This window comes from Somniosus microcephalus, unplaced genomic scaffold, assembly GCF_052327205.1.
Source record: "Somniosus microcephalus isolate GS21.2 unplaced genomic scaffold, FLI_Smic_1.0 unresolved_chr2, whole genome shotgun sequence".
Classification (NCBI taxonomy): Eukaryota; Metazoa; Chordata; class Chondrichthyes; order Squaliformes; family Somniosidae; genus Somniosus; species Somniosus microcephalus.
In genome coordinates this window covers 56138465-56210553 of record NW_028225180.1, presented here as the reverse complement: position 1 = coordinate 56210553, position 72089 = coordinate 56138465, and the positions used below count along the sequence as shown (strand labels likewise).

Below are 72089 nucleotides of genomic sequence, written 5' to 3'. Positions count from 1 at the left end.
TGCTGCACCTGCATGTTTGCTTTCAGTGACTGTTGTACAAGGACACCCAGGTCCCTATGTACATCAACATTTACCAATCCATCACCATTTAAATAATACTCTGCCTTCCTGTTTTTTATACCGAAGTGGATAACTTCATATTTATCCACGTTATACTGCATCTGCGATGTATTTGCCCCTCACTCAACTTGTCTAAATCGCCTTGAAGCCTCTTTGAATCCTCCTCACAACTCCACTCCTACCTAGTTTCGTATCGTCAGCAAACTGGGAAATATTACATTTGGCTCTAATCCAAATCATTGATATATATTGTGAATAGTGCCTAGTACGTTTGTCAAACACAATTTCCCTTTCATAAATCCATGTTAACTCTGTCTAACTGTCCTGTTATCACATCCTTTATAATAGACTCTAGCAATTTCCCTACTACTGATGTTAGGCTAACTCGTCTGTAGTTCCCTGTTTTCCCTCGCCCTCCTTTTTTTAAATACTGGGGTTACATTTGCCACCCTCCAATCTGCAGGAATTGTTCCATAATCTATAGAATTTTGGAAGATGACAACCAATGCATCCACTATTTCCATGGCTACACCTTTTAGAGCTCTGGGATGCAGATTATCAGGCCCTGGGGATTAATTGACTTCCAGTCCCATTAATTTCTCCAGCTCTTTTTTTTACTAATACTAATTTCCTTTAATTATGCACTTTGGCAGGAAAAATCATAGAGCAAGTTATTATCTTAATGGCAAGAAACTAGAAAGTACTGTAGTACAAAGGGATCTGGGGGTCCTGGTGCACGAAACTCAAAGTTAGTATGCAGGTGCAGCAAGTGATCAAGAAGGCCAATGGAATGTTGGCTTTTATTGCTAGGGTGATAGAATATAAAAACAGGGAGGTATTGCTGCAGTTGTACAAGGTATTGGTGAGACCGCACCTGGAATACTGCGTACTGTTTTGGTGTCCATACTTAAGAAAAGACATACTTGCTCTCGAGTCAGTACAAAGAAGGTTTACTCGGTTAATTCCGGGGATGAGGGGGTGGACATATGATGAGAGGTTGAGTAGATTGGGACTCTAATTGGAGTTCAGAAGAATGAGAGGTGAACTTATTGAAACATATAAGATTGTGAAGGGGCTTGATCGGGTGGATGCGGTGAGGATGTTCCCAATGATGGGTGAAACTAGAACTAGGGGGCATAATCTTAGACTAAGGGGCTGCTCTTTCAAAACTGAGATGAGGAGAAACTTCTTCACTCAGAGGGTGGTAGGTTTGTGGAATTTGCTGCCCCAGATAGCTGTGGAAGCTACATCATTAAATAAATTTAAAACAGAGATAGATAGTTTCATAGAAGTAAAGGGAATTAAGGGTTACGGGGATCGGGCAGGAAATTGGACATGAGTCTAGGTTCGGAATGGTCATGGCCCTGTGGTTAGTGGAGCGGGCCCAGGGGCCGTGTAGCCTGGTTCTGCTCCTACTTCTTGTGTTCTAATTCTGTTAGATTTCAGGAGATGGTTTTTATTCCTGTTCCTGGCTGGGGTGGAGATCACCCTTACAGAACGTAAGTACTGTAGAAAATACAGGGACAGAGTGATCTCCTGGACGAGTTTCGATCGCCTAGATGGGTCGGAGAGGAATTTCCCAGATTTGTTCTCCCAAATTGGCCATTGGGTTTTTTTACCTGGTTTTTCGCCTCTCCCAGGAGATAACATGGGTTCGGGTGAGATGGAGAGTGATAGTAGATTTGAGGTTAGGATCAGATCAGCCATGATCTTATTGAATGGTGGAGCAGGCTCGAGGGGCCGATTGGCCTAGTCCTGCTCCTATTTCTTAATTCCTCCTCCTCAATAGACCCTTGGTTCACTAGCATTTCTGGGAATTTGTTTGTGTCCTCTTCCATGTAGACAGAACCAAAGTTGGGCAGGAGGTAAGAATTAGAGGAGCACAGTTATCTAGGCTGGTTGTGGGACTGAAGGAGATTGCAGAGATAGAGAGGGGCGAGGCCATGAAGGGATTTGAAAAAAGGATGAGAATTTTGAAATCTAGGGGCTGCTTAATGGCAGGGGGTTGGGAACCTGAGCAGGGAGACAGAGGAAAGGGAAACAGGGATAAAAGCACAAGATAGGAAGGAGAAAAACAAAAGTGGCAGTCAGAGAAATCAACGGTTTAAGTCAAACGTGGCCACAGTAAATAATGGCCCAGTAATTCGGGTCCCAACACATGAGTATGGACGGGGTACTCACGCGTGGGCCCGATCGAATTACCGGTTTTCAGGATGCACAGCGCATGCGCTGAAAACCGACATTTCCTGTCCTCTGAAGCAAGGGGTTAAGAGGCGTATCGCGTGCGACGTTGCAGGCAGCGCGTGCGCATTAAAATGTGGCATTTTCATGAATCGTTTGAGTGAGGGTAAGTCCCCACAATTTACACATAAAAAAACGATGAGTAAAGCCGCAGAGAAGCTGCGGAGGAAGAACTCTTTCATTAGTGGAGCTTCTGAACGGCACATTTTTGGTTGGGAAAGGGAGAAGTTATTTTAAGAAAGTCTGAGGTAAGTTTTCAACTTTAATTATTTTTTTTAAACGGCTTTTGAGTAATGTAGGTATAAGGAGCAATTGTGGCTGTGTGCAAGGCCTAATTGAATTTGATGCGTTTATTAAATGTGAAAATGACTTTAAAAATGAATAAAATGCTTAAAAAATAAACTTGTCATCAGTAATATATCTCGTTTTTAGTAAGTATGTATGTATGATTGTATGTATGTCTGTATATATTCCTTGAAGGATGTGCATTTATGCATGTATTCCTTTCAGTATGTGGATGAATGTATGTATGTAATGATTTTCTGAAAATGTAAGTTATTGGAAAAGGATCTCGGCCTGTGATATTCATCAGCTGGGTATGACGTGTTCGCAAGCCGTTAAAGCATGTTTCCTGGCATATGCCGAGTTGATTTTATAGCCACTCAATTTATTAAAATAACTAACAACTATTTCAATTTCCTCCTTACAGGTATGTCTGTGTAAAGAGGAGTCCTGTGAGCGAGAAACATGCCCTCTTATAGAAATGATGCCGTGATGCTTCAAAGAAATCGGAACGCCAGGAAACAACATGGAAGAGTGAGGAACCATAACTATTTCCTGCTCAGAAGGAACATCTACCCACCCCACAGAGTGTACAGGGAGAGGCGAACATTTGAGATGCTGTCGGAGGAGTTGTGTGTCAGGAGGCTGCACTTCAGTAAAGAGGCAATTGGCTGACTGTGACATGTTGAAGGTGGACCTGGAACCACGCTCGAAGACCCGCACTGCCTTGTCAGTGAACAAGAAGGTAACCACAGCATTGAACTTCTTTGCAAATGGGTCATTTCAAGCAGGCACTGGTGACATAAGCAACATCTCCAAGAATGCTGCGAGGGTCTGCATTCACCAGGTCACAGAAGCCATTTGCCATAGGCTTTCAGATTTCATTATGTATGACTTGCCCACTCGACATCAAAAGGAGATGGCCTTAGCATTTCATCGCATTGCTGGATTCCCCAAAGTGATTGGGGCCGTCGATGGAACCCATATTGCATTGAAGGCACCACTGGATGCACCTGTGACATACATAAACAGGAAGGGGTATCATTCATTGAATGCAATGATATAATGTGATGCGCACCTCAGGATCCTAAACGTGAATGCAGGGCACCAGGGAAGTAATCATGACTCCTTCGTCCTCCGTATCTCTAAATTGTATGATGCTCTCAGCAAATTGCCTACAGGATCCGCATGGATATTGGGCGACAAGGGCTACCCACTAAGACCATGGCTGATGACACCCTACCGCAAGACCATTAATCAGTCTCAGGAGAGATACAACCATGCACACGTGTCCACACGTCAAGTGATGGAGAGGACAATAGGAGTTCTGAAATCACGCTTCCAGTGCCTGGATAGGTCAGGGGGGACCTTGCAGTACTCTCACCAGAAAGTGGCAAGGATTGTGATGGCCTGTTGTGCTTTGCACAACCTTGCCCTGCAGGAAGGACTGCCCCGTAACACTGCAGAACAGCTGCCTGTTGAAATGGAGGATGAAGGCGATGGCAATGTGCATGTTGCCAGGCCTCATGGGGAGGAGCCAAGTGCCACCGAAAGTAAGGCTGCTCGGGAACTGCTAGTAGCCAACACCTTCACGAGCTAGTGGCGCCTTGTACCTACCCCTCCCCCCACAAGGCAAAGTAAGGAGCAGACACAATTTAAAGTGAAGCAGTGAACTTTTATTGCATCATAACACAGTTTTCAGGGTCAGTTTTGATGTAGATAGTTTATAACTTTTAAATGTTAACTAGCAAATGCCTACTTTTCAAACATTTGTAAACATGAATAGTTCAGAAAAATATGTTAACAGTTTAAAGTGACTTTTTCTGCTTTCTTACTGCAATAAAGACATTCAAGGTGGAAACTAACTATTTTCTAATTTTCAAACAATTGTTGTAAAAATACTTTGGCTCCAATAAAAGTTGCAAATTTTTTTAAATTGACTACAGGCTGCACTGTTTAAAGAAAAAGGTTACATAGCCTTTCAGTCACAAATAAACATTTCAATGAAAACAGCAAACACAACATTTTACATGTCAATAAAATGAAAAAATTAACAATTGAACGATTTGCCCCCTCGCATCTGCGACTGAGGGTCCAAGGAGGTGCATTGCGCAAGAGGTCGTCGTCGTATGTGTCCTCACACTGTTCCCTTTGGGGAACTGTCTGAAGTGGTGGAAGGATTTCTGGCCACGTTAACGCTCCTTCCGTGACCATAACCATCTTCATACCAGCCATTAGGATGGTTAGTCCTACGGTGGGAGGGTTTTCCGGGCTCCCACAACCCATACGAGATGGGGGGGGGGGGCACCCACACCCACCCCCACGGATGCAAGTATCCTGCTGGATGCCCACCCAGAATTTAGAGTCGGAGCTCAGACTCCACTTGCCGGGACTGTGTGGAGCGGGGATCGAAACCCTACTCCTTCTGGCCCAGCGGCGGGGATGCTTACGGCTACGCCAAAGGCCCACTCTGCGCAAAATGTGACACCCATACGTTTCCTGTGCCTTTTCCCTCCCCGTGACTGGAGCCCTATGCTGCTATTTGAAAGACCAAGCTATCATCTGTCCTTTTCACGGTGCCTTGGAGTTCTCATTCCCAATGATGCACAGGCGCTGCGCCTCCACCTCATTCAGGAGATTGCTGAGGTCATCGTCAGTTAAATTGTGAGTTCTTTTAATGATGTGAATTGTGCTCATTCCAGCCATTTAACGTTGCTAATTAAATGAATTGAATGAAACAAATGCTTTCAGGGCTTTTACAACTCTTTAAATTGCTTTAATTCTGTTTAACACTACTTCAGATTCTTCAAAATAGTGTAAAAGTATTTAAAAGTTTATAAAAGCTACGAAAAGATTCATAAAAATACAAATAACCTATTTAAAATGCTGCTCTGGATGTGAAAATGCTTTGCAGCTTGTGAGAAAGATTGGGGGCGTGTCCTATGGTAATGAGACCTCACGGGGTGTGTCTCACTTACACTCCACGATGGATACTTCGCGCTGGCTGCATTCCTGGGCGGCGGGAGTCATCATCTGAAAAAAGAATTCCACGCTCCTGGGAGCAGAAAGGCCGGCGCACCGGGTAAGTGCAAATCGGGGGCTTGCACACACGGCAAGCCCATGAACCTAATATCTGGGCCAATAATTCTAATAGGTCTAAGAGCATTACAAAAACAAGCCTGAAGGCTTTGTGTCTTAATGCGAGGAGCATTTGTAATAAGGTGGACAAATTGGCTGCGCAAATAGAGGTAAACGAATATGATTTGGTTGGGATTACGGAAACGTGGCTCAAGGATGGCCAAGTCTGGGAACTCAACATCCAGGGGGTATTCGATATTCAGGAAAGATAGGCAAAAATGAAAGGGAGCTGGGGTAGCATTACTGGTTAAAGAAGGGATTAATACAATTGTAATGAAGGATATTAGCTCTGATGATGTGGAATCTGTATGGGCAGAATTGAGAAATACTAAGGGGAAAAAAACATTAGTGGGAGTGGTATATAGACCTCCAAACATTAAGGCAGAAGTTGGGGATGGCATTAAAAGGGAAATTAAAGAAGCGTGCAATAAGGGCACAGCAGTCATCATGGGTGACGTTAATCTACATATAGATTGAGCCAACCAAATTAGTAACACTACTGTGGAGGAGGATTTCCTGGAGTGTTTATGGGATGGTTTCCTGGACCAATATGTCGAGGAACCAACCAGAGATCAGGCCATCTTAGACTGGGTATTATGTAACGAGAAAGGATTAATTAGCAATCTTGTTGTACAAGGCCCCTTGGGTCGGAGCGATCATAATATGATCGAATTCTTCATTAAGATGGAGAATGAAGTCGTTGACTCAGGGACAAGGGTCCTCAATTTAAATAAAGGAAACTACGATGGTCTGAGGAGCGAGTTGAGTAGGATTGCTTGGGGAATGGCACTCAAAGGGTTGACGGTGGATAGGCAATGGCAAACATTCAAAGACCGAATGGATGAGCTACAGAATTTGTTCATCCCAGTTTGGCATAACAATAAAACAAAAAAGGTGACTCAACCATGGCTAACAAGGGAAATTAGGGATAGCATAATATCCAAGGAGAGGACATATAAATTGGCCAGAAAAAGCAATAATCCTGAGGATTGGGAGCAGTTTAGGATTGAACAAAGGAGGACAAAGGGATTAATTAAGAAAGGGAAAATAGAATATGAGAGTAAGCTTGCTGGGAATGTAAAAACTGACTGTAAAAGCTCTTATAGATATGTGAAGAGAAAAAGATTGGTGAAGTCAAGCGTAGGTCCCTTGCAGTCAGAATCAGGGGAATTTATAATGGGAAACAAAGAAATGACAGACCGAATAAATACATATTTTGGCTCTGTCTTCACAAAGGAGGACACAAATAACCTCCCAGAGATGCCGGGGAACATTGGGTCTGATGAAAGGGTGGAACTGAAAGAAATAAGTATTTGTAGGGAAATGGTGTTAGGAAAATTGATGGGACTGAAGGTGGATAAATCCCCAGTGCCTGATAATCTGCATCCCAGGTAACTTAAGGAAGTGGCCCTAGAAATAGTAGATGCATTGCTGGTCATCTTCCAGAACTCGATAAACTCTGGAACAGTACCCATGGATTGGAGGGTAGCTAATGCTTCCCCACTATTCAAAAAAGGTGGTAGAGAAAAAGCGGGGGTTTATAGACCGTTAAGCCTGTTATCAGTATTGGGGAAAATGCTAGAGTCTATTATAAAAGATGCAATAGCAGAGCACTTGGAAAGCAGTGACAGGATCGGACAAATTCAACATGGATTTTCAAACGGTAAATCATGCTTGACCAATCTACTGGAATTTTTTGAGGATGTAACTAGTAAAATAGATAAGGGAGAACCAGTGGATGTGGTGTATTTGGACTTTCAGAAGGCTTTTGATAAGGTCCCACATAAGAGATTAGCGTGCAAAATTAAGGCACATGGGATTGGGGGCAAGGTATTGACTTGGATAGAGAACTGTTTGGCGGACAGAAAGCAAAGAGTTGGAATAAACGAGTCATTTTCCGAGTGGCAGGCAGTGACTAGTGGGGTACCGCAAGGATCGGTCCAAGGGCCCCAGCTGTTCACAATATATATTAATGATCTGGACGAGGGAATTGGATGTAATATCTCCAAATTTGCAGATGACACAAAGCTGGGTGGGAGGGTAAGCTGTGAGGAGGATGTCGTGAGACTCCAGTATGATTTGGACAGGTTGGGTGATTGGGCAGAAACATGGCAAATGCACTATAATATGGATAAATGTGAGGTTATCCACTTTGGTGGCATAAACAGGAAGGCAGATTATTATTTGAATGGCAATAGATTGGGAGAAGGGGACGTGCAAAGAGACCTGGGTGTTCTTGTGCAGCAGTCGCTGAAGGTAAGCATGCAGGTGCAGCAGGCGGTTAAGAAGACAAGTGGTATGTTGGCCTTCGTAGCAAGAGGGTTCGATTACAGCAACAAGGATGTCTTGCTACAGTTATGCAGGGGCTTGGTGAGACCACACCTTGAGTATTGCGTGCAGTTTTGGTCGCCTTACCTGTGGAAGGACGTTCTTGCCATGGAAGGAGTGCAGCGAAGATTCACCAGGCTGATACCTGGGATGGCAGGAATGACGTATGAGGAGAGATTGTGTCGACCAGGCTTATAATCACTGGAGTTTAGATGATTGAGAGGGGATCTCATCGAAGCCTATAAAATTCTGTCAGGCCTGGACAGACTAGATGCAGGAAGGATGTTTCTGATGGCCGGGGAGTCCAGAACCAGGGGTCATAGTCTAAGGATAAGGGGTAAGCCATTTAGGACTGAAATGAGGAGGAATTTCTTCACCCAGAGAGTGGTGAACCTGTGGAATTCTCTGCCACATAGGGCGGTGGAGGCCAGTTCATTAAATATATTCAAGAAAGAGTTGGATATATTTCTTAAGGCTAAAAGGATCAAGGGATATGGGGAGAAGGCAGGGATAGGGTACTGAATTTGGATGATCAGCCATGATCTCATTGAATGGCGGAGCAGGCTTGAAAGGCCGAATTGCCTACTCCTGCTCCTATCTTCTATGTTTCTATGTTTAACCTCGAGCTAACGTAGGTCAATGAGCACAGGGGTGATGGGCGAACGTGACTTGGTGTGAGTTAGGAAAATGGGCAGCCGACTTTTGGATGACCTCCAGTTTATGTAGGCCAACAGGAGTGCGTTGGAATAGTCAAGTCTAGCAGTAACAAAGACATGGATGAGGGTTTCATCAGCGAATGAGCTGAGGCAAGGGTGGAGACGGGCGATGTTACTGAGGTGGAATATAGGCGGCCTTTGTTATGCTGCAGATATGTGGTCTGAAGCTCGTTTCAGGGTCAAATTTGACAGCAAGTTCACAAGCAGTGTGTTTCAGCCTCAGACAGATGTTAGGGAGAGGGATGGAGTCAGTGCCTATGGAACGGAGTTTGTGGCGGGGACATAGAAACAAAGAAGATAGGAGCAGGAGTAGGCCATTCGGCCCCTTGAGCCTGCTTCACCATTCAACGAGATCATGGGTGATCATCCAAATTGAATACCCTGTCCCTGCCTTCTCGCCATATCCCTTGATCCCTTTAGCCTTAAGAAATATATCCAACTCCTTCTTGAATATATTTAATGAACTGGCCTCTGCTGCCCTCTGTGGTAGAGAATTCCACAAGTTCACCACTCACAGGGTGAAGAAATTCCTCCTCATCTCAGTCCTAAATGGCTTATCCCTTATCCTTAGGGACCGAAATCAATGGCTTCGGTCTTCCTAATACTTAATTGGAGAAAATCTTTGCTCATCCAGAACTGTATGTCGCACAAGCAGTCTGACAATTTAGAGACCGTGGAGGGGTCGCGAGAAGAGGGATTGAGGTAGAGCTGGCTGTCATCAGCATGCATGTGGAAACTAATGCTGTGTTTTCAGATGATGTCACCAAGGGGTAACATGTAGATGATAAATAGGAGGGGGCAAAATATAGATTATTGGGGGACACCAGAGGTAACAATGCGGGAGCAGGAAGAGAAGCCACTGCAGGTGATTCTCTGGCTATGAATAGAGAGATAAGAAATTAACCAGGCGAGTGCAGTCCCAATCAGCTGGATGATGGTGGAGAGCCATTGGAGAAGGAAGCCATGGTGAACCATGTCAAAGGCTGCAGACAAGTCAAGAAGGACGAGGATGGATAGTTTACCTCTGTCACAGTCACAAAGACTGTCATTGGTGACTTTGATGAGAGCCATTTCTCTACTGTGGCAGGGGCAGAAACCAGATTGGAGGGATTCAAACATGGAATTGCGGGAAAGATGGGGACATATTTGGGAGGCTGTAGGAGTTCTCAACTCCTAACGAAAGTACTGAGATTGATACTAGCAGTTAACCAAACGTGGTTTAATGCACTGGTAAAAGTTACAAACAAAAACGCAGGAGAAACTCTAAACAGGTCTGTACAATACTTGGTTCCACGAGAACTGAAAGGACACGCCTCTCCCCTCTGACGTCATGACGGCAACACGTTTCCCGCCGTTGAGTAGTCACGTGACCTGCGTGATGACGTCATCACGCTGGATCGACATTTTACCGAACCTGCGCTATTTATACAGAGCAAACATTTAAAGTTAACAAACCCCTGTTAAAGGCAATTATATACATTACTGCAAGAGTCTCTTGGTGGCTTTGCCACACGGCGACAACACTATCAAGAACTTTGCAGAGGAAAGGGAGGTTGGAGATGAGGCGGTAGTTTGCAAGGACGGAGTGCTCAAGGGATGGTACCATTAATCCCAAAGTTTTAAGGTCACCTCTGTAGTAGGAGTCGTTTAACCACTAGTACCAGAGGGGCACTCTCACCACTAGTGTAAGTGTAGGGTTACCTATAGTTCCAATGAAAAACAGCAACTTGCATTTATATAGCGCCTTTAACATAATAACATTTCCAAGCTGCTTCACAGGAGTGTAAGCAAACAAACTCTGACACCCAGCCACATGAGGTGATATGATTAAAATCGGAAATGCGTAAGAGGCCAGCATTGGAGGAGTGCTGAGATCTTGGAGGATTGTAGGGCTGGAGGAGCTTATAGAGCTGGGGATGGTCTCGGCCATGGAGGGAATTGAAAACACGGATGACGATTTAAAATCAAGGTGTTGCTTAACCCAGAGCCAGCACAGGGTTGATGGGTAATCGGGAGTTGGTGCGAGGTAGGATACAGTCGGCCGAGTTTTGGATGAGCTTAAGTTTATAGAGGGCTGAAGATAATAATAATAATAATAATTCAACTTTATTGTCATTGCACAAGTACATGAACAACGAAATGTGATCTTGCAAGCTCCCATGAGTCCAGTACAAATAACATTAACATTAAACGTAAATAGCACTGTCCTGGGAGAAGCAAAGCCGCTGCGTCTGTGCGCCCCGCCATTCCATTTCCACCGTTCCTCCTGTCCGACAATCTTCAGCCCAACGCCCGGGCCTGCTCACCAGCCGCCCCTCCCGGGGCTCCTTTCGTGACCTTCTCACCAACCGCCACGTGTCAGGTGAAGTTACGGAGGCTGAAAAAGGTGGTCTTAGTGATGGCGCAGATATGTGGTCAGAAGAACATCTCTGAATCAATTATGGCAACAAATTTGCGAGCAGCCTGGTTCAGCCTCAGACACTTGCCAGGGACAGAGTTGGAGTCAGTGGCTAGGGAATGGAGTTTGTGGGGGGTGGGGGGACCGGAGACAATGGCTTTGGTGCTCCCAATATTTAGTTGGAGTACATTTCTGTTCCTCTAGTAATGGATGTCGGACAAGTATTCTGACCATTTAGGGAGGGTTTGGGAGAGGTGGTGATGCGATAGAGCTGGGTGCCATCAGCGTACATGTGGAACTTGATGCTGTGTTTTCAGATGATGTCGCCGAGGGGCAATGTGTAAGTGATAAATAGGAGAAGCACAATCACCGGTAGTGTAATTTTAGGCGCTCCACTAGTACCGAAGGAGCAGGGCCCGTTCTGTTGTATTTCTAGGGTACTACAAGTACAAGAGAATCACACTTACCTGTAGTGTAAGTGTTGATTATCAGTAGCACCTGAGGAGCACGATCAACTGTAGTGCAAGTGTAGGGTACCACCAGAACCAGAGAAGCACGAACATCTCTAATGTATGTGCAGGGTGCCATTATTACTGGAGGAACACGTTCACCTCTCGTGCAAATGTAGGGTGCTGCTGGTATTAAAGGAGAACCGACACCTTTAGTATAAGTTGAGGGAACCAATAGTACCAGAGAATTATGGTTAGCACAAGCATAAGTTTAGCAAACAATTTTTACCAATGCAGCACTGTCGCCTCTAGAATAAGTGTAACGATACCACTAGTACCAGAGGAGCACAGTCAGATCTACTGTTAGTGTAGGCATGCCACTAGTATCAGAAGTTCACAGTCACCTCTACTTTAGGTGTACGGGTACCACGAGATCTCAGGGGGCACTGTAAATCTAATGTAAATGTAGGGCTACCAGTAGTACTTTTTTTATTTGCTTATGGCATCTGGGCGCCGTTGCCCAGCATTTATTACCCATCTCTAGTTGACTTGAGAAGGTGGTGGTGAGCCGCCTTCTTCAACCGCAGCTGTCCATGTGGTGAAGGTGCTCCCACAGTGCTGTTAGGTAGGGAGTTCCAGTATGTTGACCCAGCAACGATGAAGGATTGGCACGGTGGCATAGTGGTTAGCACTGTTGCCTCACAGCGCCAGGGACCCGGGTTCAAATCTGGCCTCGGGCGACTGTCTGTGTGGAGTTTGCACATTCTCCCTGTGTCTGCGTGGGTTTCCTCCGGGTGCTCCGGTTTCCTCCCACAGTCCAAAGATGTGCAGGTTAGGTTGATTTGGCTATGATAAATTGACCCTTAGTGTTAGGGGATTAAATACGTGGGGTTACGGGGATAGGGTGGGATATGTGTCGGTGCAGGCTCGATGGGCCAAAATGGCCTCTATCTGCACTGTAGATTCTGTGATTCTGTGATATACTTCTAGCCATGTCCATAGCCGTTCTGGTTTCATTCATATTATATTTCTGTAGTGGTTAGTTACAACGGAGTGACTTGCTGAGCCATTTGAGAGGGCAGTTAAGAATCAACCACATTGCTGTGGGTCTGGAGTCACATATTGATCAGACCAGGTAAGGACAGCAGATTTCCTTCCCTGAAAGACATTAGTGAACCAGATGGGTTTTTGCGACAATCCGATAGTTTCATGGTTACCATTACTGATACTAGCTTTTTATTCCAGATTTACTTAATTAACTGAAGTTAACTTTAAGTTGGATTTGAACTTAATCTCTGAATCATTAGACCAGGCCTCTGGATTATTAGCCCAATGACATTACCACTATGCTACCATTCCTGGTGGGATGCAGTCAGCTCTAATATAAGGGTAGGATACAATTAGTACTGACGGAGCTGCCTCACATCAAAGGCAAGTGTGTGGGTACCACTAGTCCCGGTAGAGCCCGGTCATACCTTGTGTAAGTGTAGCGACCCATTAGCACCAGAATTTCATCGTCACATCTAGTCTTAATGTAGGTCTATCACTAGTAATGGAGCAACACAGTCATATATAGAACAATAGAGGAGGAGAATGGTCACCTCTAGTGTATGTGTAGGAGTAGCAGTAGTACTGGAGGAGCTCTGTCACTTCAAGTGCAAGTGTAAGGTGCCACTATTACTTGAAGAGCACGGTCCATCTAGAGTAAGTGTAGTGGGGCCACTCTACTGGGAGTTTCAGCCTAAGTGTAGGGCTTCTACTAGTACCAGAGGTATATTGACAGCTCTAGTCTAAATGTGCGAGTACCACTAGTACTGGAGGTTCACTGTCACCTCTAGTGGAAGTGTAGGGTACAACGAGAAAAAGTGGAACAGGGTTACCACTTGTGACAGTGTACGGTACCACTAATACAGATGTTTATGATCCCCTCTATTGTAGTGTATCATGTACTAGAGGAGCACTGTCAACCCTGATGTAGATGATGGGATACCGCTAGTACCAGAGGTGGGGGTTCAATTCTAGTGTAAGTGTAGGATACCACAAGCGTCGGAGTATGCACGGTTCCATATGGTGCTAGAAGACTGGGGTTATCAGTGACTTTGGAGGATTCACCGCCTGTTCTGCAAGGGTTAGGACACTAGGAGCGAATAGAAGGCAAGGAAAGCTTCCCTCATCACACCAGTCAAGCAGGAAAAGTGCCGGCTCCAGCATTGGAAAATTCCACTTTCCATTTGTAAAGCATGTTTTAATTCAGTGAGGTTTTTAAAACTATCGAATAACATTTTCAAATATTCCACTTAATCTTTTTATCAGAAAAAGCACAAATTAATTGAATCTATTTGTTAAGTGACTGTAACTAATGCTAATTATGATTTAATTTGATTGACTACCTGGAGACTTGATGTGTATAAATAGTCGTTAATGGTGGTGGACCATTAACCAATTAACGGGAGGAGGAGGCTTCAATGATTATCCCTATCCTCAATGATGGTGGAGCCCAGCACGTGAGTACAAAAGATAAGGTTGAAGCATGTGAAACCATCTTCAGCCTGAATTGCCGACCGAATGATCCATACAGGCCTCCTCCTGAGGTCCTCACCAACACAGAAGCCATTCTTCACCAATTCAATTCACTCGATGTCAAGAAATGGCTGAGCGCATTGGATACAGCAAAAGCTGTGGGCACTGACAACATCCCGGCTGTCATGCAAAAGACTTGTACATCAGAACTAGCTGCACCCCTGGCCAAGCTGTTCCAGTGCAGATACAACACTGGCATCTAAAAGGACAATGTGGAAAACTGCTCGGGTATGTCCCATCCAGAAAAAGCAGGATAAATCCAACCCAGCCAATTACCGCCCCATCAGTCTACTCTCAATCATCAGCAAAGTGATGGCATGTGTCATCCACAGGGCTATCAAGCGGCACTTACTCACCAACAACCTGCTCACTGATGCCCAGTTTGGGTTCTGCTTGACCACACGGTTCCCAACCTCATTACAGCCTTGGGCCAAACATGGACAAAGAAGCTGAATTCCAGAGGTGAGCTGAGAGTGACTTCCCTTAACATCAAGACAAAATTTGACCGAGTGTGGCATCAAGGAGCCCTAGTAAAACTGATGTTAATCAGAATCGGGTTGGGGGTTGGAGGAAATCTCCACTGACTGGTGGAATGGGCAGTAACATGACAGTTGAAATTCAATGCAGAAAAGTTTGAGGCCATATATTTTACTCGGGGGAATAAGGAAAGAAAATGCAAACTATAATTGTAAAGGGCGTGCAAGAGCAGTGTGACCTGGGGGCGTTTGTAGAAAGGTTTCTGAAGTTGACATGATAGGTTAACAAAGCAGTTAGTAAAGCATATAGGATCATGTGCTTTATAAATAGAGGCATAGAGCACAACAGCCAGGAAGTCCCTGGGGTCACCATTGACTAGAAAGGTAACTGGACCAGCCGCATACATACTAAAGCATATAGGATCATGGGCTTTATAAATAGAGGCATAGAGCACAACAGCCAGGAAGTCCCTGGGGTCACCATTGACTAGAAAGGTAACTGGACCAGCTGCATACATACTAAAGCATATAGGATCATGGGCTTTATAAATAGAGGCATAGAGCACAACAGTCAGGCAGTCCCTGGGGTCACCATTGACTAGAAAGGTAACTGGACCAGCTGCATACATACTAAAGCATATAGGATCATGGGCTTTATAAATAGAGGCATAGAGCACAACAGTCAGGCAGTCCCTGGGGTCACCATTGACTAGAAAGGTAACTGGACCAGCCGCATACATACTAAAGCATATAGGATCATGGGCTTTATAAATAGAGGCATAGAGCACAACAGTCAGGCAGTCCCTGGGGTCACCATTGACTAGAAAGGTAACTGGACCAGCTGCATACATACTAAAGCATATAGGATCATGGGCTTTATAAATAGAGGCATAGAGCACAACAGTCAGGCAGTCCCTCGGGTCACCATTGACTAGAAAGGTAACTGGACCAGCCGCATACATACTAAAGCAAAAGCAGGACAGCGGTCTCGGCGAGTAACTGACGTCCTGATTCCCAAAAGTCTTTCTGCCATCTACAAGGCACAATTCAGGACTGCCATGGAATACTTTCCACTTGACTGAATGCATAACTCCAACAACACTCCAGAAGCTTGAAGCGATCCAGGACAAAGCAACTTTCTTGGCATCCATCCACCACCTTAAACATTCAATCACTCCACCACCGGCGTACGGTGGCTGCAGTGTGTACCATCTACAAGAGGCACTGCATCAATTCATCAATACTTCTTCGAATGCCCCTTTCAAACCTGTGACCTCTTCCACCTAGAATGACAAGGGCAGCAGGCGCATGGGAACATCACCAGCTCCAAGTTCCCCACCGAGTTAAACACGATCCTGATTGCTAAACATATCGGCGTTTTTTCATCTTCACTGTTTCAAAAACCTGTAACTCCCTCCCTAACAGCACTGTGGGAGCAACTTCACCACATTGTCGGCAGCAGTTCAAGAAGGCGGCTCACCACCTCCTTCTCAAGGGCAATTAGGGATGGGCATTAAAAGTTGGCCTTGCCAGCGATGCCCACATCTCGTGATTGAATAGATAAAAATTATTTCCAGTTCCAGTAAGACCGTACTTAATTGAATTGTACTCTCTGATCCTGCAGACATTAACCAGTGAGACGGCAGTGTATTACCCAGGAGACGGAACCAGCAGAAGAAAGAGACAATGCATCCCTCAGAATTTATTCTAATATTTCATCTATGCATAAATAGTAAGTACCTGCATTCTTAGATCTATCCAAAGGAAAACCTTCGTGAATCTGTGTAATGGTGCAGTTTCCATCAATTTTCTATTTGCAGCAACTTGCCATGTTGAGTTGTTCACATCAGTATCAGATGGTGTAAAGTATGGGTAGAGCATGGGGAATGTTTCGGACGTGAAGGAAAGGGCTATTGGTAATGAAAAGGTGGTGTGGTCAGTAAACCAAGGTTTACATGTACTGTTTCGATTTACAAAACCAAGGTTTACATGTTCTTAACTGGTGAACATGGAGGCGGGGTGACAGTGAAAGATAAAATGTGTCAGATTTATATAGCGCCTTGCGCAAACTCAGGACATCCAGAAGTGCTTTGTACCCAGTGAAGTACTTTTGAAGTGTTTTCACTTTTGTAATGTGGGAAAGGCAGCAGCCAATTTGTGCATAGAAAGGTGGCATAAACAGCAATTTAATAATCACCGGATAATCTATTTTAGTGGTGTTGGTTGAGGGATCAATATTGGCAAGAACACCCGGTGGAATTCTCCCGCTCTTCTTCAAATTATGCCATGTGATCTTCTACATGCACCTGAGGAGGCAGACGGAACCTTGGACTAACATCTCATCCGAAAGACAGTACAGTAGACTTTCAATACTGCAGCAGGGTGTCAGTCTTGTCTCTGGAATGGGAACTGATCCCACAGCCTTCGGACCCACATGCAAGAGTGGTATCCACTGAGCCAAGGGTGGATTGAGTAGCAAGGAGGAAAGAATTGGCTCGCTGTAAGCTGAATAGAATAACCATAAAGGACCTGATTTTGCAGTCAGAACTTGCACTTAAAAAGCCCATAGATCTTCTATGGGATTTTTAATGGAATGTTCCTGTCAACCAACTATGCAAAAAGCGCAACATCATCTATGTAGCATGTGGGACCTGTATGAACATGGCAGCCACTGTGTATCGGATCAACGAATAATATTGAAGAATCTACAATAATAACAACATATTTCATTTATATAGTGCATTTAACGTCCCAAGGCATTTCAGAGGAACGTTATCAAACAAAATGTAACACACAAGGAGATATTAGAATCGGTTACCAAACGTTTCATCAAAGAGGTAGGTTTTACGGAGCGTCTAAAAGGAGGAGTGAGAGGTGGAGAGGTTTTGGGATGGAATTCCAGAGCTCAAGGCCTTGGCAGCTGAAGGCACAACCACCAATGGTGGAGCGATTAAATTTGGTGATACGCAAGAGGCCAGAATTGGAGGAGTTCTGAGATCTGTGGGTTGCAGGGCAGGAGGAGGTTACAGAGGTATGGAGAGGTGACAACATGGAGGGATTTGAAAACAAGGATGCGAATTTTAAAATGGAGGTGTTACCGGGCCAGGAGCCAATGTAAGTCAGCGAGCACAGGGGTGATGGGTGAACAACACTTGGTGCGAGTTAAGGTACGAGCAGCAGAGTTTTGGATGACCTCAAGACTTTACAGCGTGTAATATGGGAGAGCAACCAGGAGAGGATTGTAGCCATCTAGTCTAGAAGTAACAACGGCATGGATGAGGGCTTTTAGCAGCAAATGACAGGCAAAGTTACGGAGCTGGAAGTAGACGGTCTTGATGGTGGAGCAGATATGTGGTCGGAAGATCAAATCTGTGTCAAATAGGACGCCATGGTTGTGAATGGTCTGGTTCAGCCTCAGACAGGGAGCAGGGTGGAGTTGGTGTCTAGGGAACAGGTTTCGTGGTGGGAACCGAAGACATTGGCTCTGCTCTTCGAAATATTAATTGGAGGATATTTCTGTTCTACCAGTATTGCATGTCAGACAAGCAGTCTGCAAATGAGAAACTGGCGGGTGAGGGTCGAGAGAGCTGGTTGTGAGGTCGAGCTGGGTATCATCAGCATAACCATGGGACTAGACACTGTGTGTTTCGATGATGTCAGTGTGAAGAATAGTGTGGTCAACCATGTCAAAGGCTGCAGACAGGTCCAGAAGGATGAGGAGGGACAGTTTAGCACGGTCACAGTCATATAGGATGCCATTTGTGACTCGTTAATGAGAAACGCAGAGTCCAAACCAGGAAATGTCAGTTATAATATTTAATTAAATATCAAATCAGGTACAGAAACTGAAATAAAGAGAGAAAAAGAAACATTGTATTAAGAGAGAAAGATAAAAGAGACAGAAAGAAAAAGTTAAAAATGTGTTTTTATTGACACTTTTAAATTTTCTTAATCTCCAACAATAACTAATACCTGACTGAATGAGGCTCCATACTTCTAACTGTTACTTCTCAGTGTCAGCGATGTTGTTTGCCAGTAATTAAGACTTACCACACCTAAAGGGGTAGTTACACTGGAATGGACAAGCGCTAACTATTTCTGGTGGGTTTAGTCCGTGTCTGTGAGGTAAGCACAGCAACTTCAGCTGTTCAGTGTATTTGAATGGGGGACCTTGAATGGCGAGTGCCATTCTCGGGAAGCTTTTGGAGGAACGTCGCATCATGTGCAGCAAGTTCCGGATCTCTGAGTTTAACTACACATGTGTTGTCCCCAGAAGTTGGTGTCCGATGTGAATAACGGGGAACGCTATCAACCTCATCGTTAAATCCGGCCCCGTGACTTGGCATTGTCCTGGTTCACATCTTAGGTTAAGTTTTCCCAGATCCCGCACTACTAATGGGGCTTCACATGCACAGGCTGGAGTCAAAACTCATTTCATTCCTTCCTATTGCATATGGAGGATTTCCTCCACAGTCTCCCCTTATCACAATGGCTTGTTAGACACAAGCTTGGTGTCAGTTATCCACCGTTCCTTGTTTTCTCTCGGATCCTCCCTTTCTCTTTCCCACCTTGATGGTGCGCTGCACTTTGATTAGTCACCTAACTTCTCAGTAACGATTTTCTGTAAATTGGTCAGATTCATGCTTTGTTTTACAGACCAGGACGTTTTTTCTGTCAGCATCAGCGGAAACAACGAGAAAAATGCCATCCAAAGAACATGGCGAAAAACTCTTCAGCTTACATCTTCACCCGGAGTCCAGAAGCTGATAACATAGCCACAATCTACATCAGCGAAGAGAAAAATTATAGCAAAGAATTTAAAGAAGCCTGAGACAATGCAGACAATGAAATGACATGCGAGGTACCGAGTGGGCTGAGTAGGCAGCACATGTTAGCGGTCTATACCTATACTGCAGATTTCCCGTATGATAGCCCCTTCTATCATGTCTTCAATGAGGCTGTTCCAATGTACGGTGCTACGGACGCAATCTACGTGCAGAGTTTCAAATTTAAAAGTTTTCATTATCTTCTATCCGTTGCCATCGATAAACTAAAAGGCGATTCAGGCAGTGCCACACAAACCGTTTACAGAGGGAGTGAAATATTTTTCAAGGCTAAGGAGGGAGCAGAGGTGTGGTTTGGAAGCTTTACTTCTTCGTCTCTTGATGTAAACATTGCCAAGAGATTTACTGACCAGACTACAAAGACTAACACCTTGTTTTATATAACCACACGCTAAGGTGTCCCGATCTACAATTACTCCTGTTTCAAAAACGAGCAGGAAATCCTGATTCCACCTTACGTGGTGTTTCGAGTCGGAAAGACAACTTCCTGGGAGCGGGGCACTCAGATTTTGCTCACAGGGGAGAGGCAGGAGGGAACCAAGGTCAAGGTAGAAAAAGGGATAGATGGGAAGCTGGTGGTTGTACGGAGCGGTGGGGCTATAATTTCAGCAATAGGTGTAGTGTGGATTCTAGCGGCGCTAGTTTCCATCTCGGTGTAAAATGTTAGCAAATTCCTGCAGTTCGTTGCAACATGCCCAAATCTTCCATAGTCATGGTTAAAGAGGTTTTTTGATGAATAACAGTCACCTCAGTCCCAAATAGGATCGATTGCAATTAAATAAATCTAGATCCATAGTTCGGAATCAATGCATCTTGTTCGGTTGTGTCCTCTGAGTGAGGACTTGGCCCACGTTTCTGATATTTAATTGCAATTTCTGAAGCTTCGGTAAAACTGTTCTCAAAAGACCGCTTCCTACTTCCACGTTGAAACCCAACCTTGATGGTTGATACCCTTAAACTAAACGGAATAAAACTTTTATGACGATTGAAGCGTAAGGAGAAATGTAAAGCATTAAATCACGGTTCAATCTTGTCTTCGCAGAGCTCCACAAGGTTGGATTTTCAGCACTGGTCACGTGGAGAGAGAAGGCTGAGCTATTTACCAAATGCTTATCACGAGGTTGCTGGTGAAAAGTTTATCTCTCTGGGAAAACACCAGTTATATTAGACCGTGCGGAGTCTCTCCAGAACCATCCTTCATGGAATGGCCCAGCCTCTCACTTTATAGAATAGCTGAGCGAGTAGATTAACACAATGCACACTCCACAATAGATTCGGTGAAGTTCTGTAGAATCCCTCTTAATTTCAGTACATGGGTTTAAAGTGTGGCTCGCAGTTTTACTGTCAGGTTAATATAGAGGACCTTCTGCACTGTATATAACCTGTGCTGTTCTGGCCTACGTTGATTCATGGAATAAAACATGAGACAGCCTGTGATCATCATTGTGTTAAAGGAGCTCCAGCAGTATCTAGCTGGTGTTCTACCTGAACTAAAGGCGTTTAATTTCAGGGTACAAGTGGAGACAGAGTGCCCGAGGAATGTAGAGAGAACGCTACACTCCATAGTATTCCTGGGCTGTAGCTTCTCCAACATGGTTGTAAAGGCTGGCCAAAATGTGTTCACTAATTATATTTCCTTTTCATTATCAGTTCAAAAAAATATTAATTACGCCTGTATGTGTTCAACTGGACCTGATGCCCGCGTATTCAAATTCTTCATTTGAAAAAGATCTGTGCACAAGTGTAAAGATAGTGAAAGATCCAGCTTGTTCCCAATGAATTCTGGAATACTTGACTATGTTGACCCTCTCAAAGAAGGAATTGTAAGAAATAGCTGTTAGATACAAAGATAGGTTTTAATTAATTCTTCGGACAGAGACTGACAACATGCAGCTGGGAACAGATAGCAGAAAGGCAAGCAGGGTCAAATGTCAAGGATCGAAGACAAATAGAAGTGATAAGGGAAGCACAAAATGCAAGGAAACAAGCACATTTGCAGACTGCAAGACGCCACTTCACTAATTAAACTTGAGAATGTGTGTGATCACAGCTTCAGTAGAACCTTTGTCTAAACACGGCTGATCCTCCCAGTAGATGAGGGTACAAATTAACAACCAACATTGTACTAGTCGCAGACTACACGAAACACTGTGGCCTTGTAGTCACCATGCTTGTTCGACAGATAAGGATACAACATGTTTTCTCAAACAATAAACTATGCCTACAACGGGGAAGAGATAACAGCAGGAATGTGGGGAGTAGGATGAAACACTAACATCTGTAACTGGTATGGTCGGAGGGTACCTGAGTTCAAGGGGTGGGCCCGACAGTTGAGTGACTAACCACATAAGCCAATAAAGAGTAACTGTTGTGGTACTGTTTGTACATATATGCCCCATTCTGTAGTAGGTGGGCGTTGATTATAGAAATGTATAACTTGAATGAACAACTGCTTCTTCTTTGTGAGTGCATCTTGTGCTTGAGGAAGCCGGGTGACTCTCCCTTGTGCACAAGTTTATCTTGGTTGTTTTAATACATTTTGAACTTTTCCTCAATTCTGTCTCTGTCTGGGGTTTCTGCAAATTCGAATCTAACAGTTGTCTTCAGAAGTGGGATATTGCAAGTAAGGACCATAGGAGTTAAAAGTCACTGGAATTGATGGCTGAGGTGAGAACCGTGTTGTGTCCTAAGGGAAGAAGCCAGAGTATGGCTTTTAGGAGGAACACAGACTCGCTCATGCACCAGGGGGGGGGGCTAAAAACCTTGGATGGGCCAGCCAGTATTAAATTACCCATATAGTAAATTATTCCTCACGGAGACAACGGACTGACTGAATTGATTAGACATAAGTGTATATTTCTGATTTAGAGTATATTGTGAGATGTTTGTGCCGATAATGTATAAAATAGAGTATAAGAATATACGTAACAATTAATACAGGTCCCATGGGTGACGAGGAAGTTCCGGTTATGGCCACCTCACTGTCATTCAATGAGTCCGAGAGGCTAATTTGAAATTTCAAAGTGAGATGATTAAAAAGGGGTGGAAAGAAACAAGCCCAGTAGTCGATCAAATAAAGTGGTGGGCGGAACAAAAGGATGCCAAACAAGCCAAATACGGGGCGGTTTTGTGTGCTAGTTGGATGGATCAGATGGGACCCATAATCGTGGACAAGGGGGGGGGGAAACCGGCCCCGTTACAAGAATTCTTGAGACCCATGCAGGAGGCTAAAGTCCAAGTCAGCAGTCTCCTGCACCTCAAGCCACCAGGGACTGAGAATCTAGACAACTTAAAAAGCTGGGGTCAAATCTGGCCTCGGGCGACTGTCTGTGTGGAGTTTGCACATTCTCCCTGTGCCTGCGTGGGTTTCCTCCGGGTGCTTCGGTTTCCTCCCACAGTCCGAAGATGTGCGGGTTAGGTTGATTTGGCTATGATAAATTGACCCTTAGTGTTAGGGGATTAAATACGTGGGGTTACGGGGATAGGGTGGGATATGTGTCGGTGTAGGCTCGATGGGCCGAAATGGCCTCTATCTGCACTGTGGGGATTCTGTGATTCTGTGATTCTGTGAAACGTCGACCTTATATCCCGGGCCCCCAATGGGGACTGTAGAGGTTCAACGATTTGAGACCACCCAACCCACGTGCCCCCCCCAAAAACGCTCCTATCTACCCCCCAGCATCGCTTCAGTCTGGGGACAAAAAATCCATTCCCGTGGCCCCCGTCCGAGTTAACCAGGCGGTTGCAGCTCAAAACCTAGAGATAGGTGCATGGGGTACGATGGGCGAAGAACAGTCTTTTCCACCCCAGGAGAGATCCAGCATCATTTTTCTCATTCCCGACCTCAGAAGACACAATCCTAACATCGAAGTATGAGCAAAAATACAGAGTGCTGCTCAGCACTTTAATTTGTTCATACAAGACATAAAAGATATTATCGAGGTGAAATGTCCCTCTATGGTTTATGGGGCATAGGGACACCATATCCTAAATGCCCCAGCCATGGTGGCAGAGTATAAGATCCAATTCGATGGTTTGAGATCTTGGGTTCAGACTGGACTGGGCAATGGCCCCGCTACCTGGACGGGGCTCACCATCCCGAGCCAGAGTCCCGGAGAAAACCCCAATGTGTACATTGATTGATTAATCGAGCAGGATGAACTTCGGTGCCAGACGAATGATATTCCTGCTAATCACAACGACCCACGGTTAATAGATAATCTACTCCGGGGACTGGAAAAGCCCTAGCAAACCACCCTCCGAAATGGGGCCAGCCCCCAGCACATGGAAGCCGGAATCCGGGAGTGGGCTGGTCGACATTTTGGGCTCCACCAGGTGGACCTTTATGCCACCCATCAAGGTCCACCTCAACTTCTCTGCCCTGGTCCACCAAAGTGGCCCCAGACATTAAAACAGAGCAGTCATACAAGAGGCTCAACTCTGTTACAATTGTAACGCACCGCTGGCAAAGAATTGCACCCGGACGAGATTTAAGTGTACTGATTGTGGGCGGCCCGGGCATCAACAGGCTGACTGTTGCCGACAGGACCCGACCCGCTTAAGGCCCTCTGGGACAACCCAAGGGAGGCTTTTCAAACCAAGAGATGGAGGAGCTTGGAGCCCTCCTCGGCAGCCACTAGGACGAGCCGGTCTCCATGGTGGGGAGCCGGGGTCCACACGCCCGTGCCTAAATGTACAGTTAGGAGGCCAGCAGTACTGTGCCCTTTTAGACACGGGGGCCTCAGTTTCGATAACCAACACAGAATATCCCACCTTATATCAAAGCATTCAGATAACTGGGGTTAGTGGAGAAAGGTGGTCCTCCATCGGACTGTTCCACTTCCACTGCAACTGTTGCCAGGAGTTCATACCTGGTGGGTCACCCTCTGGGTAGGCCCCAACAGTGAGGGCCTGCATTTAGGTATGGACATCCTCCATCAGATAGAGGTAAATTTGATCCTAAAGGATCATCTATTGGAAGTAGGGTGGTCCCAAGGGGAGAGATTCCCCTTCCAGGAATACAAAGCCCGAGAATGCAGAGTACAAGCCCTCCTCCCGGTTAAGCGCGCAAGGGCAGAGGAAGGACCATGGGGGAGAGTTTGCGAGGCTTACCCTCTTGCATGGGCCACCCACAAATTAGACTGTGGTAGAGCGGAGATGGACCCAGTTAAGGTCCACGGTCCCTACCACGAGGCCCACTGACAATACCCCCTCCAATCAGAAGCTCAACGGGCCATTGAGTCCATAGTCGTGGACTTTTTAGAAACCGGTATAGTGACAAAGACCCACTCCCGTATCAACTCCCCGGTATGGCCAGTGCAGAAACCAGATGGATCCTGGAGAATGACCATTGATTATACGGCTCTGATTCGGGTCACTCCCAAGCTCCCTGGCTTAGTGGCAAATCCCACCACTATTTTAAATGGCCTCCACCCAGCCCTGTCCATGTTCACGGCACTGGACATCCAAAATGGTTTTGGACATGTCCTTTGGATCCCGGGTCCCAAGAGTGATTTGCTTTCACTGTCCGGTCCACCCAGTATACTTGGACACAGTTGCCTCAGGGATTTCACAATTCCCCTACTATTTTTCACGAGAGCCTGAAAAAGGCTCTCGAGCCGGCATTAGCAGATACCCAAATGCAAGATTCTGCCAGTCGTCAATATGTAGATGACATCCTCATTGGTAGTCCCTCACCCTCAGCTCATCTGGACGCCCTGACGTGTGTCCTGGAGACTTTAGTTTTAGGAGGGTTCAAACTGAATCCGATCAAAGCTCAAATTGGTCTTCCTCGGGTTACCTACCTTGGTCAGATCATCTCGCCAAAGGGTAGGACCCTGACCCCCAAAAGGGTTCATGCCCTCTTGCAGATTGCAGTAAACAAATGAATATCATACTTTAGTTTATGTTAGAATATGTATAATGTAGCACCAATGTTCAGGGTGGAGGTAACGAATTAATTCATACCCTGAGTTAAATGGTATATAGATCTGTATTTATTATATTTATCCAGCTAAGCTCTAAAAACATGATTAATTGATTGAGAGGCTTGAGGGAAGATTGGGGAAGATGCCTGTTCAGCCAGGCAAGGCAGCACGTATACAAGATAACATGCATATAAATTGAGTAACAAGGCGGCCTTCGCTTGTTTCTGAAGCTACAACATGGTTGTCTAAAAGACAAAATGCTTACATCAAAGTCTGGTGGAACTAATTACAAATATGCTTGCTTTGCAGAAGTAACAGGAGCAGGTTACAAAGTCAGAATCTGTGCTTTGCAGAGATGGTTCGGACCAGTAGGCCGATTGAACAAGAACTGTTATCTAATGAAAACATGTTACTGAGCCAGACCATCTGGCAGAGACAATGGACGACTGTGGCTCCAGGCTACAAGAGTAGATAAGAAGAAAGCCACGGTGATAGAGAAGTTGGAATAAGTCAAACAAGCAAAAAACATGATTAACTGCGGGATATGGGGAGAAGCATAAAATGTCACGTGGTAGAAGCAATGGATATAATGGAATACTAGAGACTATGATTGACAGATTTGTACCCGCCCCTAGGGCAGCTGATAAGCTTATGTATATGAATGTAACTCACTAAACTTTCGGTGGAGTCGGATCTGAGAAGGGTCTCAGAAGGTTCTCCCCAGGCCTGTGAATAAAGACTGTTTTGAACCTCCGATCAAAGTCTGCCATCTGTACTATAGCTAAGCGTCGACCTTGTATATCACTTGGTCCACCTGCAGCTTACATCACAGATGCTGCGGCCCGTCAGTGTCTCTGGCCTGTGAAGGGTGATGGGATTTTTTAACTATTGCCCTACCTACGTAGCCAACTTCACCGAATGGGCAAGCCCTCTAAATGACCTCCTAAAGGGAGGGCCCCGGGAGAGGCAAGACTGAATTGGGCATCAGAGGCAGTCGAAGCCTTTGAGATGGTCAAAATCACTTTGGCCAATGCACCTGCCCTGGGTCTCCAGGACTCCATTAAACCATTCCACCTGTGGAATTGGGTGGGCAATCGGGCAAATAGTGTGGTAGAGGGACAATCCCGGAGCGATCGATTATGACCGGTAGGATACTACTCGTGCCCGGTACCGTCCTCCATGATGGGACAGGCCCCGTGGGCAGTAGAAGCAACAGAGTCCATGGTAGGTCCCGGGAAGGTAATCCTTCATACCCGCCACAGCATCGTGAAACTTCTTGCATGTAGCCTGAAAACTATTTCCAACCAGAGACGTGCGAGATGGGAGGCTTGTTTGTTAGGTAGGGGGGTTTGGATCAAGGTGGTAACGGACCCTCGAGCGAACCCAACATCCTTGCTAATTGACAAATGGACCACCCATGACTGCACCACTATCTCACATCTCGATATTCAGGGACCCCTCCTAACCGAACCAATAGCCAAGGCCTGCCTAGAGATGTACGTGGATGGGCCAAGTTATTACCACGAGGGACGACGGTTCACCTGATGGGCAGTAGTGGGTCCGTCAGGACAGACCCTCGCCCAAGGGGCCCTGGGGATGGAAGGAGCACAGCTGGCGGAGGTCACCACCTTCACTAGAGCCCTTCAATTGACAGAAGGAACAACCACAAATCTCTATAGAGACAGCGAATATGCCAACTGTCGTCCACGATTACTCCTGCCTGTGGCAGCGACGGGGATAATTGACTACTTTAGGCAACACTATTAAACATGCTGCCCTGATCACCAAACTCCTTCGGGCAGCGGACGGCCCCACGTTGGGGGCGGTAGTCAAGATTCTTGCCCACTAGGCGGGGGAGACCCCAGAAATCCAGGGTAACCGAGCCGCTGATTTGGCCGCTCAATGGGCCACGTTGGCTCTCCCTGTGATGGCCCTTAGTCCGGAGGAAGTAGTACGAACTGAAGGGGCTTCCCTGACCGACGATTTACCAAATGATATGCTCCTAAATACATACCTTTCCGAGTCCCCTGAGAATATACAGTTTTGGGTGCGTAAGGGAGTGTACAAAGACCCCAGTGGGTTTTGGCATCACGAGACACAGTACGTGGTTCCTACATCGATTCGACGTGCCCTGATACAATCTTACCATGAGCCCGTGCATTTGGGAGGGTATAAGTTATATTCCATTATAGCTGACAGCTGGTGGCCCAGCATGGCCAGAGAGATCAACGAGTATGGGTGCCTATGTGTACCTTGCCGCCAAACGGGAATCGGGGGTCACATACGAGTAGGTATGGGGCATGCCCGGTGGCCCAGGGAACCCTAGATGCACTTACAAATGGATTTCACAGGACCGCTGCCCCCCAGCGGCGGGTATATCCATGTCTTTGTAGTCATCGGCCTTTTTACCCATTGGGTCGAGGCCTTCCCCACTTGGAGGAATACAGCTGAAGCAGCGGTGAAAATCCTAGCAATGGAACTCATTCCCCGATGGGGGGGTGCCTTACCAGATAGATTCTGACCAGGGAACCCACTTCACCGGCAAAGCCATGAAACAGGCTTTAGCCCTCCTGGGGATTCGATAACCGTTCCACATCCTTTACCATCCACAATCCTCAGGAATGGTGTAATGGATGAACTGTACTTTAAAACAGTCCGTGACTAAGGCCATTTTACAGACTGGAAAGGCGTGGCATGTAGTCCTCCCCGCCATCCTCTGGGGCGTACGAACCACGCCGACCAAAGGCACTGGCTTAACCCCGTTTGAACTAATGACAGGACGAGCTATGGTGTTACCCCAAGACGCACCCCCTCAGGGTACGGGGGACACTTTCCAATTCCAGACAACTCTCCTGACATATCTACGCCTGATCAGTGAGGCCAATCAGTCCAACCACTTTCGGGTTCAACACCTACAGAAGGCACATGATGCCTAAAGACAAAGGAGAATTTGGGAAGCGCCCCCTCGGGTAGGACAATGGGTGATGGTTCAGCGACCAGTTCGAGGTACCTTTGAGCCACGGTGGGATGGCCCCTTCCAGGTCCTCCTAAGTACAGGAATCTCCGTTTGCCTACAGGAAAAGTTAGATGTAAGATGGAGACACTGGAGCCAGACTAAGCCGGTGATGGTGCCTGGGGAAGAGATTTCCCCATCTCTTGGGGACCATATGATCTAAAGAAAATAATTACGTGTATTAACCTGTCTTTGCTCCCCTATATTTTGGAAAGATGTCTGGAGAAACAACAATAAGTAATTTGACGTAATTCACTGCTTTCCACAAGCATATGCTATTTTGCATTGTATTATCTGTTCTGTTCGTCTTTAGTTAAAGTGTGAAAGTTTTGTTCTGTTGGGAAAGTTTTATTTAAAATTTACATGAAGTGATGCAATTGCACGCACCTGATATTGTTTCGCCCCACCTTCTATAAACCTGCAAATGAGTTAACCCTTTCCACTGACAGCTGTTTAAGTTCACCAAGCAACAACTTTAGTATGAAATTTAAAGATATTGGACGTTATTAAATATAAGTTTCTTAATTTTATGATAATATTAATCCACAGTGACAGAAGGAAAATTATGATTTGATAAATTAACCCCTTGGGCTCTAAGCAGAGTCACAATGGATTACCTTCTTTCTTTTGTTATATGGAAGTTATCTTGTAAACTAATTGCAGAATTTCTGTCCCTATATTTGATCAGGATCGGATTTCGAAGGAATAAGTCGATTCTGCGAGGTGCTATTTTACCTGTATCTTTCTTACAGATGTGCGGGCCCAACCTCAGTACTGCCACCACTACGGGGGATGTCGACCTTTCGATGGTCCAGTTTCTTGACTTAACCAGAGATCCTGCAAACTATCACTATTATACGGCTCTAACTTCTTCGGAACTCACTCCTTAACTAGAGTTCTGATTATCTCACTTTTGTGGTAGGACTACCGGACCCCTTCTTGTACATCCCAACAGAACTAAGAATCTTTTATTTACCCTACCCCACGCAGGGGAGATAGACCAGTTCTGACACACAGCTGCTCTTTGGGAACCGCTGGTTTCGGGACTGGAGGCTTTTCCCGAGGGGATATCCACCCCCTTTTATAAGCCCTCCTACCTCCGAAGGAGGACAGTGCAACCTGTCTTCACCCATTCCCATCCGATGGCTCCTAACACTCACTGAATTACGTTAAGTCAGATAAGTTACATTGAGCCACTGGCACAAGGCCAACACCTCCGCCTCAATGTCACGTATGAAGTACCCTTAACCCCGCTCTGAGCCCTGTGCACATGGCTAATAGCAGGACAGACCGAAAGGGGGTGGGAGACAGACAGAGGGTCAGAGGGAGAGAGAGAGGGAGCATGCTAGTTACCACAAGCTAGTGCCGAGACTGCTAAAGGAACTGCACTCCTTATGCCTGGCGGTGGTATAGGATAATGATGGGGTGGCTTACCATGGGAATTATAGGGTTACTGTTCAAAGAACAATCAACACTCACCATGGCACTGGGGTTCTGTGTCGACCGGCCAGGAGCCCCCTTTTTCTGTGAGATAACTACTGGTCCACACAAAACACACAAGGGGGTCTGTACCAGTAAAATCACAGGAAGGAAGGACAGGATATGCTGCCAGAATAATGCGGGGCGTTGGGACCCCTTATGTACGCCTACCCTAGAGAGATGTCAAACTTTTGGGATTACAGAACAATACAAGGAGCCCGGGCTACCACTTGTGATTGACTGCTACTGGGGTCCCCTCCACACCCCCGCCACTAATGGTTTCCATGACACCATCTTCCCTGGCACGTGAGCCACTGACCTGCCCCACCATGACAAAGGGACCTGCTAGTGGGCTGGTGTTCACCCGTTCTGGGGATATATTGTATGATAACATGCGTCATGGATTAGTGTTAGTGGTGCTGAACCTGGCCAACACCGCCCTGCCTGCTTGGTCTTCACCACAAGCCCAACAGTTATACCAGCGCCTTCTAACACAGGTATTGCAACAAGGTGCAGATCGTAGCAGGGGCAGATACAGACAGGAAAGCCAGTGGGTATGGCAACATAAGAGGTCTTTAGTTTATGATGCAGTGACGGCCTTTAACACCGGCACATCGGTTGTTAACATCGTTGATCTGGCTACCATAGATCAGAAGGTCTGGGATCTGTGTCCCCGCATTAAAGCCATCTTAAAAGAGCAGAACAAGAATGCAGGCCAAGCATTAAATGAGGACCAGATATTAACCGTATACCTCCAGGATATAGCTACTGTATTAGAAACACATGAGCAGACTATAAATAAGTTAATTAAAGAGGAATACCATGCCTCACAGCAGGCAGCAGCAAACGACGTTTGCAGCACATATGGGAATTGGATAGTGGAGCAAACCTGAGAAAACTTGGAACAGATGCAGGCGGTGGAGGTACCCCTGTGGATTACCAACCAACAGTTAAAAGAGACACTGACTCGAGGTCATTCTGGGGCGGGTGCGCCCGAACATCTCTTAAGTAGCCTCAATATGACAGTTTGTGAATTCTGAGCCATGGTACAGGTATACCCCACGCAGGTCGAATGCAAACCAGACAGGGGGAGAGGGTTCCTGGGTTTAGTTTTGGTCATCGCGGTGACGACACCAGAGACACAAGGTCGGGAGGTATATCAGGTACAAAATATTGGTATACTATAAAATGGCATACATATATCTTACCACAATATGTTGCCTAACGCAGTGATGGTGAAATGAAACCGGATGGTACCAAGCTATAATCATGTGCCCACATGCAATCAGCCAAAGCCCGCAAGCCCAATGTGGTTTCAATAACACGGGCATGGAGATTAACTGCACCATGGAGGCATTGGATGCAGCCTCAAAGCCCACCCAGGTGGCATACGCCGGCAAAGGTGAATACTGTGTAACGACCAACTTGGAGATGTTTGCGTATGCCAATCTAACTTGCGACATCCCCAGTCCAGAGTTCTGCTTCACACCAGCAGTTCTGGTACGGATTGAACACGAGGAGTTGGTGGACATACACCAGTTTAATATTACCTCTTGTTCAGTGTCTGAAGACATCAAGTATGGATTATAGAACCACATCAACACCTTTGGGTATCCTATACCCCCACTGCCCGAACAGCTGAGGCAGTTGTGGAAGGAGATACAGCTCTCAAACAAAAGGTGTACTGTATTCTGCAACAACGGAACACGGATTTGAAGAAAGACATCGACGCGATGAAGGTGACCATATGGGTGGATGGCATTTGGGACGGGGACTAAATATACAGATCCATCCATAGATCCGACTGATTTCACATGTATTAGTCGTGGTGCAGTTAGTAATTGTCCTGACCTTGTTATGTATGACATGCAGGAAATGTAAATGGACTCGGGTGAAACAAATTTTAAAACAAGTGGTTAAAACTGTTAATTCTTGTACTGCTCCTACTCCAAGCATTTCAGATGATGGTTTTAACATATTGTTGGAAAATCAAGTGTGTGAATAATGAAGCAATCGTATAATGAATCGGGGAATGCCTAAATGTTAATTTTACTCATCTGATGCATATCTGGTGCCTCGACGGGTGGCCACCCAGACAGGATTCACACCAGACCATATGCAACAAATGTGTGGCCTACCTAGAATAGCCAAAGGCCTGGGGGGGGGGGTGGAAGTATCGAACAATTTGAGGGGCTGGTGGTTACAGGAAAACCTTCAACATTCGTGCTATTTGATCTGGGAAAACCTATATGCGTTTCTGACATACTATAAACCCACCAGCTTATCACAATATAATAGCTTAGAGAGCACACTCTCCAACCCCGCCTCAAGGGTCCTTTCCGGGGGTTGGAAGGTGTGACTGAAAGGTGCAGCTTGTTTTCAATGAATTCTGGGATACTTGAATATGTTAACCCGCTATTTACCCAGTGTAGGTTTAGCTGAGTGAAGCACATTTGCAGACTGCAAGACGCCACTTCACTAATCAAACTTTGGAATGTGTGTGTTCACAGCCTCAGTCGAGCCATTGTCTAAACACGGCCTGTCCTCCCAGGAGATGAGGGTACAATTAACAACCAACGTTGTACCAGTCACAGGATACATGAATCACTGCGGCCTTGTAGCCATCCTGCTTGTTCGACAGATAAGGATAAAACATGTTTTCTCAAACTGTAAACTATGCCGACAACGGGGAAGTGATAACAGCAGGCATGTGTGGAGTAGGATGAAACAAATAATATCGGTGACTGGCATGGTCAGAGGGTACACTAATTCAAGGAGTGGGCCCGACAGTTGAGTGACTAACCACATAAACCAATAAAGATTAACTGTTGTGACACTGTTTGTACGTGTACGCCCCCATTCTGTAGTAGGTGGGCATTGCTTATAGAATTGTATAACTTGAATGATCCGCTATTTGTCCCTCGAGAGTGCACCACTACCCTAAGGAAGCTGTGTGGCTCTCCCTTGTGCACAAGTATCTCTTAGCTGTTTTAATAAACTCTGAACTTGTCCTCAATTCCGTTGGCGTCTGGGTTTTCTCCAAATTCGAATCTGACACTGGTGGTGACACTTCTCTAACATTACTGGTGATTAACCTACTCTACAATTTCTGATGGAGTACCTGCTATAACATTACTGGTAGTACATCTACTATAACATTATCGGTGGTGATTCTAATCTAACATTACTGGTGGTGACCCTACTCTAACATGAATGGAGGTGACCTTACTTTAACATTACTCGAGGTGACTCTACTCCAGTATTACTGGTGGTGACGCTACTCTAACATTACTGTTGGTGACCCTACTGTAACATTGCAGGCGGTGACCCTACTATTATTTTACTGCTGGTGACTCTACTCTATCATTACTGATGGTGACCCTACTCTAACATTACTGGTGGTGGCTCTTCCCTAACATTACTGGTGATGAGCCTACTCTACAATTGCTGGTGGTATATCTGCTCTATCATTACTGGTGGTAAAAATACTATAACATTATTAGCGGTGACTCTAATCTAACATTACTGGTGGTGACCCTACTCTAACATTACTGGTGGTGACCCTACACTAACATGAATGGAGGTGACCCTACTTTAACATTACTCAAGCTGACTCTACTCCATTATTACTGGTGGTGACCCTACTTTAACAGTACTGTTGGTGACCCTACACTAACATAACCGGTGGTGACCATACTCTAACATGACTAGTGCTGACCCTACTCTAACATTACTGGTGGTGATTCTACTCTACAATTTCTGCTGGTTTACCAGCTCTAACATTGCTGGTGGTTACTCTACACTACCATTACTGGTGGGGACAATAATTTAACATTACTGGTGGTGACTCTAATCTAACATTACTGGTGGTGACTCTACTCTAGCATTACTGGTGGTGACTCCACTCTAACATTACTGGTGTTGATGCTACTCTAACAAGAATGGAGGTGAATCTACGCTAACTTTACTCGTGGTGACTCTACTCCAGTATAAATGATGGTGACCCTACTTTGACATTAATGGTGTGACTCTACTGTAACATTATCTTGGTGACACTCCTCTAACATTACTGGTTGTGGCCCTACTCTTAAATTAATGGTGGTGACCCTACACTAACATTACTCGTGGTGCCTCAGCTCCAGTATTGCTGGTGGTGACCCTACTCTAACACGAATGGAGGTGTCCCTACACAAACATTACTCGTGGTGACTCGGCTCCAGTATTGCTGGTGGTGAACCTACTGGAACATTACTGGTGGGGTCTCTACACTAATAATGCTGTTGGTGATCCTACTCCAACACTACTGGTTGTGATCCTACTCTAAAATAAATGGGGGTGACCCTACACTAACATCACTCCTGGTGCCTCTACTCCAGTATTACTGGTGGTGACCCTACTCTAACATGAATGGATGTGACCCAACCCTAACATTACTCGTGGTGCCTCTACTCCAGTATTGCTAGTGGTGACTACTCTTACATTACTGTTGGTGACCCTACTCTAACATTATTTGTGGTGCCCCTACTCTAACATTACTGCTGCAGACTGTAATCTAAGATTAATGGTGGATACTCTGCTCTAACATTGCTGTCAGTGACCCTACTCTAACATTATTGGCGGTGATCCTACTCTAACATTACTGTTGGTGACCCAACCCGAACATTACTGGTGGTGACTCTACGCTAATATGACTGGTGGTGTCTCTACTCTAACTTTACTGGTGGTGAACCTACTCAAGCATTACTGGTGGTGAACCTATTCAAGAATTAATGGTGGTGACTCTATTCTAACCTTACTGGTTGTGACTCTATTCTAACATTAATGGTGAGGACGCTTCTCTAACATTACTGGTGGTGACCCTACTCTACAATATCTTGTGGTGTATCCACACTAACATTACTGGTGATGAATCTACTATAACATTATTGGTGGTGACTCTAATGTAACATTATTGCTGGTGACCCTACTGTAACATTACTCGAGGTGACTCTACTCCAGTATTACTTGTGCTGAACCTACGCTAACAATACTGGTGTTGACTTTTCTCTAACATTACTGTTGGTGACCCTTCACTTATATTCCTGGTGCTGACCCTACTCAAAATTACTGGTGGTGACTCTACTCTAACATTAATTGTGGTGAACCTACACTAACATTATTGGTGGTGACTGTATTCTAACATAACTGGTGGTGACCCTACTCTAACATTAATGGTGGTGACCCTACTCTAACATTATTGGTGGTGACTCTACTCTAACTTTATTGCTGGTGACCCTACTCTAACATTGCTGAGGTGTCTCTACTCTAACATTACTGGTGCTGACCCTACACTAACATTGCTGCATGTGAACCTGCCCTAACATTACTCGTGGTGACTCTACTCCAGTATTGCTGGTGAGGAACCTACTGTAATTTTACTGGTAGTGACCCTACTCTAACATTGCTGATGGCGTCTCTACTCTAATATTATTGTTAGTGATCTTACTCTAACATTACTGGTAATGGAACTAATCTAGCATTGCGCTCCGTGACCATACTCTAACATTACTGGTTCTGACCCTACTCTAAAATTAATGGGGGTGACCCTATACTAATATTATTCATGGTGCCTCTACTCCAGTATTGCTGCTGGTGAGCCTACTCTAACAGTACTGGTGGTGACCCTACTCTAACATGAATGGAGGTGACGCTACCCTAACATTACTCGTGGTGACCCTACTCCAGTATTGCTGGTGGTGTACCTACTCTAACATTACTGGTGGTGACCCTATTCTAACATTACTGTTGGTGACCCTACTGTAACATTGCAGGTGGTGACCCGACTATAACTTTACTGCTGGTGACTCTACTCTAACGTTACTGATGGTGACCCTACTCTAACATTACTGGTGGTGGCTCTTCCCTAACGTTACTGGTGATGAGCCTACTCTACAATTGCTGGTGGTGTATCTGCTCTATCATTACTGGTGGTAAATATACTATAACATTATTGGCGGTGACTCTAATCTAACATTAATGGTGGTGACCCTACTCTAACATTACTGGTGGTGTCTCCACACTAACAATAATGGAGCTGACACTACTCTAACATTACTGGTGGTGACCCTACACTAACATGAATGGAGGTGACCCTACTTTAACATTACTCGAGCTGAATCCACTCCATTATTACTGGTGGTGACCCTACTTTAACAGTACTGTTGGTGACCCTACTCTAACATTACTGGTGGTGACCATACTCTAACATTACTAGTGCTGACCCTACTCTAACATTATTGGTGGTGACACTACTCTAACATTACTGGTGGTGATTCTACTCTACAATTTCTACTGGTTTACCAGCTCTAACATTGCTGGTGGTTACTCTACACTACCATTACTGGTAGGGACTCTAATTTAACATTACTGGTGGTGACTCTAATCTAACATTACTGGTGGTGACTCTAATCTAACATTACTGGTGGTGACTCTATTCTAGTATTACTGGTGGTGACTCCACTCTAACATTACTGGTGGTGACACTACTCTAACATTACTGTTGTAACCCTTCTCTAACATTACTGCTGTTGATGCTACTCTAACAAGAATGGAGGTGAATCTATGCTATCTTTACTCGTGGTGACTCTACTCCAGTATAAATGATGGTGACCCTACTTTGACATTAATGGTGTGACTCTACTGTAACATTATCTTGGTGACACTCCTCTAACATTACTGGTTGTGAACCTACTCTTAAGTTAATGGTGGTGACCCTACACTAACATTACTCGTGGTGCCTCAACTCCAGTATTGCTGGTGGTGACCCTACTCTAACACGAATGGAGGTGTCCCTACACTAACATTACTCATGGTGACTCGGCTCCAGTATTGCTGGTGGTGAACCTGCTGGAACATTACTGGTGGTGCCTCTACGATAACATTGCTGTTGGTGATCCTACTCCAACATTACTGGTAGTGACCCTAACCTAACATTAATGGTGGTGACCATACGCTAACATCACTGTTGATGACCATACTCTAACATTACTGGTTGTGATCCTACTCTAAATTTAATGGGGGTGACCCTACACTAACATTACTCGTGGTGCCTCTACTCCAGTATTACTGGTGGTGACTCTACTCTAACAGTACTGGTGGTGACCCTACTATAACATGAATGGATGTGACCCAACCCTAACATTACTCGTGGTGCCTCTACTCCAGTATTGCTGGTGGTGTACCTACTCTAACATTACTGTTGGTGACACTACTCTAACATTATTTGTAGTGCCCCTACTCTAACATTACTGCTGCAGACTGTAATCTAAGATTAATGGTGGATACTCTGCTCTAACATTGCTGTCAGTGACCCTACTCTAACATTACTGGCGGTGATCCTACTCTAACATTACTGTTGGTGACCCAACCCGAACATTACTAGTGGTGACTCTACGCTAATATTATTGGTGGTGTCTCTACTCTAACTTTACTGGTGGTGAACCTACTCAAGCATTACTGGTGGTGAACCTACTCAAGAATTGCTGGTGGAGACTCTATTCTAACCTTACTGGTTGTGACTCTACTCTAACATTACTGGTGGGGATGCTTCTCTAACATTCCTGGTGGTGACCCTACTCTCCAATATCTTGTGGTGTATCCACTCTAACATTACTGGTGATGAATCTACTATAACATTACTGGTGGTGACTCTAATGTAACATTATTGCTGGTGACCCTACTGTAACATTTATCGAGGTGACCCTACACCAGTATTACTGGTGGTGAACCTTCGCTAACAATACTGGTGTTGACTTTTCTCTAACTGTTGAATCCGTGATTCTTAAAGTATGATGTTTTCCAATAACTACACGGAGGCTGTAACTTAACAATCAACAGCTGTTTACTGGAGTAGGGTAGTCTCAAGACTGACAGTGCAGAGGCATGCTCAAGGCTTATATTCAGGTGTGGTCACTGCCGATACTACAGTATACAGGAGCTGTAAAAGTAGTTCTCTCTTAAAGGTACATACACTACAATTCCTCCCCTTTTACACTAGCAGTACCCATAATGTTCATATAACAATTAACACTTTAACATGCACATTAAACAGAAATAGTCCATTTATAGATTTAGTTTTTGGGGCAGCTTCCTGATCCTTTCTGGATAGCGCCTTTCCTGAGGTTCTTGTTCTTGGTGCGGAGGCAATTCGTCGGTTAGTTCATCAGTTTCCACTGCTACTGTTTCTGAGGTAGATGCTACCGGTATGTCGGTTTCATCCCCAGGTACGCGAGACATGGGGTTGACTCGTTCCTGTGACGCTAAGATCTGGTCGACGTGGCATCTCACAATGTTCTCCCTGACATCCACTGTGTACATTAATGGCCCCTGCCGTTTGCATATCGTTCCGGGTTGCCATTTCTCTGTTCGGTAGTCACGGGCCAAGACTGGTTGTCCTACATTGAAGCTCCTTGTTGGCTTCTCATTGATGTGCTGGAGTTGTTTATCCTCAACATTTCTTCGCGCAGTTGGTCTGAGCAAATCCAGACGAGATCTCAACATTCGGTTAAAGAACATCATGGCCGGGGTCTGATTGGTAACTGCATGTGTCGCATTTCTGTAGGCTAACAAGAAATTGTCCACCTTATGCTGTAGTGGAATTTCATCATTGCACATGGCCTTTATCGCCTTTTTAAAGGTTTGTACGAACCTCTCAGCCAATCCATTTGTGGCTGGATGATACGGGGCGGATGTGTAATGCCTTACCCCATTCCTTCTCATAAATTTCCGAAACTCTTCGGGCACAAACTGTGGTCCATTATCAGAGCAAATCTGCTCTGGCAGGCCGTTCCTGGCAAATATGGTCCGTAGGACTGCAATCATTTTCTCTGTAGTGGTTGAGGATATTTTTATCACCTCAGGCCATTTCGAGTGCACATCCACTGCTATTAAGACCATTGAGTCCATGAATGGACCAGCAAAATCAATATGCACCCTTTGCCATGGAGAGGAGGGCCACTCCCATGGGTGTAGAGGGGCATGTGGTGGTGCATTTTGGACCTTCTGGCATCCTGAGCAGCTCTTGGTTAGGTCCTCGATTTGTTGATCAATCCCCGGCCACCACACATAAGCCCTAGCAAGGCTTATCATTTTCACCCCTCCCAGATGACCTTCATGAAGCTCATTGAGCACTCTTTCCCTTAACTTGGGTGGAATTACCACTCAGGATCCACACATCACTGTCCCCTGGCATACTGAGAGCTGTTCTCTTCTGGATGAGAATGCTGGCAACAGTGAGTCGCCATGTGTTGGCCATCCCCTCACCATCAAATCATATACCCGAGACAGTGTTGGATCATTGCGGGTCTCCTTCTCTATATCCGCGTTAGTTACTGGCAATCGTTCAATTATTGACGAATAAAATATCTCGATCGAGTCCACTGCTGGTGCTTCCTCCACAGTAGGCAGTGGCAGGCGTGATAGCCCATCAGCATTTCCATGCTGTTTCGTGCCTTTATATTTTATTTCATATTGGTTCACCCCTAGAAAACGGGACAATCTTTGTAACCGTTGTGCAGTCATCACCAGAGCGCCCTTCTTTGGATTAAAGATGGAGACAAGTGGTTGGTGGTCAGTCAGCAAGGTGAACTTCTGCCCATGCAGATAGTGGTTGAATTAATTTACTCCCCATACTAGGCTGAGGGCATCCCTGTCAATCTGGGTGTAGTTACGCTCGGCTGAGGTTAGTGACCGAGACGCAACGGTTACTTGCCTCCCCAACCCATCTGGGAATTTGTGCAACAGCACCGCTCCAATACCATAGGGTGATGCATCACATGCCAACCGAATTGGTAGTGCTGGGTTGAAATGGGCCAACACCTCTTTTGATGTGATCAATTCTTTGCACTTCTGGAAAGCTCGTTTACATTTATCATTCCACTTCCATGGTACCCCCGTTTGCAGTAGGGTGTTCAGTGGGTGTAATACTGTAGACAAATTTGGTAAGAACTTATGGTAGTAGTTCACCAGCCCGAGGAACGACCTCAGTTGTGACACATTTTCCGATGCTGGAGCCTTGACTACTGCCTCAATCTTTTCAGGGGACTTATGTAATGGCTCTTCATCAATAACGTGGCCACAATACGAGATCTGCTTCTGGAAAAACTCGCACTTGTGGCGATTAGCTCATAGCCCATATTCCTTTAACCTAGTGAGCACCTTCTCCAGGTTGGCGAGGTGATCACTATTAGTTTCGCCCGTGACCAGGATGTCGTCCAAATAACACTGGGGCCTAGAAATTGAGTTTGCGCTGCGCCAGGGCTTTAGCACCGGAAGTTAGCGCCGGCGCTAAGTCCCTTTGCGCGTGCCAAAAATTCAGTAGCGCCGCGCCCAAACGGCTGCCGGCGCTACTGAAGGGTTTTAGCGCCTGAAAACTGGCGCAACGCGCCGCATTGCGGCGCTATTCCGGCGCTGCGGCGCCCGCTGCGGTGCGGCAGGCTCGGGAAGTGCAGGCCTCCTCCTTCCGTTAAGGAGGAGCTGCCTGCAACCGGCCGCGGCCCACGCAAATCTCTTCAAAAATGATCCCGGCACCTCAGACAAGTGCCGGGCTTGCATCTGTTCCGGGGGGGAGCGGGGGGGGAGAGAGAGAAGTCCGGGGAGGGAGCTGCGGGCAGGCGGCTGGCGGGAAAGCGGCCGGCCACCGCGCCTCCTTAAAGCGCTGGCGCAGACTCCGGCAACACTCGTTTGCCGGAGTCTTAGTTGCGGCTGCCACTGGCGAGGCGGTCGCAACTGAATTTTTACTTGGGGCCGGGTTACCACGGCAACCGGGACGCTGCTCACACCGATGACGTCATCGGTGCCGGCGCAGCGCTACCGGTCTACCGCCGCGGAAGGGCCCCAGGCAATTTAGGAACCGGCACCAATTGCAGCGCTAGGCCCTCTAGCGCCGCAAAATCGGTGCTAAGGGCACTGAATTTCTAGGCCTGGGTCCCTGGAATCCCTTGCAGGACTTGATCCATTGCCCTTTGCCAAATAGCCAGAGCAGATGCTACCCCAAACACCAGCCGGTTGTATTGGTAGAGACCTTTATGAGTGTTGATCGTGAGGTATTGTTTCGAGGCTTCTTCTACCTCCATTTGCAAGTATGCCTGGGCCAGATTAATTTTGGTGAAGCGATTATCTCCAGATAGCGAGGCGAAAATATCCTCAATCTGTGGAAGCGGATATTGTTACGTGTGAAGGACTGGGTTCACTGTCACCTTAAAATCCCCACAGATGCGGACTTTCTTTGGTTCCACAGGCGTATTACTCAACTACCTCTTCATTACAGGAACGATGGGTGTAGCCCACTCGCTCCAGTCTACTTTCGACAGTACTCCTGAATGTTCCAACCCTTCCAGCTCTGCTTCGTCGGCTGGTCGGATCGCATAAGGCACCGGTCTGGCCTTAAAAAACTTTGGGCTTGCCTTTTCCTCTATTTTAATCGTTGCTGTTATGCCTTTTAGTGTTCTGAGTCCCTCCTGGAACACTTCTTGTGCGTCAGTTAGCATTTTTTGACAGTCGGCCAGGTGTGACGTCGTCATCCTTTTTGTCCTCAACCTTCAGTGCCTGTATGGAATGCCAATCTAATTGTATCTTCCGGATCCATTCACGTCCTAACAGTGGTGGTCCTCCATGTGGCAATACATATAGGTCCATTTTAGGTATTTCCTGGCCTTTGTATAACACTTTCACCCTTATTTTTCCTTTGGGGTCGACTTTTTGCCCCGTGTACGTCTTCAAGACAATCTCTGTAGCTTTCAAGGGTATATGTGAAAATAGCCGCTTGTAGTCCCTTTGGTTTATGACTGTTAGGGCTGATCCAGTGTCCAATTCCATTTTCACTTGGACTCCGTCTATCTTGAGTGTGACCCAGATAGTCTGGTGATCCTCCATTTTGATTACCTTATGTAGTTTCAGACAACCCAGCTCCTTGCTTCCGGAGTCTGTATCACTTTTCTGTTCGTCTGAACTACTGTCCATCACCTTATGTACCTTTTTGTACTTCTCCTGTGGAGATTTCTTGCTGCTGGTTTTCTTCCCTGACCTGCAGACTCTTGCTATGTGTCCTGCTTTTCCACACTGTCTGCACACTTGGCCCTTGAACCAACAATCCTTCTGGTCGTGTGTTGTTCTGCTGCAGCGATAACACTTCCCTGCTCCATATGACATTTCATTGGTGCATATTCTTGTGGTCTCCATTGTATCTCTGCAGCACCCCGTGCGGCTGCTTCGTGTGATACTGCCATGCTGAAAGCCTTGTCCAGCGTAAGATCCTTTTCTGATAGAAGCCGTTTCTGGGTTCCTTCACTTTGAAGCCCACACACAAACTTGTCCCTTAACGTAGCTGCTAGTCCCACTCCAAACTGGCAGTGTTTCGATAGCTTGCGCAGTTCCGTTAAGTACTCAGCATTACTTTCGTCTTTATGCTGGTTCCTTTTGTGGAACTTAAATCTTTCTGCTATCAGCAGCGGTGTGGGGTTTAAGTGGTCCTGTAGGATTTCCACTATGTTTTCGAAATTCTTATCCACTGGCTTCTCTGTGGTTATTAGGTTTTGCAGTAAGCCATTAGTTTTTGCATCCATGGAATTTAACAAAACCAGTGCTTTCTTAGCATCTGCCACTTCATTCGCCCTGCAGTACACCTCAATGCGTTCCACATATGTCGCCCAATCTTCGACTTCATTGCCGAACGCAATGATACTGCCACTCTTCGGCATCCCTGAGTTTGATTTAACTGTCTAAAATGGCATCTCCCGTGCTTTCCTTTCTTCCCGCGCTCGCGCTTCTTCTCCGCTGCGGCTTCTAAAATGGAATCTCCCATGCTCTCCCTTCTTCTCCGCGGCTCAATGGCGTCTCCCGTGCTCTCCCTTCTTCTCCCTGCGGACGTGGTTCAGCCCTTGAGCCCTGGCTGTGCTCTTCGCATTCTCCTGTGTGCCTTTCCCGTTGCCATCGCTCGGTCCTGAACCCGGCTGCTGCTTTACCCTCTCTCTCTCTGTTTTGTTTTTCCTTGATGCTGCTCGGTTTTCAACACCCGGCTGTGCCCTGTGCGCTTCACCCTCTCTCTTATCCCGTCGACGCTGCTCGGCTTTTTCTCTGCCATCGGTCGGCTCCTGCCGCCGCTGTCCAGGAAGGGTCTGTGCTGTACCTGTTGCCAGTCTGTTGCTGGATCATCGTGGCTGGGGAACCAAGCCCGGCTCTCAACAGCCTCCCCTGCGACGTTCACTCTCTGCCGGATGACTGGGCGGTTGCTCGTGGTCGACGCTCGTGCTTCTGGCCTCAACATGCTTCCACCACCCTCCCGGAGCGGATCCTTGACGTGAAATGCAGAGTTGCAGGTTGATTCGAATCGACCTCGTCGCCACTGTTGAATCCGTGATTCTTAAAGTATGATGTTTTCCAATAACTACACGGAGGTTGTAACTTAACAATCAACAGGTGTTTACTGGAGTAAGGTAGTCTCAAGACTGACAGTACAGAGGCATGCTCAAGGCTTATATACAGGTGTGGTCACTGCCGGTACTACTGTATACAGGAGTTGTAAAAGTAGTTCTCTCTTAAAGGTACATACACTACACTAACATTACTGTTGGTGACCCTTCACTTATATTCCTGGTGCTGACCCTACTCAAAATTACTGGTGGTGACTCTACTCTAACATTAATTGTGGTGAACCTACACTAACATTATTGGTGGTGACTGTATTCCAACATAACTGGTGGTGATCCTACTCTAACCGTACTGTTGGTGATCCTACTCTAAGATTGCTGGTGGTGATCCTACTCTAACCGTACTGGTGGTGATCCTACTCTAAGATTGCTGGTGGTGACTCTTCTCTAACATGAATGGAGGTGACGATACCCTAACATTACTCGTGGTGACCCTACTGCAGTATTGCTGGTGGTGTACCTACTCTAACATTACTGGTGGTGACTCTACTCTAACATTACTGGTGGTGACGCTAATCTAACATTATTTGTAGTGACCCTACTCTAACATTAATCGAAGATTAATGGTGGATACTCTACTCTAACGTTGCTGACGGTGACTTTACTCTAACATTACTGGTGGTGACCCTACTCTAACATTATTTGTAGTGACCCTACTCTAACATTACTGCTGCAGTCTATAATCTAAGATTAATGGTGGATACTCTGCTCTAACATTGCTGATGGTGACTCTACCATAACATTACTGGTAGTGATCCTACTATAACATTACTGTTGGTGATCCTACTATAACATTACTGTTGGTGACCCAACCCGAACATTACTGGTGGTATCTCTACGCTAACATTACTGGTGGTGACTCTACTCTAACATTACTGGTGGTGTCTCTACTCTAACATTACTGGTGGTGAACCTACTCAAACATTACTGGTGGTGACTCTACTCTAACATTAATGGTGGTGACCCGAATCTAACATCACTGGTGGTGAGTCTACTCTAAAATTACTGGTGGTGACTCTACTCTAACAATAATGGTGGTGACCCTACTCTAACATTAATGGTGGTGACTCTATTCTAACATTACTGGTGATGACTCTATTCTAACATTACTGATGGTGACCCTACTCTAACGTTAATGGTGGATACTCTACTCTAACATTACTGGTGGTGACTCTACTCTAACATTATTGGTGGTGACTCTACTGTAACCTTACTGTTGGTGACCCTACACTAACATTGCTGGTGGTGAATCTACTCTAACATTATTGGTGGTGACTCTACACTAACATTTCTGCTGGTGACCCTACTCAACATTGCTGGTGCTGACTCTATCCTAACATTAATTTTGGTTAACCTGTACTAACATTATTGGTGGTGACTGTACTCTAACATATCTGGTAGTGACCCTACTCTAACATTATTGGTGGTGACTCTCCTGTAACATTATTGTTGGTGACCCTACTCTAACATTGCTGGTGGTGACTCTTCTCTAACATTTGTATTGGTGATCCCACACTAACATTACTGGTGGTGAATCTACTCTAACATTATTATTGTTGACTCTACTCTAACATTAATTGTGGTGACCCTACGCTAACATTATTGGTGGTGACCCTACTCTAACATGACTTGAGGTGACCCTACTCTAACATTGTTGGTGGTGACTCTAGGCTTACATTAGTGGTGGCAAACCTACTCTAACATTATTCAAACAGTCAGTCTTAAATTTAAATGACCTTAGTTTCCTGAGTTCTATTTTCTTGCTTTCTATATTTTTTTCTCTGTCCTTTTCTCTGCAATTATTTTTTTCTATTATTTTGGTTTCACTTGTTCCTCGTGCTTACTCTCTCCTAAGTGTCCTTATTCGTGTTCCCTGTGTTCCCCTTGATAGCTGTGATAGCTCAAGTTCAAAGAATGTTTGAGGGAACCAAATTGCTAATTGAAAGTGAGCAACAAGTGCCCCCCAAAAAACTGGATCTCCTAAGTCAGAATTGCATAGAAGTTACAACATGCAATAGGCCCAACCATTCCATAAAGTTGATAAATAGCTCCTAATTACATGTGCCCACCGGGTTCCCATATCACTTTATCCCACTTTACTTGTTGTATTTGTTTATTGAATGTGGGCGTCGCTGGCAAGGCCAGCATTTATTTCCCATCGCTAATTACCCTTGAGAATGTGGTGCTGAGGTGCCTTATTGAACCGCTGCCATCCGTGTGTTGAAGTTACTCCCACAGTGCTGTTAGGGAGGAGGTTCCAGGATTTTAACCCAGCGATGATGATGGATCGGCGATATACTTCTAAGTCAGGATCGTGTGTGACTTGGGGGAACTTGGAGGAGGTGGCTTTCCCATGCGCCTGCTGCCCCATGTGGAAGATGTCGTGGGTTCAACCACCTATCTAATCTATTCATAACCGTTGACATTTTTAAACTTCATTCAATGATGTTGCCAGTTACTGCCCATCAAAGTAGTCATGAGAAGGTGATTTGAATAAACAATCTAGGTTGCCGGAGACATCCCGACGAGACGTTAAATCGATGCCTTCTCTGAACTCTTGGGTGGACGTAAAAAACCCCATGGTACTATTGAGTAGTCGAGCAGTGGAAATGTCCCCGGCGACCTCACCAATAATTATCCACGAATAACAACATTGAAACAGATTCTCTGTTGAATATTACATTGTGGGAGTATGATGTGCCCAAATTGGCTACCACATGTATTGCACTACAACTGTGACTGCACCTCAAAAGTACTGAAATAAAAACAGAAAATGCTGGAAATACTCAGCAGGCCAGGCAGCATCTGTAAAGACAGAAAAAGAGTTAACATTTCAGGCCGTTGTCCTTTTGTCAGAATTGGAAAAAAGCAGGACATGGAACAGATTTTTAAGCAAGCGTAGGGGCTGGGAAATGGGGAGATGAAAGAACAAAAGGGAATGAATGTGATAGAATGGAAGGCAGGAGAGTTTAAGAGACATTAAGAGATATTCAAGGCAAAAGGAGATAGGTTACGGGACAGGTTAAGAAACAAAGGAAGGCTCTAGATGAAGTGTAAATTGCGCTGGCAGAATGAAAGACGTCCATAGTGAAGGAGAAGGTAGGGGCCAGGAAAGTGGAAACTAGCGGAAGCTGAACGCCAACTCTCCGACACCTGCTCCTACTCCGCCTGGACCATGATCCCACAACCGAACAGTTTCCTGTCCCCAACTGCCTCCTTTTCACTATGGACGTACAATCCCTCTACACTCCACTTATTCCTTGAACAGAGGTCCAACCAGTCCCCATCCACCAGCGCCCTCCTCTGCCTGGCTGAACTTGTTCTCAGATTGAACAATTTCTCCTTTGTATCCACTCACTTCATCCAAATCAAAGGTGTCAGTATGGGAACCCGCATGGGTCCTAGCTATGCCTGCCTTTTCGTGGGGTATGTGGATCAATCTTTGTTCCAGTCCTACTCAGGTCCCCTGCCTCACCTCCTTTTCTGGCACATCGATGACTGCATCGGTGCCGTTTCCTGCTCTCGCCCTGAACAAGGTAATTTCATTCACTTCGCTTCCAATTTCCAGACTTCCCTCACCTTCACATGATCCATGTCTGACTCTTCCCTTTCCTTCCTCAACTTCTCCGTCTACATCTCTGGGGATAGGCTATTGACCAACAATCACTGCAAGCCCACTGACTCCGACAGCTACCTGGACTACACCTCTTCCCACCCCGCTTCCTGTAAGACCTCTATTCCAACATCACAGTTTTTCCATCTCCGCCGCATCTGCTCTGACAATGGCACCTTCCATACCAGTGCTTCTGACACTTCTTCCTTATTTGCTCAACTGCGGATTTCCCTCTACTGTGGTTGACACGGCCCTTGACCTTGACCGTTCTATCTCCTGCACCTCTGCCCTCACCCCTGCCCCTCCATCCCGGAACTATGATAGATTTCCCTTGTCCTCCCACCAGTCTGCACATTCAACAGGTCATCTTGTGTCATTTCCGCCACATCCAGCGTGATCACACCACCAATCACATCTTCCCCTCACCTTTCCTTTCAGCATAAGGTAGGGACAGCTCCCACAGCGACACCCTGGTCCACTCCTCTATCATCCCCAACACCTGTTCCCCTTTGCTCGGCACCTTCCCATGCAAGCGCAGAAGATGCAACACATGTCCTTATACATCCACCCTTCCCACTGCCCAGGGCCCCACCACCCCTTCCAGGTGAAACAGAAATTTACTTGTACTTCTTGCAATTTTGTATACTGTATTCGCTGCACACGATGCAGTCTCCTCTACTTTGGGCTGAGCAAACGCAGATTGGGTGACCACTTTGCCGAACAGCTCCGTTCAGTCCATATGGGGGCACCGAGCTTCAGTCACTTTAATTCACCGCTCCACTCCCAATCAGACCTCACCATCCTCGGCATCTTGCACTGTTCCACTGAAGCTCAGTGTAAGCTCGAGGAACAGCATCTCATCTTTCGATTAGGCACTTTACAGCCTTCTGGACTCAAGATAGAGTTAAATAATTTCAGATCATAACCTCGGCCCCTATCAAATATATATTTTATCGACACATTTTGCCTGTGTCTTGTTCTCCTCTCCCCCACATGGCAGCTGTCTTTCATTCTGCCAGCGCAATTTACACTTCATCTAGAGCATTCCTTTGTAGCTTACCCTGTCCAATTACTATCTCCTTTTGTCTTGAATATCTCTTAATATCTCTTAACCTCTCCTGCCTTCTATCTTATCACAGGTCTTCCCTTTTGTTCTTTCCACCCCCCCCTTTCCCAGCCCCTACGTTTGCTTAAAAATCTGTTCCTTTTCCAGTTTTTTCTCAGTTCTGACGAAGGGTCATCGACCTGAAACGTTAACTCTGTTTCTCTCTTCACAGTTGCTGCCTGACCTGCTGAGTATCTCCATCATTTTCTGTTTTTATTGCAAATTTCCAGCATGTGCAGTATTTGTTGTTCTCAAAAGTACTGAATTGGCTGTAAATTGCTTCGTGATATCCTGAGCTGTTGAAAGGCGCCTTATCAATGCAAGGCTTCCTTTGATAAGCATATAACACAAAGCTGCTCTCGGATTGTGCAGGACAGATTAAACAGTGAGCATTTAACGAATGGTGATATGACTGAGGAGAGCGGTACACTGAGCACTGTGGAGCAGCAAACAAACAAACAGAGAACTGAGCTACAACGGCGAATCAACATGACGTTTCAGGCTCTAATGCTGCAGCTGTGAAGTGCTCCAGTCAGGACTGACCATGGGTATTGAACTTATTTCGGGTCACTCATGTACAAAGGTCCCTTCCACTCCTGCGAGCGGGATTGTGGGAGGCCGCTAGGCCGCGATCCAGTGTCAGAGAGCTTGGCCACGAGGAAAGTGCAGCGTTAAGTCACACTGTTAAAACTTAATGGCGGTGCAGGAACATATAAAGATAGGAAAAGACCAGCTGGCCCAGCAATCCTTTTCCCACAGGCTTGTAGCATCAGAGCTTTCTACCTCCATGTGATCTCCTGGGAGCGGTAAAATAGTAGGAAAGAAACAGGGCCAATAACGGGGGAAAATCCTCTCCGACATGCTCAGGCGATCGAAACCAGTCCACAGCGGCCACGCGCACGTTAATAGTTAAATCATTCACATTTAATATGAGGCGATCTCTGGCCCATCCAACACCAGTCCCGCTCGCTGCTGAAGTGATGCAGAGAGTCAGCACATACCGCACAAACTGGCAACGCAATCCAAACACTCACTGCTCTCTGGGAAAGCCGAGCATCCAGACTATTCCTACGTTCGTGTATTTTAAATGCTTGTCCCCTGGCCCGCTTCATCCTCTCAAACTCAAATAACCTCAGAATAGACATTCTATACATGGCGTACATTATTTTATATAACTCTCAGGTCGCCTCTAAGATGTGGACCTGTGAAGTTAGGCAAGGTACGAGGGGTGGTAAACAAGGGTTATCTTAAGCAGGTTTAAGGGCACGGAGCATTCAAGGACCAGAGCTTGGACCATGTGTTAATGCTTCATACTTGTGCTGACTGATCACCGAATTGATATTCTGGGTTCGGGTTGGGCGGAAGACTGTTGAACAGTTCAAGTAGCAGCTGGAGGTGGTGATGGGATTGTGGGTTCCAGTGGATTGATCTGCTCGATGGATCGAACATCATTCCTCATCCACACTTATCTGAGTGAACCAGGGCTTCGCCAGAGTTGTGATCGCACAATGAAGAGGTTGAACATTAACTAGAGGATCGGTAGTTAGTGGCACTAACTGGCTAACAAGGGGTTTGAATATAACTAGTTAATGAATAAGGCAGCACCTCTAAGGATTAGCTATATTTTTATTAGAGTTTGATCTTAACTAGTTGTTGTTTTTGACAGAGGACTGAGCTACATTAATAGATTAATAGATATTTGTTATAGTTAGTTTGAGACTGTACATGGAAAGTTTATTCCTGGATTGTAGTTTTGCGATTTCATTAGACACCGTGGCCTAGAAATTCAGTTGGTTGCGCCAGCCGCTAGCGCCTTAGGAGGAGTAGATGTCGGGCACTAGGCGGGTAGCGCCTGGGCGCAGCGTGAACTGCGCCTCACCCCAACTTCACTCGAGATTTAGCGGCGGCGCAAAGTCTTTGCACGCGCTCAGCTGCGCGCGCAGATCATGACGTCATTTCCTCGTTCAACGCCCTTTGTGCGCCCCCAACCGGAACTTCAGTGGCGACACCCCATTGTGCGCCTGGCGCCCCTAGCGACTGTTAGAGTGCAACGGTGCTCAGCCGATGTGGGGCGTGGGGGACGCAAATTAAAGGGCATTCCTCCTGCAATATAAAAGGCTGCCATTTCGCAGCACACCTTCTTGTAAAACGGATCTTTGGAGAGAGACCAAGGTAGATAGCTTTCTGCTTTGGCCCAACACTCGGACAGGTACCTCTGGCTTCAGGCCACAGCTTTCCACTAGTCTTTGCCTTCATTGACATCTCATTGTTTGCCAACATATTATGTGGGCTGCAATGGGTGTCAACGCTGGCTTTCTCAATTACATCCAAAGGGCTCACAGACGCCGTGAGAGAGTGGCAGCCCTGGCTAGACGGAGAGGGGGCAACAGGCGTCGGCAAAGGAGGCCTTACCCACACAGGGTATACCGCCAGCAGTTCTCCTATCTCAACATGTCTGAGGAGCAGTGTGTTCGGAGGCTGCGATTCAGAAGGGACGTGGTCACAGAGATCTGCCAGCTGCTTGGCGGTGATCTGCAGCCACAGCTGAGGAGCAGGGCGTCTCTGTCGGTGGCAGTGAAGGTGATGGTGGCTCTGAACTTCTATGCCACCGGCTCCTTCCAATCCGCTACTGGGGACATTGCAACATCTCCCAGTTCGCCATGCATTGCTGCATCCAGCAGGTGACCAATGTCCTTTTCAAAAGGAGACGTCAGTTCATCTCCTTCTCCATGGCCCTTGCCAAGCAGCAACAGCGTGCAATGGGCTTTGCAGCATTCGCGGGCTTCCCCATGGTGCAGGGCGCCATTGACTGCACGCATGTGGCTTTGCAGGCACCTCTGGAGAATGCCGAGGATTACCGCAACCGGAAGGGCTACCATTCGCTGAACGTCCAGCTGGTGTGACCACAGGCAGCTCATCCTAGCTGGCAATGCCCGCTTTCCAGGCAGCAGCCACGATGCCTTCATCCTGCGACAGACTTCTGTGGCAGACATGTTCCAGGCACAGCCTCACCCACGAGGATGGCTTATCGGGGACAAAGGCTATCATTTGTGTACCTGGCTGATGACACCGCTCCGTGCGCCCAGCACCCCTGCTGAAGAGGGATACAACGAGAGCCATCAAGTGACCAGGAACATCATCGAACAAACAATCGGCGTCCTGAAGCAACGGTTCCGCTGTCTGGATCGTTCCAGTGGAGCCCTCCAGTATTCGCCAGTGCGAGTCTCCCATTTCGTGGTCGTTTGCTGCATGCTGCACAACCTGGCTATCCGCAGGACTCAGCCACTGCCAGCACAGATTGGAGGACCACCTGAGGAGGAGGAGCAGGAGGAGGAGGAGGAGGACCAGCACAGGAGGGAGGCACAAAATGCAAGGGCCGCCCGTCGCTGGCTTATTGAATGTCAGTTCTAGGCCCCCTCTCAGGGATTGGCTTGTGCCAATGTCAGCAGATGAATGTAGCCGCTCCACAAGCCCTCAGCCGAGCAGGGCAACCAGGACTTAACCAAAAAACCATGCACACTGCAATTTAACAACAATAATTTATTGAAAACCTCTGCCCTTCCCACATTACATGCTCATGTGGAGAAGCCTCATCCAAAAACACAAAACTACCAGTCTCGGCCTTACAAAAAGAAAGAAAGACACCAGTCTCGGCCTTACACAAAGAAAGAAAGACTCCAGTCTCGGCCTTACACAAAAACAACTGCACCACTGTCAGCCTTACAACAAGCACCAGGCATTTGTGCATACCTCTACTTTTTGCCCTGCGAGGGCGATGCCTTGCGCATCCTTGCCTGGCCCCTGCCCGCCCTGCTGCTCCTCCTCAATGGGAGCCCAGTGGCTGCAGCAAGGCTGGGGGAAGGCTGCTCAGGGGCAGATGGCGAGACGGCAGATGCCCTTGGGGGACGGCCTGCACCAGCTCTGGCCTTGGAGTGGCCGGCTGCTGACTGCTCCAACTCTGGCTGGGTGGCAGCAGTCTGTCCAGCAGCTCGTGGCAGCTGCAATGGCGGAGTGGCAGTGTCGGCTGCAGGAATGGTGGCAACCTGGCAGATCGCAGGTGCTCGCTGGTCGCCTGACACATTGGCACTCGCACGGGCCAGCACTGCAGCATGTGCAGCAAACAGCTGAAGGACAGACTGCTGGGCTGCTGCTGCGCAGCGAGTGCCCTGGCGATGCCTGGCTGATCCAGCGAGGGTGGCAGCAGTTAGTGCACGTGTGGCCCTGGTCTGCGTCCGAATGACACCAGCCAGTGAATGGATGGCACGACTGAGCACTTGGCTAGAAGCCGACTGTGCTGCCGCGAAGTCCTGCTGACTCCTGGCCTGTGCTGCCGCGATGTCCTGCAGACTCCAGGCCTGTGCTGCATTGATTTGTTGCAGACTCCTGGCCTGTGCTGCACTGAATTGTTGCAGACTCCTGGCCTGTGCTGCCCCGAATTCCTGCACACTCCTTGACAGTGACTCTATGGAGTCAGGCATCCTTGCCACTGCAGCCATGAGCTCAGTGTGCCTGCGCTCAGCCTGGATGGCCATTTCCTCTAGGAGGCGCACCTCCTCTGCGCTCACCGTCGCAGTACTGGAGGCCGCACTCACCCTCTGGGGAGAAGTCCGCCGAGCTTCCCCACCTCTCCCGCGTTGCTGCAGGCCGCTGGGCGCCGGAGTTTCACTCTCCTCCGACCCTTCCCCCCAGCTACCCTCCAGGGAAGACGTGTCCCCTACATCGCCATGGGCTGGCGCGGCTGAGGGTGGCACTGATGGGCCGGCTTCCTCTTCCTCCTCCTCGTCTTCTGAAGGGCTGACAGTGGCAGCTTGAGGGCCTGCCTCCTCACCTGGCGATTCACCATCTGAAAGCAGGAAGGCACAAGGGTAGCTTTAGAGTGAGGACAGGGCAGCAGCGAGGGAGGCATGAGTGGTGCCATTCACCGCATTGGTCGGACAGTGGCAAAGGATGCTGATCTGATGCGCAAGTGGAACAAGAGAGGTCCAAAGGTGATGCCCTTACCATTGGTGCCCAGAACAGGGCCGGCATCTCCACTGGCGACGGGGCCAATCAGCCGGCCTCCCATAATGCGCTCCACATGCTGGTCAAGGTCGGAGAGCTCTTTGAGGTCAGGACGGCCTCCCCCGGTCTCAGTTCGGTTGCGCTGGTTGTGCGCAACCTTGGCCTGCAAGAGAAAGGACGGCCTCTAAGTACAGTCTGAAGCCCTGATCTTGTCTGCACTGCCTCCCATGGTCGAATAGCTAGTACAGTGTGTAGCCCTGATCTTGTCTGCACTGCCTCCCATGGTCGAATAGCTTGGACAGTGTGTAGCCCTGATCTTGTCTGCAATGCCTCCCATGGTCGAATAGCTTGGACAGTGTGTAAAGTGCTGAATGTGCAATTGATTTTCATGCCAGTCCCATAGCTGCTGGATGAGGGCTGGCCATTAGGGCTTTCAGGTCCCTTTGCCCATAATGTGAGGTGCACATGCAGGGATGAGGAGGACACTGGAAAGGGTACTCACCCTGACAACCCGAGTGAGGTCGTTGAACTTCTTCCGGCATTGCACAGGAGTCCTGGCAACCACGCTGTTGGAAGACACCCTGTTGGACACCTCCCTCCGGGCTTTCCGGTAGGCGCTGGGAAGCGGCCTCTTGCCACCTTCTGGGAACAAAACATGGCGCCTGCACTCCACTCCGCCAACCAGCACCCTCAGGTCACCGTCGCTGAAGCGCTGCGCTCTCTCCCTGGCCTTCTCCATAGTCCTGGGCATTGCACAGGTGAAGCTGAAGTGGTCAGGCCTAGGTTGAGGGCTGCAGTGTGCAGGGCGTGGCAGGCAAACAAATCCACCCTCCCCCTTTAAGAGCTGACCGGCGCCAGAGTGTCTGCCGTCAATCAAGAACTCGCCGCACCTGCGCTGCGCCCAGCCTCGGGGCTATCGCTCAGCACCGCCGGCTTAGCGCCTAAAGATAGTCGTGCATTGCCTGTTTTTGCGCAGCAGCAACCTCTTGGGGCGATGCGACTGAATATCGGTGAAGGGGGCGCGACTTTGCGCCGGGCGCAAACTTTAGTGGCCGCCCGGCTTTACCGCCCCAAAAGTGGCTATACTGAATTTCTAGGCCCGAGAGTTTAACCAAGCCTTCAAACATAATGGCCTAGAAATTCGGCTCGGGTGGTGGTGAAACACGAGCGGTATCGGATCGGCTGCCCGTTGTACGCGGTGCCTGATATTCAGTTCGAATGCCGTCAACTGAATATCAGGCGCTGCATATAACGGGCGGCCGATCCGATACCGCTCGCTTTGTGCCACCGCCCGAGTTGAATTCCTAGCCCACTGACCCTGGAGAATCAGGAAACAAGGTAGTTCACTGAAGATGGTAGTGATGGGCCACGGAAATCCAATGCGACAGGATGTGGGAGGCGAGGCGACATTTTAATGAACTTGTTAAGCGTCTGTTGGTAATATTACATTTCATGATTTCTGAATTTGAAAATCCACTCAGGTAGTGTTTCTGTTTGCCTGGTTTGCAATCAGACTCACTCCTCATAATACACATCCACTCAGGATTCTACACCGGCTACCAACACCGCTCGCCGGTAGACGGTCTGCTGATTGCTCAGCCGGTGGTGAGCCTACATTGTTCTGCAGGGCCTGTGAAATGAAGTTGGAAGCGCACTGCCGACCAACGACAGACTACCCCTCATCTCCCAATAAAGAATACGATGGCTGGTCACTCAGAGTGTCCTGGATTATAGCAGAGCCTGTCTTACCACATATTGTGGGACTGGAGTCAGATGTAGTCCAAACCCGATAGGCATGGCAAGTTCCCTAATCTGAAGTGAGGTTAGTGAATGTTTGTTATATAAATCCAGCAGCCGCCATGATCATTTGTGAGGCAGAAAATTATTTCATTCTGTTTAACAACTCACCATGGTGAGATTTCAATTCAGAACCTCTGGGTTTCTAGTCCTGTACCGCAACCACTTCACTATCACCCACTTCATGATCTGTGCCTTCTTTGTTTCCCTTATTTGCTGTTTTCTACATTCTGGAGAATAACTCTTCCCAGGTTCTGTTCTACCGGCGTGGGTGACCTCTGGTACCTGGTGTGATTAGTGACTCTCCATATTTGAACCAAGACACTGTGCATGGGCTGGCATTTCTTTGTTGCAGTCTGATACAATGGAGCCCATTCTTTCCCCTCACCTTACCCGCACGTGCAAGGAGTCAATATCCAGTGATGAACTATGGGAGTCAGTCGCTGATTGGCCCTTCATGAACCGGGGCCCATCCAGTAAAGTTGCAGCGTCCAGTGAACCCCGGCTGAGAGTAGCTCAAGCAGCAGAGCTTGTGAACAAGTTTTTACCGTCATAGGTTTCAGCCCCACACCTTTCAGTGCACTCACCCATCCATTGTGGTCATTTATTGGGCATTATTGACAGACACTCCTAATATCGGATATCTTCACTCGTTTTTTGTCTGCTGGTGAACAGGCCGATCTGATCTTTGTCTTCTTTGATCCGATGGGCCAGGCCCTTTGTAAACAGTCACTGAACGTGGTGGAAAATTTGACCGAAAAACACGGCGCTAAACTGAAGTTCTATCTGAGCAAAGCTGATGAAGCTGGTCATGAGAGTGACAGACAGCTAGAGACGGAGTTCATTTTATTTCACCTGCGAGTCCCCTTTGTGGATTTCCAAATTCCGTGATTTGATCACGGTGCCCAGTTAGAATTTGCCACCAATTAATAAAAGGCAGATGTGATGTGGAATCGATGCGTACAATGAGCCGCCAGAAACATCGCCCCAAATCTGTGCTCCCACACATAAACTAAGGTGTTCCTTTTGAATGAGCGCATTGTACTGTAAAAATGTCCCACCCAACTCATTAATTGGATTAGGGTGTGTAGAGGCGACTGGTTCCCCATTTTAAAGTCATACATATTGTCCATATTTTGATATAATTCCTTGATTTGATATTGAAACTTATAATTACGCAGTAAATCTTGCTGTAATTTGGGAAGTTGATTTTGTTGAGGGTTCTTGCACTTTTCCCTGCTGGAGAAGCTCAGGAGCAGGGAGAAACAAACACGAGATGCTACAGCATCACCACTGGTGGGGCATAGTTACAGGTAGCTATGGAGTTTCCAGTATAAATTAGGACAAAGCAATTTTTAAAAGGAGAAAGATTGATACAGAAATGTGACAACAGGAATTAGGTTTGGTAGACAGGAAGTACACATAGGCATAAGGATTTCAATAGGTCGTAGATAATAAATGGATTAACACTTGCCAATAGCTGTCTGTAGCAATATCTGACAATGTGATTTGAATCCAGCGTTGGAATAGTTTTCATGATAACAGAGCAAATTTCCAGATCCTAATATTCAAGGTATGAGGTTTTGAGATACTTTTCACCCCATATCACTAACTGTACACCATCCTCACTGTGCACCGGGACAAAATTGATGGCACAGGCAGCATTTGCCGATTGACATGAACAAAAGGTATAGTAACAGAGCTCTGGTATCAGATTAGGAACGCATTTAAAAGAATGGTTGGAGCGCAATGGAGGGTGCACACATCGAATAACAGGCTATTCTCTATGGGACAGATTGGCGGCCTGGTAGTTTAGGACATGTAATCCAAAGGTCGGGATTTAAACACCAACCACAGCAAGGTGTGCCATTGAATACAATAACGTATGTTAATTTCTGGACTGGAGCCAAAGAAATTATGGAGAAAGTTACTGAAGTTCAGGAGGAAGTAATGGATCCCCTCTCAGGATTTGATGAATCTTGTAGTTTCGCCTAACCTTCAATTCGTAACAAAGCCATCAAAGGACAGATTAACTGGTCATTTATCTCAACCTCAAGATTGTTCTATAAACTCAAAAGGTGCCATAATGTCCTTCAGAGAAAGAAGCCTCCCACATCTACCTGTTTTGGATTACACATAACTCCAGTTCTGGGTACATTTCGACTTTATACGATGCAGTAACACGTGTAATAGCGCGTTGTCTGAAGGTCGTCCATCTCCCCTGATTTTTAGTTTCATTGAAGTCAATGGAAGTGAAAGATCATCCGTTTTACACTATCACACACATTCAAAATATACTCCGATGTGCTAACTCTTAATGCCCCCATCACAACCCAGGATGGGCAACAATTGCAACTACACTGCGAGAGCAAATTTACAAATTGATCCCGTAAAGACACTCAGAGATATGAAACCTGGGGGCAGAATGTAATGCATGAAAGGTTTTAACGCCGATTTTGCTATTTTTACTCCTATATCAGCAGTTAGATCTTCCAATAACCCCGTATTCTCAGCAAAATAAAGAGGGTGTGAAATAGGAAACAAAAAGATTATATTGGGTTCAATGCCTCTATCGAAATAATGGATCTGAATCAGCAAACTGTGTTTCCTAATCTAAGTATTTTTGTAGCTGTTTTGCATCTCCAGAAGTGCCTGCTTTGTTTCACGGTTTAAGTATAGTCTTTTTAAATCATTGACTGTAGATAAAATACCAATTTTACAGATCCTTAGTAGCATTTTGAGGTCGATAGCGGGGCAGGGCACTGATTGGCTTTGACCAATATCTCACATATTGCACAGGCGGCTCTCATTTATTCCTAAACACTCGCCTCAGAATCAGAAGGTCACCGGTTCATGCCTCATTCTAGAAGTTATGTCCATAATGCAGGCTGACACCCAGTGCAGTGCTGGGTGAGTACAGCCATGTGGGAGCGATCATCTTTTGGACCAAAAGTTAAACTGAAGCCTCGTCTGCCTGTTCAGGTGAAAGTAAAAATAATCTGGCACTATTTGAAGAAGGTAGTGATGTTAGCGAATATTCATTCCTTAATCAACGCCAATAAAATAACTTAACTGGTCATTTATCTCAATACCATTTGCAGGATATTGCTTTGCTGCAGAGTTTGCCTGACAATAACGGTGACTGTATTCTGCAACTAATTAATTGTGAAATGCTTCGGGACATTCTGAGGATTTGAAAAGCTCTATAACAGTAGGATTTCTTTATTTCTGATGGGATGTTGTTTGCTGAAGCCCGGACATGTGCTGAGATTTACAGTGGAATATGTTTGTGTCTTTCCTCAGAGAGTGATGATGCAGATAGTGCAAGAGCTGTGCAAGAGACACGGGCTGAGCAAATATGTTTTTGATATGCTGACATCCCGGATCCCAGCAAGGTAGGTCTATTTTCCCTCAATGTTAATCAGGAATGTACAGCGCTCACAGAAACAACGTTCTGTAGATGCTGCGCGTGCAGTTTCCAATTTGCATGTTGGATAAGGGACTGGTAGCATAGTGTTAATATTACTGGACTAGCATTCCAAGAGGCCTGGACTACTGATCCAGAGACGTTAGTTCAGAATCCCACCACAGCAGCTGGGGAATTTATATTAAGATAATTAAATAAACCTCGAATAAAAAGCTAGTATCAGTAATGGTGGCGATTGACACTATCGGATTGTCATTAAAAAAAAACATCTGGTTCACTAATGTCCTTTAGGGAAGGAAATATGCCGCCCTTACCTGGTCAGGCCTATATATGACTCCAGACCCACAGAAATGTGGTTGAGTCTTAACTGTCCTAGCAAACAGCAACGGGGTTAATAATACTGTAGCGGTTCAAGAAGGTTGCTCACCACCACCTTCTCAAGGGCAATTAGCGATGGGCAATAAATGTTGGCCTTGCCAGCAGTGCCCTCATTCCAGGAACGAATAAGAAAAAGGCAGACAGACGGCTTTCATCAATAGGATAAATCCACCTGAAGCGAGATAGCAATTTCAGTCATGCGGTGCTTCGTATTGCGTGACTACCATTAATGAACTTCATAACTGATTTGAATGAAATGATGCAATGTTATCAAAATATTTGTGCGTTGGAGTTACGAATTGGAATAATTTTCCCTTTAGTTTTTCTCAACATATGGTGGTTCTGGATAAGTTGCTTTTAGTGGCCCTTCCATGATGCCTGGAGGAGATGGCGGGCATTCTCTTTGAATCACTGAAGGCTTTTTGATGCTGGTGCTCCCAGGGTGAATAAATGGCGATATATGTCCCTGTGCGGTGAAATGTAGCTTGGAGGGTAAATTGGGGTTGTTATTGTTCCCATTATTCTGTTGCTCTTGTTTTTATTTGGGGTCGAGTTCGCATAGGAGGAAAATGTTGCTAAAATATCCTCAGAGAGTTGCTGCTGTACATCCTGTAGACCGTATATACAGCAGCCACATTGTGTTGGTAGTGCTGCGGTTAGTATTGGGTCGAATAAAAGACGATTTAGGGATGGTCCGAGATATCCTTCAATGTGTATCTGTAGGCTGGAGCATTGTTATACCGGAAACTCCTGGAATGTGTAGACAATGTAGCGGGACCGGTTAATGGCTGACACGCAGGGAGGGAACTTGGCGTCATAACCAATAAATCACCGACGATCCACAAGCAGTGCTACAAGTACATTGGGAAGGTAAATAGAGATTTAGGTTGTATTGCTGCAATAGTACAATATAAACTAACAACACTCTAACGAGGCTTTGACATGCTTCCACTTTGGAAATTGCAGACCATTTTGGCAGGCATAGATAGTGAGGGTACAGGAGGAGAGTGATCAAAGCGATACACATTCGCAGGGCACTATAATATTGGGATTGATTAATAAATTGAGGTGATTTTCATAAGAGAAATGTTAGATCGGTGAAGATACACTGTGGGCTGTAAAACGTGGTGGAGATTAATTTCTGCTCCGTTGTATGAGTTGTTCGATCCCCGGGAGAACTCGGGACAGTGAGTATAAATCACATCGAAAAAGTGTTAGGTTAGACATTCGGACCCAGAGTCCTCCACCTCTGCAGCAGATTACTGAGCCATTCATGAAGGTAAATTCACCACAGTCCAATTGGAGCAACACGAGTTACCGAGTTAGTGGTACAGTTCTGTTACTGGTAAGTCACGGGCTAGCTGAAAGACTCATGGTTATAGTACTTTCCTGTAGCTTTGCTCGATTACCTTAGAGGATTGGAAAAAAATAGCCCCGAGTTTTTCCTAAATTCACAACTGTTCTTTTCTCCGTGTTTTACCTCTGCGACGGATCGTATGACCTGGAGGCAGATGGTGGGGGTTGGGAATAGTGGTGGGAGGTTGATATTCTTCATTGGATACAACATGCCTGGTTGGGAAGGGTTTACAGATCAGAGGATATTTATTAGGCCCTTTCCAGTTTTCGTTTGTGTATTCTAATATCTAACATCACCCCCTTTATTGAAAAGCCTGGTAGAAATCAGAAGGAGCAGATGCATGTTGAATAGAGCAGTAGAGCAGAATAATAATGGACAATCATCGTCAGATTTGGCGATCAATACATGATTTTTATATCACGAAACAAACAATCATGTGGGCAAGGATCTTCTGGATTCTGGGGTCATTTTAGAGTAATTTTATCTGTTCGTGTTAGAGTAGAATGGGTGATAGCGTATTGACCGTCCTATACACATCGACAGATTTAATTTCCCATTGCAGTTATCCGATATCGCTCCGATATTGCCAGTTTCATACTATTGGACACAATTAAAATGAACCCCATTGAGTTAGCGTTGGAAACAGCGCCCCGAATTCTCAGTTAAATACAGCCTGGAGGTAGGGAGGTCGCAGAAGTATCAGTTATTCATTAATGTGGATAAGACAATGCAGTGTGTCCTTCGGAATGGGTTATCTCTAATTTATCAGTTGGTAGTTCCTATGTCTGTTTGTGACTTTTGGATTGGCAGCCAACACGTTGCGTCAATCAGATCCAAGAGGTGTGCACGACAATAGAACAGACGGTAAACCGGACAGTTGAGAACACGCTGAACCGGCTGGAGAAGGACTGCGAGCTGAGCATGCGCACCACCAGGAGCCAGCTCGAGGAGAGCAGGTGAGGCTTTAGTGTGAGTTGTGTTCAGGACAGGTGCAGTGAGACTGGGCAAACAAGGATAGGAATAAACAACATTGTCAGAACTGGTAACAGAAAAAGGATTATAACTGAAGAGGGCATCGGGATAGGAGACTGGGCTCGATATTCCTTTCTGCGCTCCTCTAATTCTGGCTTCTTTCACATCTCTGATTTTAATCGCTCCACGATTGGCGGCCCTGCCTTCAACTGCCGAGGCTCTAAGGTTTGGAATTCCCTTTCCAAGCCTCGCCACCTCTTTACTGCTCTTTCCTCCTCCAAGAGGCTCGTTAAAAACGTTTCTTCTGCCCTATTATCTCCTTATGTGGCTCGGTGTCAAATTCTGTTTGATAACGCTCCTGTGAAGCGCCTTGGGACGTTTTACTACATTAAAAGCGTTATATAAATATAAGCTGTTATCATATCATGAATATTTAGATAGGAAATTTGGACTTACTTTCTTCAGCAGACTTCAAGAAGATCTTATCCAAGATTTCAAGTTAATGTGGCAGTTGAAAAGGCTATTGTGTTCTGTTCATATACCAAGACACGCGAGGTAGAATTGGGGAATTAGGAGCAAGAACAGAAGTCGAATGACCCATTTTATCCGGTGTGAACTGAGATCCTGGAATCATTTACCATTGAAGAGAATTGAAGCGAGCAGCGCAAAGGGCCTGGAGGCAGGATTGAGCGATATGTGTGTGGATGCACAAAGCATTCTAAAAAGAGTTTGAGCTGAAAGCTACAATAATTATGGAAAATAGAATGTTTCTGTAACGGGAACATAACTTAGATTTGGACTGGCCTTGAAACTTAAGTTTCCAGGTTTGAGAGTAGGAGAGAACCTTGGAAATAGTAACCATCACATATTGGGAGAAAGGGGCGCATCAGACTGTTGGCCAATTTAACTATGGTCCATAATGTAAAACGGATGATATCGGTTGGACCGCTTGTGATAAACCTCACGGAATGTTCCTTTCAATTAGAGTCATTCAGGAGAGATGTAAAACCGGCTGCCGATTCACTATCACCCGTTTTACACCATGGCACACAACCAGAATTACTCCCACGGCAAGGAAATTCGAACGGGCCTATAATGGGCGGCTAAATGGACATCGCCCATTGAACACTATCGCCCAGAGTTCAAATTACCCAAAATGTGAAACTTCAAATGAAGCCATCTGGTGAAGTTTGGGGCTAATAATGTTAAATATAATCACGTGGAATACAAAAAGTTTAATGGCGTTTTCAAACTGGAAGTGGAAGGTTTAAAATGGGGTATTAAGCTGACAATAGGTAGCAGAACAACAAATAGTAAGGGCTTTTACAAATATACAAAATTAAACAATTAATTAGACAGGGTAGGACCGATCAGGAATAAAGTATACAGTGGTGGGTAATTATAACTTTTTGCGATGGTGTAAAATGGTCGATATTGTAGGAACGGAGGTTTCTATCTGAATAAGATATTTGACTCGATGAATCAAATCAACAGGTTTTAAGGAACAACAAAGTTAACAGGGAAACTACAGGAGAAACGGTACACAGGTCTAATCAGCTTGCTGGGCACTCGACGACTACTGGAAGATTCTGGAAGCTGACTTCATGACGTCATGGCGTTCTTCACGCCACTGGTGGTCACGTGATCGGCGTCATCACGAGGAGTGCAGGAAAACACAATACAGTACAGTTAACAGGCAGTTTAAAGGTGCAGTCCGCGGCAGCGCTACACTGTAGTTAAAGGGATTATTACTAACTGTTCTGAGACCCTTGGTGGCTCTGCCACAGGCGCCCCCCCAGAATCCACTTTAACAGACATTGTCAACCGAGTAGGAGGTTTAATGCTCCTTGCCGAATGGCGACGAAACTCAGGCAGCGGAAACGGGGCGTTAGTAGATGAACCAGTGCCGGATTGCGGCAGAAGCGGCGTCTCGGGCGAGGCAGAAACGGTAGTCAGAGGTGCAGGCACGTCTGAGGCCGAATCGGGCTGTTCGACAGTGGGCTGGTGCACTGCTGGTCTGGCGGCCAATGGCGGTCGGCCGCGGCGAGGCGGTTGGGCAGCCACGACAGGCTCACTCCGATCTAGATGGGCTGGTTTGAGCCAGTCGATAGAGATGGTATCGGACTTTCCACCGACTTCGACTGTGAAAAACTTTTCCCCTGATGGGATGACACAAAAAGGTCCAGTATACGGTGGCATGAGCGGGTCTCTGTGACCGTCCTGTCTAATAAAGGCAAAGTCCGAACTCATGAGCTCTGTTGGGACATGAGGCCTCTGCAGGTCATGCTGCGAGGTTGGGATGGGCAGGAAATTCCTAGCTGCCTCCTGATGTAGCAGGAGCTGTTGAGCTGCTGATCATGGTTCGGTGTGTGGAGGGAGAAAGTCACCTGGCACTCTGAGTGTCTGGCCATAAACCAGCTCAGCCGTCGAAGACTGAAGATCCTCCTTTGGGGCTGTCCAGAGGCCCAGCATCACCCATGGGAGCCTGTCCACCCAGTTGGGTCCCCGCAAGCTGGCATGGAGGGACGCTTTGAGAGACAGATGGAACCTTTCGCACAGGCCATTCACCTGTGGATGGTATGCAGTGGCACGGTGCAGCTTGGTACACAGGCCTTGAGCCACTGCATTCCACAGCTCTGATGTGAATTGCGGACCGCAGTCCGAGGAGATGTCCGATGGCACCCCGAACCGAGCCACCCACGACGAAAGAAATGCCCTGGCGATGTCTGCTGCAGTGGTAGCGGCCAAGGGAATCGCCTCTGGCCACCTGGTGGTCCGGTCTACCACCATCAGGAGGTGTGTGAATCCACGTGACCCGGGAAGGGGACCTACTAAATCCACGTGAACGTGGTCAAAACGGCGCTCAGGCACCGGGAAGTTGGCCACCGGAGCCTTGACGTGACGGTGGACTTTGGATTTTTGACAATCGACGCAATTGTTTGTCCAGTTTCGGACGTCCAAATGCATGCCCTTCCAAACAAATTTGCGGGACATTAGCCATTGAGAAGTCCGCATCCCTGGGTGAGATAACCCGTGGATTGCCTGGAATACTTTCTTGCGTCATTCGACTGGCACAATGGGCCGGGGCACTCCCATGGATGTGTCGCACAAGAGCATGGTTCCTGCCACTTGAATTGGCACATCTGCAACCTGCCAACTGGAAGGCGTGGTCCTAAATGCTTGTACCTCTGGGTCTGCCAGTTGATCCTCTGCCAGTCCGACGAAATCGATGCCCAGGTGGGCTGCCTGGACTGGAACCCGGGATAGGCAATCTGCCATGGGATTATCCTTGCCTGACACATGCCGCAAATCCGTTGTGAATTCAGATATAAACATGAGGTGGCGCTGCTGCCGAGCTGACCAAGGTTCCGCCGTTTTGGCCATGGCGAAGGTGAGCAGCTTGTGGTCCACAAATGCAGTGAACGGACGGCCTTCTAGAAGGAAACGGAAATGACGGATGGCCAAAAACAGGGCTAGCAACTCTCTGTCAAAAGTGCTATACTTTCGCTCGTTCTTGCGCAGTTGGCGGCTGAAAAATGCTAACGCCTGCCAACCCCCGTTGACCCACTGCTCTTGAACTGCTCCGAAGGTGTAGTCGGAGGCATCCGTAGCGAGGGCAACAGTCGCGCCCGGGAGTGGGTGTGCTAGCATAGTTGCATCCGCCAACGCTGCCTTGGTATCGCGGAACGCCTGGTCCATTTGCGGGGTCCAATTGAGAACATCCTTTAGCGACTTTCATTTTAGTGCTTCGTACAGTGGTTGCATTAACCGGGCCGCATTGGGGACAAAACGATGATAAAAATTTACCATCCCCAAGAACTCTTGCAGGGGTTTGACTGTGTGAGGCCGCGGGAATGCGGTAACTGCCTCTACCTTGGTGGCTAGTGGGATGGCGCCTTCTGGGGTAATCCTGTGTCCCAGGAAATCAATACTGGATACTCCAAACGTGCATTTGGCCGGATTGACAAGAAGGCCGTTTTGGCTGAGCCGGGTCAAAAGTGTACGTAAATGGGCCATGTGAGCTGTCGTATCCTTGCTGGCTATTAGGATGTCGTCCAAATATACAAAAATGAAGTGCAGGTCCCGTAAGACAGAGTCCATCAACCGCTGGAATGCTTGAGCTGCGTTTTTCAGACCAAATAGCAAGCGGAGGAACTCAAAAAGACCGATCGGAGTGATGAATGCCGTTTTGGGGACGTCTGGAGGGTGCACCGGAACTTGGTGATATCCACGAACGAGATCCACTTTAGAAAATATAGATCTGCCAGCCAGATGTGCCGAGAAATCTTGGATGTGGGGAATAGGATACCTGTCCGGTGTCGTGGCGTCGTTTAAGCATCTGTAATCCCCGCTAGGTCGCCATCTGCCACCTGGTTTGGGTACTATATGCAGTGGGGAGGACCAAGTGCTGTCCAAATGCTGGATGATCCCGAGGCGCTCCATGGTCTGGAACTGAGCCTTTGCAGGTGGCAGCTTGCCGGCTTCTAATCACCGCGCCCGAGCGTAAACGGTTGCTCTGGTCATGGAGATATGGTGCTCCACCTCGTGCCGTGTGCCTGCAGCCGAAAAAGTAGACCTGGTGAGCTCCGGGAATTCACCGAGCAGGTGCGTAAACCCATCTTGCGATGGAACCGCACAGGTCACCGACCAGGACACGGCGGTGCTGCGGTGGCAGGGGCACTGCATGGAAAGTGGACGCATTAATGAGTCGGCAATGTTGGACGTCGACCAGCAGACCGTTGGCACAGAAAAAATCAGCCCCCTGGATGGCCTGTGAGACCTTAGCTGTAATAATGTCGCAGACAAAACGCTGACCAGCGAAGGTTAAGTTTACCGTCTGTTTACCAAACGTTCACATGGCAGCGCCATTTATTGCCACGAGGGAAGGCCCCTGGCTGCCGGATTGTAGGTCCAGCGTTGAAGCTGGCAGGATGCTGCACTGTGAACCAGTGTCACACAGGAATCGTCGGCCCGTAACGGAATCCGTAACGTAAATGAGTTTGCCCGCTGAGCCCGGCGCCATAGCTAACTTGCCGTGCTTTTCAGACCTTGTCGTCTGTCTGGGAGGACGCGGGCTTGTTGGAGTTTTTTTTTCTTGAGGGAAACTGCAAGGAGGCCAGCAGCAACGAGCTTTGGCGCCAAAACGGGCGTGGTACACGCACCATCCTGCTGGGGGAGGGCTGGGCTTCGCTCGCGTGGGTGAAAGGCGGCTTGTGGCTGCACAACATTGCTGAGTAACAGTAAATATCTTGTCTGCCTCTGCAGCGAGTTCAGCACCATCTGTGATGGCAGTGTTGGCCAAGGCTGCCTGAACCGGTTCGGGTAGCAGGCAGAGGAAAAGCTCACGGAATAAAAAACATTGGGGTTCCGCACCCAACAACGTGAGCATTTGACTCATCAGCTCTGACGGTTTTGAGTCCCCGAGACCGGGCATGGAAATAAGCTGCGTGCCCACTCCGACTTATTAAGATCAAATACCTGTAGCAAACGGGCTTTAAGCGCTTCGTACTTGCCCTCCTCCGGTGGGCTGCCAAGGATGCTGATGACCCGTGAGGCCGTGCCACTGTCGCGAGCAGCAACCACATAATAATAATGGGTCGAATCCGCTGTGACCTCCCGGAGAGCGAACTGTGCTTCTGCCTGGAAAAACCATGCTGCTGGCTGCTGTTCCCAGAACTGTGGCAGTATAAGGGCGACAGCGTTCGTGTTCATCCTCGACGAAAGTTGTCCAATGAGATTGGGGTCACCAATGTAGGAACGGAGGTTCCTATCTGAATAAGGTATTCGACTCGATGAATCAAATCAACAGGTTTTAATGAACAACGAAGTTAACAGGGAAACTACAGGAGATACGGTACACAGGTCTAATCAGCTTGCTGGGCACTCGACGACTACTGGAAGATTCTGGAAGCTGGCGTCATGACGTCATCGCGTTCTTCGCGCCACTGGTGGTCACGTGATCGGCGTCATGACGTCATCACGTGGCGTGCAGGAAAACACAATACAGTAGTTAACAGGCAGTTTAAAGGTGCAGTCCGTGGCTGCACAACACTGTTGTAAAAGGGATTATTACTAATTGTTCTGCGACCTTTGGTGGCTCCGCCACAATATAGAATTATGCGTCCAAGATACACCATCAAGTCAATCAAAGGGAAAATTGGACATGACATAAAGTGGCGACCAATTCAATAACGTCCATTTTGCATCCGCGCCCAAAGTTAAAATTACTCCCATATATTCTTAATGAGATAAATTTATGGTAATAATAGTTGATCTCATATATTAAGAAATGATCCAGCTTCGGATCACTGTTGTTGATTTCTGTTGTCCTGCGGTGCTGAATTTCCATTATTACACTGATTTGGTGGACTTGTGGAATATGTTTTACACCAGTTACTGAAGAGAATGATTCTGATTTCCATTTCAGTGAACAGGCACCTAAAAACAGGAAATCCTGGATCAAACATATGTTCTTCAGCTCCTTGACATACCTGGCACCACTCTCACTGCTGACAAGTTTCATCATTTCCAACACATCAAGAGAAAGCCTCGCCAATATAATGGGAGAGGGCTTGGCCCACATTTCGCTGACCTGGGCGTAATGGCTCTCTTTAAATACCCTGAGTTTAACCAATGATTATCTGCCACTGTTAGGCGTCTATTTGTTTGACTGGACTGCGTAGATGGAGCTCTATTCCATATCCTGATCTGTACCTGCCCCGTAAGTCTTTGAGGAGAAAATACAGAGGGAGCTTAATTCTGTATTAAACACGTATTGTACCAAACCTAGGATTGTTTTATGGAACAGTGTATCAAGAACTTTAGTCTGTATCTAACCCGTGCTATACCTTCCTGGGAGGTTTTGTTGGGACACTGTAGCAAAAGCTTCAAACTGTATCTAACCTGTGCTGTAGCTGCCCTGGGAGTGCTTAATGGGACTGTATAGATGGAGCTTTACTCTCTATCTGACGCATGTTTTATCTAAACCATACTATTTTTCCCTCATGTTAGTTGATGTGAGTGTTTCACTCGGCATTGTACAGGACGTTTTATTCTGTATCTGACGAATGCTGCACCTTCCCTGGGAGTGTTTGATGGGATAGTGTAGCGAGTGCTTTATGCCGTATATAACCTATGCTGAACCTAACATAGGTATGTTTTATGGGACAGTATAGATGGAACTTTACTCTGTATCTGACGCTTGCTTTATCTAACCCTTACCGTGTATAACCTGATGGTAGTTGATGTGTGCATTCGTTGGGATATTGTAGAGGGAGTTCTGCTCTGTATCTGACCAGTGCCATACCTGCACTGGAAATATTAAATGGGCCATTGTAGAGGGAGCTTTACTTTGTATCTAACCTGTGCTGTACCTGCCCTATACATATTTGATGGCACAACGTTGAGGAAGGTTTACTATATGTTAAACTCCTACTGTACCTAACCTGATTGCAGTTGATGGTAGTTGTAGCTGGAGTTTTTTCAGATCTTAATCTTGCTTTGCAGATAAGATATTGGCATTTCTTCTGGGCATAGAATGAGGGGGCGGTCGAGAAGAACGTAATATATTTCAGTGAAATAATGAGGTTGTTCCACTTCTCCGGGCACTTTCATTCTCGCAAAATAAAATTGGAAATCAGATTTGCTGTGATGGCCACTTCACATGTTCACTTTTAGCTAAGTTGATCTCAGATGCCTTTGATTTTCCCCTAGGTTTCTCAAGAACTAAAAGTTATTGTCTTGTAACAGGGGCCAGCGCTTAAGTTCATCAAGATAAGTTCAATCTGACCTGAAATGGACCATCATAAACCCTTACCATAAACGTGAATCACAAAGATTGCAATGTGAGTCTTTTACTCCACCTTTATTACAGACCTGCTCAATGTGTCACTTTGTTACTCTACTCTTCTGGCTAATGCTGTGTATCTAAAACCTGGAACTGGTTAACCAGAGAAATTACCTTCTGGCGCTGATTATGCTGATCGGATTCATGTCCATTTCGATGTTCCTTTCAAAGTGCTATTCCAGGTAAATGTTATTCTGTTAGCGGAAGATGCAGTGGAACAAAAACAAAGGAAAGCGACATAAAGGGATAAGGCTAGAAAGACTGAAAGAGTCCGATATAGGGAGAGAAGGAGTAACAGATGAAGGAAGCTAGGTAATGTCAGAAAGAGCCAAAGGCATCTACAAACACACAGGGCGACGGAAGGGAACAAACAGAGACAAGGGGAGACAGAAACAGAGAGAGGGGGCTGAAAGAGAAATACAGGCGAAACACGGGGACCGAGATATAACGAAACACACACAGAGAGAGAGGTGAAAGACAGAGACAGAAACAGAGAATGAAAAGACCAAGAGAGCGACAGGGAAAAAGAAAGAGAGGCTGAAAGAGAGAGTGAATCAAAGATAGATGGAAGAGAGAGACAGTGATATACAGCGAGAGAGAGAGAGAGAGAGATAGTTTGAAGGAGACTATCATCAGTAGAGGGGTAGGAATTTAATCAGGGAGGAAGATTTCTGCAGGTGCAGTTTGCCAGATGTAAAATACTACTTGATTGTGACTGAGGAGATGAGGAAACTGCTCACCCACACATGGTATCCTGGGCTGTGCTGAATTTCTGCCTCCATTTTTCAGCACAAAAACGACCCTATTGAGGAAGGAGAAAAAGAAACTAGAAGCAAACCGTGACTATGTCCAATGTGTTGTGGCTGAGAAAAAGATGAATTTTCCCTGTCTTCCTGTCCTCTCTCTGATCATAACAATCGACAGATAAACTTCTCTATATTCACCAGACATTCCAGTTTTGACGCAATTCATTCTTGAATTTCCTTCATTAACACGGGAATAATCCTTTATTTGTTGCAAGCAGAGCTCTATGAGATATACCTCCATCAGCATGTCTCTGAACAGGAAGTGAGCTAAAACTGACCAGCAGTAGGACTTTGTAAAGTGAGACAAGAACATTATGCAATTTCTAACTTTGGGCTCCTATGAGTGCACGGTTGTATAGTGTTTATGTTATTGTGCTAGTAATCCAGAGACCTGGACTAATGATCCCGAGACGTGAGTTCAAATCCCACCATAATACCTGAGGAATTTAAATTCAGTTAATTAAATAAAATTCTGGAATAAAAAAGTTAGTATCAGTAATGATTACCATGAAACTATCAGATTGTCATATTCCACCACAATCAGTAACCTCATGGCCTGGCATATCCCTCAATTTCCCATTACCTTCGAGCCAGGGTAGCAAACTTGGTTCAATAAGGAGTGCAGAAGAGTATGCGAGCAGAAACACCAGGCGTACCTAAAAATGGGTTGCCGAACTGGGGAAGCTGCAACAGAGGTACATGCATGCTAAGCAGCGGAAGCAGCATGCTATAATCAGAGCTAAGCGATCTCACAATCAAAAAATCAGATCAAAGCTCTGCAGTCCTGCCACATCCAGTCGTGAATGGTGGTGGACCATTAAACAACTTACGGGATGAGGAGGCTCCATTATTATCCCCATCCTCAATAATGGCAGAGCCCAGCATGTGAGGCCAAAAGACAAGGCTGACACATTTGCAACCATCTGCAGCCAGAAGAGTCCAGTAGATGATCCATATCGGCATGCTCTTGAGGTTCCCCACCGTCACAGAAGCCAGTCTTCAGCCAATTCGATTCATTCCACATGATATCAAGAAACGGCTGAGCGCACTGGATACAACAAATGCTGTGGTACCCAACAGCATCCGCGCTGTCGTGCTGAAGAGTTGTGCTTCAGAACTGGTTGTGCCTCTAGCCGAGCTGTTGCAGTACAGCTGCAACACTGGCATCAGTACAGCTGCATCACTGGCATCTGTTCGACAATGTGGAAAAGTGCCCAAATATGTCCTGTGCACAAAAAGCAGGACAAATCCAATCCGGCCAATTATCACCCGATCCGTCTATGCTCAATGATCAGCAAAGTGATGGAAGATGTCATCGACAGTGCCATCAAGCGGCGCTTTCTCACCAATAACCAACTCACGGATGCTCATTTTGGGTTCTGCCAAGACCACTCGGCTTGGCTCCCGACCTAATTACAGCCCTGGTCCAAACATGGACAAAGGAGCTGAATTCCAGAGGAAGGGGAGAATAACTGCCCTTGACATCACGGCAGCATTTGGCAGAGTCTGGCATCAAGGAGCCCTAGTAAAACATAAGTCAATGGAAATCAGGGGGTAAATTCTCCATTGGCTGGAGTCATATCTAGCACAAAGGAAGATGAATCTGGTGGTTGGAGGTCAATCATCACAACCCCATGATTTCGCTGCAAGTGAACCTCAGCTTAATGTCCTAGGCCCAACAATCGTCAGCTGCTTCAGCAATGACCTCCCCTCCATCGTAAGCTCAGAATTGGGGATGTTCGCTAATGATTCCACAGTTTTCAGTTACATTCATAAATCCTCAGATAATGCAGCCGTCCATGCCCGCTTGCAGCAAGACCTGGACGACATTAAGGCTTGGCCTGATGAATCGCAAGAAACGTTAGCGCCACACAAGTGACAGGCAATGATTATCTCCAACAAGAGAGAGTTGAACCACTGCCCCTTGATATTCAACGGCATTACCATCACTGAATACCCCACCATCAATATTCTGGGGTTCACCATTGACCAGAAAGTTGACTATGATGCTCTGCTCATTATAATAGATTGATCACTGCAGCCCAATGCCCACCCCCCAATATTTTCATTATGAATGGCCCAAACCAGCTAGATGCATTTGGCTGAGGAACTGGCCAGAATGGACTTCCTTTTACATCAGCGTTCATTTAAATAGCGCAATTAAATTAATAAAACTCCCCAATGCGCTTCCAATAGCATAATCAGACACAAAGGCCTAAAGAGCCAAAGAAGGAGACACGTGGGCAGGTGACCAAAAGCTTGATCAGAGGTAGGTTTTAAAGAGTGTCATAAAGGAGAGGAGAAATGCAGAGTTTGAGGAAGGGAATTCCAGTGTTTAGAGCCTATACAACTAAAGGCAAGGCTGTCAATGGTGGGGTGAAGAACGTGTAGGA

The 72089-nt window shown here is 46.6% G+C and overlaps 3 pseudogenes; all 3 read left to right on the top strand.

Moving 5' to 3' along the window:
- Positions 1–19279: 19279 nt before the first annotated feature.
- Positions 19280–20221, top strand: LOC147092671 (GPI-linked NAD(P)(+)--arginine ADP-ribosyltransferase 1-like; annotated as a pseudogene).
- A 712-nt stretch (positions 20222–20933) lies between these two features.
- On the top strand, positions 20934–28317 carry LOC147092670 (uncharacterized; annotated as a pseudogene).
- Positions 28318–31260: 2943 nt separating this feature from the next.
- On the top strand, positions 31261–69967 carry LOC147092669 (uncharacterized; annotated as a pseudogene).
- The last annotated feature ends 2122 nt before the right edge of the window (positions 69968–72089 follow it).